Genomic DNA, 72089 nt, shown 5'->3' with positions numbered 1-72089 from the left:
AGTCTCACATGGATGAACTCAAAAGTTAAAAACTCTAGAGGGAGCAGAGTCTTGGGGGCACCCCTGAACTTTTGTGAATTTTACTTCCACAAGCCCTACCAGATTCTCACAGTAAAGATTAGAAAAAAACTCCCCTATAATTGCAGCAGGGAGAGGGGGAAAGTAGACATTCAAAAAGACACCAGAACATTCTGCTCTTCTTAAGAAGGCCTGCCCTCAAGGGAAACTCTTTCACCTGAGCCTAACTTGCTGGGAAGTTATCAGAGCCTAAGAAACCTGGGTAAAAAGATACACCTAACTTCTGTCCCCTCTAGCCTTATTATTCTCACCAGAGGAGGAGGGAAAATACTTGTAAAGGTCACTGCCCAGAGGCACAGTCTCACAAAAAAGAGTGATCATAGACCTATAGAATGCGTCCCCTCCCCACTACACCTCACCATCACATCAACAGGGCTCCTATATAATAACAGTGGGTTACAACAGAAAGAATTGCACAATCTTAAACTTTATCTAAGAAGAAGTCTGTAAGGAAACCCAGAGACAACAATGGAGACAAAAGCGAACACCAGAGGAAATTTTAGCATATGACACTTACAGCTGCAGCAAACAACAAACATGGCCCAGCTCCTCACCAGATAACAAACGAGCGCAAACTAAAGGCCAGTTTACTGTAGCTCTTTTTCACCTAGTACATCATGTTCAGTATTCAACAAAAAATTAAAAAGCATACTAAAGACAAAAATCGATGCTTTTGAACTGTGGTGTTGGAGAAGACTCTTGAGAGTCCCTTGGACTGCAAGGAGATCCAACCAGTCCATCCTGAAGGAGGTCAGTCCTTGGTGTTCATTGGAAGGACTGATGCTAAAGCTGAAACTCCAGTACTTTGGAGTTTCACCTCATGTGAAGAGTTGACTCATTGGAAAAGACTCTGATGCTGGGAGGGATTGGGGGCGGGAGGAGAAGGGGATGATGGAGGATGAGATGGCTGGATGGCATCACTGACTCAAAGGACATGGGTTTGGGTGAACTCTGGGAGTGGGTGATGGACAGGGAGGCCTGATGTGCTGCAGTTCATGGTGTTGCAAAGAGTCGGATATGACTGATTGACTGAACTGAACTGAACTGAAAGACAAAAAAAAAAAAAACCCACACAGTTTGTAAAGATAGAGAAGGCATCATAACCAAACTCAGACATAATAATATAAGAATGTGAGTTTAAAGCAACTGCAATTAATATCCTATAGGCTCTAATGGAAGAAAATGACAATATGCAGGAACAGAGGGGTAATATAAGCAGAGAGATGGAAACTCTTAAGAAAAAGTCAAAAGGAAACACTAGAAATCAAAAATCCTGTAACAGAAATGAAGAATGCCTATGATGGGCTTATCAGAAGACTGACCATGGCTGAGGAAAGACTCGGTAAGCTTGAAGAAATGTCATGAGAAACTTCCAAAACTGAAAAGCAAATGGAACAAGTAATTAAGAAATACAATATCCAAGAAATGTGAGATAGTTATAAAAAGCATACCAAATGTACAGTGAGAATACCAGGTAGGAGAGAAGGGGACAAAGGAATGTCTGAAGTAATAATGGCTGAAGATTTTCAAAAATTAATTACAGGCACAAACCACAGATATAGGAAACTCAGAGAACATGACTTGAGATAAATGCCCCAGAAATCTTCACTTAAGTATATCATGTGCAAAAGGCAGAAATTCAGAACCAAACAAAATTTTTTTGAAAGAAGCCAGAAGGGAAAAAATCTAACCTGTAGAGGAGCAAGGATAAGACATATGAGACCTCTCTTCAGCAACCATACAATCAAGAAAGCTGAGAGTGAAAAACCACCAACCTGGAATTCTGTGTGTATGAAAATCATCCTTCAAAAGTGAAGGAGAAGTAGGCAGATGGAATCTGTTGCCAGTAGACCAGCTTTGCAAGAAATGTTAAAAGTTCATCAGAGAAAAGGAAAATTATATAGACCAGAAACTCTGATCTGCATAAGAAAAAAAGAGCATTAGACAATGTTGTTTTAGTCACTAAGTTGCGTCTCTTTGTGACCCTATGGACTGTAGCCCACCAGGCTCTTCTGTCCATGGGATTCCCCAGGCAAGAATACTGGAGTGGATTGCCCTTCCCTTATCCAGGGGATCTTCCCAACCTAGAGATTGAACCCATGTCTCCTGCACTGGCAGGCTGATTCTTTACCACTGACCACCTGGGAAGCCCCAAGAAAAAGAATACATGAAGATAAAGTCATTTATTTTTCTTATTCTTAATTAACAGACAATGGTTTCTTCAGAGTAACAATAGCTACATGTATTTCGTGATTATTTAATGGATAAATGAAATAAATGACAATAATATTTTAAGGGAAGGAATGAAGAATTGGGGAATCTCTGTTACAAGGTATTTTCCCTACCCATGATGTGGTATAGTATTCTTTGAAAGTGAACTTGGATCAGTAGTCAATGTATATTGCAAACTTTAGGGCACTCTCCCCCTTGCAAAAAAAAGTTTTAGAAGTATAATTGATGGTGCTAAGAGAAGAGAGAGCTTCCCTTGTGGCTCAGTTGGTAAAGAATTCGCCTGCAATACAGGACACTTTGGTTCGATCCCTGGGTTGGGAAGATCCCCTGGAGAAGGGAAAGGCTACCCACTCCAGTATTTTGGCCTGAAGAATACCATGAACTGTCCATGGGGTTTTTCAGTTCAGTTCAGTTCAGTCGCGTCCAACTCTTTGTGACCCCATGAATTGCAGCACGCCAGGCCTCCCTGTCCGTCACCAACTCCCAGAGTTCACTCAAACTCATGTCCATCGAGTCAGTGATGCCATCCAGCCATCTCATCCTCTGTCGTCCCCTTCTCCTCCTGCCCCCAATCATGAAGTCTAAAGAGTGAAGTCAAGTGGGCCTTAGGAAGCATCACTACCAACAAAACTAGTGGAGGTGATGGAATTCCAGTTGAGCTGTTTCAGATCCTAAAAGATAATGCTGTGAAAGTGCTGCACTCAATATGCCAACAAATCTGGAAAACTCAGCAGTGGCCACAGGACTGGAAAAGGTCAGTTTCATTCCAATCGCAAAGAAAGGCAATGCCAAAGAATATTCAAACTACTACACAATTGCACTCATCTCACATGCTAGCAGCTGCTGCTGCTAAGTCACTTCAGTCATGTCCGACTCTGTGTGACCCCATAGACGGCAGCCTACCAGGCTCCCCCTGTCCCTGGGATTCTCCAGGCAAGAATACTGGAGTGGGTTACCATTTCTTTCTCCAATGCATGAAAGTGAAGTCGCTCAGTTGTATCCGACTCTTAGCGACCCCATGGACTGCAGCCTACCAGGCTCCTCCGTCCATGGGATTTTCCAGGCAAGAGTACTGGAGTAGGGTGCCACATGCTAGCAGAGTAATGCTTAAAATTCTGAAGCCAGGCTTCAACAGTACATGAACCGTGAACTTCCTGATGTTCAAGCTGGATTTAGAAAAGGCAGAGGAACCAGAGACCAAATTGCCAACATCCATTGGATCATTGAAAAAGCAAGAGAGTTCCAGAAAAACATCTACTTCTGCTTTATTGACTACGCCAAAGCCTTTGACTGTGTGGATCACAATAAACTGGAAAATTCTGAAAGAGATGGGAATACCAGACCACCTGAACTGCCTTTTGAGAAATCTGTATGCAGGTCAGGAAGGAACAGTTAGAATTGGACATGGAACAACAGACTGTTTCCAAATAGGGAAAGGAGTACATCAAGGCTGTATATTGTCATCCTGCTTATTTAATTTATATGCAGAGTACATCATGTGAAATGCTGGACTAGATGAAGCCCAAGCTGGAATCAAGATTGCTGGGAGAAATATCAATAACCTCAGATATGCAGATGAGTGAAGAGGAACTAAAAAGCCTCTTGATGAAAGTGAAAGAGGAGAGGAAAAAGTTGGCTTAAAGCTCACATTCAGAAAACTAAGATCATGGCATCTGGTCCCATCACTTCATGGCATATAGATGGGGAAACAGTGGAAACTGTCAGACTTTATTTTGGGGGGCTCCAAAATCACTACAGATGGTGACTGCAACCATGAAATTAAAAGACGCTTACTCCTTGGAAGGAAAGTTATGACCAACCTAGATAGCATATTCAAAAGCAGAGATATTACTTTGCCAACAAAGGTCCGTCTGGTCAAGGCTATGGTTTTTCCAGTGGTCATGTATAGATGTGAGAGTTGGACTGTGAAGAAAGCTGAACGCAGAATTGATGCTTTTGAACTGTGGTGTTGGAGAAGACTTGCGAGTCCCTTGGACTGCAAGGAGATCCAACCAGTCCATTCTAAAGGAGATCAGTCCCGGGTGTTCTTTGGAAGGAATGGTGCTAAAGCTGAAACTCCAATACTTTGGCCACCTCATGCAAGGAGTTGACTCATTGGAAAAGACTCCGATGCTGGGAGGGATTGGGGGCAGGAGGAGAAGGGGACGACAGAGGATGAGATGGCTGGATGGCATCACCGACTTGATGCATATGAGTTTGGGTGAACTCCGGGAGTTGGTGATGGACAAGGAGGCCTGGCGTGCTGCAATTCATGGGGTCCCAAAGAGTCAGACATGACTGAGTGACTGAACTCAACTGAACTGATGCAGATGACACCACCCTTATGGCAGAAAGTGAAGAACTACTAAAGAGCCTCTTGATGAAAGTGAAAGAGGATAGTGAAAAAGTTGCCTCAAAACTCAACATTAAGAAAACTAAGATCATGGCATCTGGTCCCATCACTTCATGGGAAATAGATGGAGAAACAATGGAAATTGAAAGACTTTATTTTGGGGGCTCCAAAATGACTGCAGATGGTGAGTGACTGCAGCCATGAAATTAAGACGCTTGCTCCTTGGAAGAAAAGTTATGGCCAACCTAGCATATTAAAAAGCAGAGACGTTACTTTGCCAACAAAGGTCCATCTATTCAAGGCTATGGTTTTTCTAGTAGTCATGTATGGATGTGAGAGTTGGACTATAAAGAAAGCTGAGCACCGAAGAATTGATGCTTTTGAACTGTGATGTTGGAGAAGGCTCTTGAGAGTCCCTTGGATAGCAAGGAGATCCAACCAATCCATCCTAAAGGAAATCAGTCCTGAATATTCATTGGAAGGACTGATGCTGAATCTGAAACTCCAGTCCTTTGGCCACCTGATGAGAAGAGCTGACTCATTAGAAAAGATCCTGATGCTGGGAAAAATTGAAGGTGAGAGAAGAAGGGGACAACAGAGGATGAGATGGTTGGATGGCATCACTGACTCTATGGACATGAGTTTGAGTAAGCTCCGGGAGTTGGTGAAAGACAGGGAAGCTTGGTGTGCTGCAGTCCATGGGATTGCAAAGAGTCAGACACGACTGAGCAACTGACCTGAACTGAAGAGAAGAGAGAAAATGGAGTAACTTAAATGCTGCATTAAAACCAGAAAAGTCAGAATAGATTGAAAGATAACAGAAGAAACCAAGAACAAGGGCAATGAATAGGAAACAGTAAAAATGAGATAGATATTAATCCAATTACCAAGAATCAATTTAAACATCATTGGTCTAAATACACCAGTTAAAAAACAAACTTTGAGAATGAATAAAAAACAAGACTCACCTATATGCTGCATACAAGAAACCCACTTTGAATATACAGACACATATACATTAAGTGTAAAAAGATGGACTGAACATATAATCAAAAAAAGATGGCGTAGCTATATTAATTTCAGACAAAGACTCAAAGCAAGGAAAATTATGAGGGATAAAGGGCCATTATGAAATGATGAAGGAATCAATTCTCTAAGAAGACATACAATCTCTATTATATATGTACCTAAAGACAGCATCAAAATACATAAGGCAAAAGCTGATAAAACTGTAAGGGGAAAAACATGAATCCACTAGTGTAGTTGGAGACTTCAAAATCCTTCTATTGGTGATTAACAGACCTAACAGGCCAAAAAAATCATTAACATAGTTGACTTGAACAGCATCAGTCAACTAGATCTAACTTCATATTCTATATATGACAGAATACACATTCTTCTTAGGCTCACATCCAAGCCATAAAACAGCTTTAAAAATTTAAAACAACAGAAATCATACACAGTGTGTTCTCATGCCACAATGGAACTAAACTAGAAATCAGTAACAAAGATACCTAGAAACTCTCAAAACACTTGGAGATTAAATACACTCTGTAAATACATGCCTAACGAAGTCTCAAGAAAAGTTTAAATATAAACTAAATGGAATAAAATATAGCATCAAAATTTGGGGATGAAATGAAAGCACTGGAAATGTGTAGCACTGAATGCATAAGTGGAAAAGATGATCAATCTAACATCAATAACTAAAGCTTTTTTGAAAATAAAACTATAAAAAGAATGGCAAGTTAAACACAAAATAAGCAGAAGAAAATAATGGGAAAAAATGAGACCAAAAATCAGTGAAATTTAAACTAAGAAATCAATAGAGAAAATCGATGAAACCAAAGCTGGTTCTTTGAAACAATCAATAAAACTAATAAACCTCTAGTCATGTTAATTAAGAAGAGACACATATTACCAATATCAATACACTATGAACAAGTGGAACTTGAAATTAAAACACTCTTAACATCTACATTAATATACCAAAATGAAATGCTTAGTTATAAATCTAGTAAAATATGTATAAGATCTGATGAAAGACAAAGAACTAAATAAATGGAGAGATACTCCATGTTCTTGTACAGGAGACTCAATATTGTGAAGACTGTCCCAACCTGATCTACAGATTCAAAGTAATTCCAATTAAAATCCCAAATTATTTTGTGGCTATTAATAAAGCAAAAGATCCAGAATAGCCAACACAGTATTGAGTGAGAACAGTTGGACGATGACAGTAACTTCAAGACTTACTATAAAACTACAGTAAAAAGCAGGGTGGTACTGGTGAAAGAGTAGATAAATACATGAATGGAACAGAGTAGAGAGCCCAGAAGTAGACCCAGAGAGTCCACTAGTCTTTGACAAAGAAGCAAAAGCAATTCCATGGAGAAAAGACAGTATTTTCAACAAATGCTGAAATGCTGGCACAATATCCAAATGCGAGAAAAAGATTCTAGACACAGACCTTACACCTTTCACAAAAACTAACTGAAGCCACAGACCAGGAATACATCTTTACAAAACATATATCCGAAAAAGGACTGGTATGAAAATTCTTAAAATGCAACAATAAGGAAACAGCCCAATTTTTTAAAGGGAAGAGAGATAATACATACCTCACCAAAGATGTACAGTTGGCAAATACTGAAAGGATGCTAAACATCTTATGTCGTTGAAAGTGAAAGTGTTAGTAGCTCAGCTGTGTCCGACTCTTTGCAACCCCATAGACTGTAGCCCCCCAGGCGTCTCTGTCCATGGGATTTCCCAGGCACGAATACTGGAGTGGGTTGCTGTGCCCTTCCCCAGGGGATCTTCCAGACCCAGGGATTGAACCCGGTCTCCTGCATTGCAAGCAGATTCTTTACCACTGAGAAGCCCATATGTCATTAGGGGATTGGAAATTCCAGCAAGATACCATCACATACTTATTAGAATGGCTACTAATTCAAAACAATACCACCACCAAATTCACCTGGGGAGTATGTGGACCAACAGGAATTCATTGCTGGTGGAACTGCCGAATGGTACTTTGGAAAACAGTTCAGCAATTTGTTGCAAAACTAAGCACACAATCCTTGCTATTTACCCAGATGAAGTGAAAAGTTACATCCACACAAAACTTGCACCTGAATGTTCGTAATAGTTTTACTCATAACTGCCAAAACTTGGAAGAAACCAAGATGTCCTTCAAAAGGTAAATGGGTAGTCAAACTATGGATATCATATCCATATGACAGAATATTATTCAGTGGTATTAATAAAAAGAAATAAGCTAGTATCTAACCACAAAAAGACATGGAGGAACCTTAATTGCATATTGTCAAGTGAAAGAAACTATTCTGAAAAGACTACATACTGTATGCTTTGAGCTGTGTAACACTCTGGAAAAAGCAAAACTGTAAGTATAGTAAAGAAAAAAATCAGTGGTTACCAGGGGTTAGATGGAAGGAGGAATGAATAGTAAGAGCACAGATGATGTTTAGGGCAATAAAACTATTCTGGATAATACTGATGGTGGATACCTCTGTCAAAATCTATCAAATGTATAACATAAAGAGGGAATCTTAATGTAAACTATGTCATCATTGTTCATTTGCTAAGTCATGTCCAGCTCTTTGCCGGACGTAGAATCCCATGGACTGTAGCACACCAGGCTTCTCTGTCCTCCATTATCTCCCAGAATTTGCTCAAGTTCATGTCCATCAAGTTGGTGATGGTATTTAACCATCTTATCCTCTGCTGCCCCCTCCTCCTTCTGCCTTCAATCTTTCCCAGCATCAGGGTCTTTTCCAGTGAGTCAGCTCTTCACATCAAGTGGCCAAAGTATTGGAGCTTCAGCATCAGTCCTTCCAATGAATATTCAGGGTAACTATAGACTTTAGTTAATAATGTGCCAATATTGGCTCATTGGTTGTAACAAAAAGTCTGATACTAAGGCAGGATGTTAATAATAAAATTGTGCAAGGGGCTATGTGGGAACTCTATTCTTTCCACTCAATTTTTCTGTAATCCTAAAGTTACTCTAAAAAATAAGTATTTTCTTAAAAAATGAAAAAACCTTTGAACTATATATGATTAATATGAATACACATATATTGTGTACATCATACAATCAAGATTCTGGTAAAAACTGCCTAACAATTTCATCTGACCCATAATGAACAGACTCTGTTGGAATTGGTTTTAATGAGGTATCAGATTCATTATGCTATCATTAGTTCAATGGAAGAAAGCTGACATAACAGCCAGTTGCAGCATTAAGTGTAACAGGAATCAAGTATATGAACCAATATTCAAATGTTTCCATGAAAGAAGGAAAGGTACCAAAACTGCTTTGGTATGAAGGGCAAAAAGTAGAAATAATTTTATATCCTCTTTGGTATCTTTTGACTTCCAGAGTTTGTCATTTTAAAAATTATTGAAGGAACATTATGTTCTCATTGTGAAGATACTAGTCATCACTGAATACCATAGGTGTTCTTCTTTTCTAGCCAAATAATTACAAAGATATGAAGTATAATACAAAAAAAAATACTGGCTCAGGAACTCTCACTGTTTATGTAGCAATTTTGTCCTTTAAATATATGGATCCATAATCATGGGTAACATTTATTCCACATACATAAAGTATATATTGTAGTTAACTCAGCAAAAACCAAGGAAGCAATGTGTTGAATGTTCTTATGAATTAATTAAAACCAGCAAGGCTAGAGAGTTTATTAGCTTCTCTTGTAAAACATCAGTAGAGATGGAGAACATACCGTATTGCTTAAAGTAACCTCTAGATAGTTTGAAAAGCAACAGACATTTATTTGGGCAACAGAGACAATATTCTATTAGGAAAACTAGAGGTTGGGGTTCCTCTTTCTCAGAGGGGTCATTCATCTCTCAGTAGAGTGTTACATCTGAGGAAGGATAATATTTTTTTCAGTAAAGAGTTTTGTCCAGATAGCTGGACAAATCCAAGTTTGGGATAAGACTCGAGAGTATTCTGTACCATGAAGCATGAGACATGAAGGCATATGTAAACAGATGCCTACAGGCAGGTGACAGGGGTGCTATGGAAACTGGCCGTTACTCCTAGATCTGACTTTGAATAGCACTGCTTTCTGCTGGGCCTATCATCTGGCATGTTAACCCCCAGAAACATACTCTAAGATACTCTGCTTCTAAAATCTCTAGAGAACTCAATAAACCTACACTTGAAGCCCTGATATGTCCCCTTGGCTTGGGTCACAAACCTAAAGGTAGTGCTGAAACCTCCACACCATCACCTCAGGCTGAACTCACCATGTCTACACTGTGTAAACCAAATTCTGCCTCTATAATTCTGCTGGTCTCCCAGCTATTGCTAATGTGGCGATCATCCTCTCTTCTTCCTGCCAAAGACAACTTTCCTTTGGTTAGTTACCAAAGCAGGTAAATTTCCTTCATAACATATTTCCCATTCTTCTCTTCCCTTCAGCTCTCAAAGTCTGAGACTCTCGCGATCTCCTATGGAGCTTCTTTGCCTCCAGTTTCTGGTATATCCAATTCCTGAGCACCTATCTTTGTTAGCTTAATCATCCTAAGCATTGCTTGATAAAGTAGTAAGAATAAAAGTTAATACACATTTAATGCTTACTTACATGTGCTTGGCACACTGCATATTTTTAAATTTTTGTCATGAATTCCCTGTGAAATAACTATGACTGTTCTTGTTTTGTAGGTGGGTAAGTTGGCGCTCAGAGAGGTTAACTAATTTAGCCAAGGCTGCATAGTTAGTATGTGGCAGTTAAAAATCACACCGTCTTAACTCCAGAGCCTAAGCACTTAGCCACACCTTCCCCTATCTAGCTCTTGGACCTTCCTCCCCCACCTGCTCAAACATGGTCCTTTTAACACTTACAGAATAAAGTTCTTGACTTGGTATTTATCATCTGCCACACACTTTGATTTACCAACTTTTAAAAAAAATGTTTTGACCTCACCTACTCTTTCACCTCTTCAGCAAAATTGGTGCCCCCTAGTCACCTTATGTTCAGAGAAGGCGATGGCACCCCACTCCAGTACTCTCGCCTGGAAAACTCCATGGATGGAAAGCCTGGTGGGCTGCAGTCCATGGGGTTGCTAAGAGTCGGACACGACTGAGCAACTTCACTTTCATCCATTGGAGAAGGAAATGGCAACCCACTCCAGTGTTCTTGCCTGGAGAATGCCAGGGACGGGGGAGCCTGGTGGGCTGCCGTCTATGGGGTCGCACAGAGTCGGACACAACTGAAGCGACTTGGCAGCAGCAGTAGCAGCAGTCACCTTATGTAATTTGTCTTTTATGCATAGATCACATCTCCCAAATTAGACGTCTTTGCCCACCCTTGCCCAAAAGAAGCATTAAGTGATTATGATTGATAGATCAGATCAGATCAGTCGCTCAGTCGTGTCTGACTCTTTGCAACCCCATGAATCGCAGCATGCCAGGCCTCCCTATCTATCACCAACTCCCGGAGTTCACTCAGACTCACGTCCATCGAGTCAGTGATGCCATCCAGCCATCTCATCCTCTGTCGTCCCCTTCTCCTCCTACCCCCAATCCCTTCCAGCATCAGTCTTTTCCAATGAGTCAACTCTTCACATGAGGTGGCCAAAGTATTGGAGTTTCAGCTTTAGCATCAGTCCTTCCAAAGAAATCCCAGGGCTGATCTCCTTCAGAATGGACTGGTTGGATCTCCTTGCAGTCCAAGGGACTCTCAAGAGTCTTCTCCAACACCACAGTTCAAAAGCATCAATTTTTCGGCGCTCAGCCTTCTTCACAGTCCAGCACTCACATCCATACATGACCACAGGAAAAACCATAGCCTTGACTAGATGGACCTTTGTTGGCAAAGTAATGTCTCTGCTATGACTGATAACCAGTGTGTAAAAATGTACTGGAAATTCTCATTTGATCCTTCCTGAAACCGTCTAACCCAGGTATTGCTTTCATCAGCACTCTAGAGACGAAAAAAAATGAGCCCTCCAAAGCTAAGTGATTTGCTAAGGAGGCAATGCTCTCAACATTTTCTCTCTGTAAACATTTCGTGTGTGCCAGGTACAAGCAAGAGGAGAGAGAGGAAGAGATAGGACCATGAAGAAGATACAGTCCCTTGTCTTCAGATGCTGACATTTTGATGGGAAGAAGCAGAAAACATTTACTCCCAACTCTGAGGCAATTCCCAAAGTCTAAGGAGCACGCACTCCTCTAGAAACAGTGATTTCTACTGTGTTAAAGACTGTGACCTAGTCTTTCCTTCTCATTTTACAGACGATGATGATATTACTTCCCCAAGATAAGACAGAGGTAAAAGTGGACCAGACTTTTTAGTCCAATTATATCAACACAAGATTGTAAAATAATCAACTAAAAGAAATAATCAACCACATCTGTATACGGGCAACGCAGCCACCGGCAATCGGTGAGGGCAGGGGGAAAGTTTGCAATGGGTTCCGCGGTCTAAGCCTCAATGTCTAGGCTTGTCGGCATCAAGAGTTACCCTCCACATCGCAGGAAGAGAAAACGAGGCTCAGAATCGGATGACACAGTCAGTCCCAGAAAGTGTCAGGACACAAAAAGACACATCTACTTCCCGACGCCGGAAGACTTAACCGGAGAAGCCTAGGACTTCACCGACCGGAAGTTCCCCTGCCCCCCATCCCCCCCAAAAGGGCGCCGGTCACGTGAGCCAATCTGATTGCTAAACGCAACGGTCACCTTCTCCCCGCCCCCTTGAGGTCGTTTCCGCCCAGAGCTCTGAAGTAGCCAATCGTACAGGCGCGAGGAGGCGTGCGTCTGACGTCAGAAGCAGGGGCGGAGAGGAGTTGGAATTTTGGCGGGTCCGGCTGTGCAGAGTAGAGGGGTGAGTGAGGAGCCGGGTGAGAAGCGGGTCTGCGAGTATTGAGGGGTAGGTTGAGGGGCCGCCGAAGGCGTCTGTGTGAGTTAACGAGCTCCTAGGGCGAGAGGCGCGGAGCTCGGGGGCGCTTAGGTGGGTGAGACTGGAACTACGCGAACGCGGAGGTGGCTTGGGCCGAGCGCTGGGCTGACGCGGGGCCGGGCGGGCGGGAGGGCCTTGTGTGCGGAGCCGTGGACGGTTCCGGAGCTGGGAAAGGCGGGTAGTTCCGAGACGTGCCAGGCGTTCGGCCGTCCAAGCTGTGTAAGGGTCCATTTTTTTCTCTTTAAAGGTAACCGTTTAAAACGTTTTCTAAATACATGCCGTTTGGACTCTCTCTTTTATAAATTTATGCTTAAATTTATGATTTGCTAATAGGGCTACAAGGCTCTCATCACATTTACTTTCTTGTTATCCAGTTTAAAGTGGGTGAAAAGTGAAGGTGAAGTCGCTCAGTCGTGTCCGATTCTTTGCGACCCCATGGACTGTAGCCTACCAGGCTCCTCCGTGCATCGAATTTTCCAGGCAAGAATACTGGAGTGGGTTGCCATTTCCTTTTTCAAGAGATCATCCCGACCCAGGGATTGAACCCTGGTCTTCCTCATTGTAGGCGGGCGCTTTACCGTCTGAGCCACCAGGCAACAGATAACAAACAGGTACACCATAGTGGAATGTGCGATAAAGTCGTAAAGCAGTGAGGTGAGAGGATTCCAGGGGCCTGGTCAGATAGAGTGGTCTGGAAAGGATTAGAAAAACTGGTAGTTAAGCAGACTGAGAAATGAGAAGGAGATAGGGGAGAGCTTTCCAAAGAGGCCTGAAAGCACTTGCGTGTTCAAGAAGTTCAAAGCAGGCTAGTCTGGATGAAGCATTATTGCGAGGTTGGGGTCGGGTGGAGTGGTTGTAGAAAAAATGAGGAAGTGAAAGTAGATAGGAGAGCGAATAGGCTTTGTAAATTTTGTTCTAAGGGCAATGGAAAACTAATTAGAATTTTATTAAGGGAATACTGCGATCTGACTTATGTTCTTAAAAGATTGCAGATATTGCTGAGGAAAGAAAAGATCATTGTCGTGTTTACACAGAGAATAAATTTCAGAGGGACAGGGAATCTAATACAGTATTCCAGGCAAAAGATTGATGGTGACTTGGACTAGGTTAAACTAAATGGAATAAAATATAGCATCAAAATTTGGGGATGAAATGAAAGCACTGGAAATGTAGCACTGAATGCATAAGTGGAAAAAGATGATCAATCTAACATCAATAACTAAAGCTTTTTGAAAATAAAACTATAAAAAGAATGGCAAGTTAAACACAAAATAAGCAGAAGAAAATAATGGGAAAAAATGAGACCAAAAATCAGTGAAATTTAAACTAAGAAATCAATAGAAATCGATGAAACCAAAGCTGGTTCTTTGAAACAATCAATAAAACTAATAAACCTCTAGTCATGTTAATTAAGAAGAGACACATATTACCAATATCAATACACTATGAACAAGTGGAACTTGAAATTAAAACACTCTTAACATCTACATTAATATACCAAAATGAAATGCTTAGTTATAAATCTAGTAAAATATGTATAAGATCTGATGAAAGACAAAGAACTAAATAAATGGAGAGATACTCCATGTTCTTGTACAGGAGACTCAATATTGTGAAGACTGTCCCAACCTGATCTACAGATTCAAAGTAATTCCAATTAAAATCCCAAATTATTTTGTGGCTATTAATAAAGCAAAAGATCCAGAATAGCCAATACAGTATTGAGGAGAACAGTTGACGATGACAGTAACTTCAAGACTTACTATAAAACTACAGTAAAAAGCAGGGTGGTACTGGTGAAGAGTAGATAAATACATGAATGGAACAGAGTAGAGAGCCCAGAAGTAGACCCAGAGAGTCCACTAGTCTTTGACAAAGAAGCAAAAGCAATTCCATGGAGAAAAGACAGTATTTTCAACAAATGCTGAAATGCTGGCACAATATCCAAATATGAGAAAAGATTCTAGACACAGACCTTACCTTTCACCAAAAACTAACTGAAGCCACCAAGCAGCAGCAGTAGCAGCAGTCACCTTATGTAATTTGTCTTTATGCATAGATCACATCTCCCAAATTAGGCGTCTTTGCCCACCTTGCCCAAAAGAAGCATTAAGTGATTATGATTGATAGATCAGATCAGATCAGTCGCTCAGTCGTGTCTGTTGCAACCCCATGAATCGCAGCATGCCAGGCCTCCTATCTATCACCAACTCCCGGAGTTCACTCAGACTCACGTCCATCGAGTCAGTGATGCCATCCAGCCATCTCATCCTCTGTCGTCCCTTCTCCTCCTACCCCCAATCCCTTCCAGCATCAGTCTTTTCAATGAGTCAACTCTTCACATGAGGTGGCCAAAGTATTGAGCTTCAGCATCAGTCTTTTCAATGAGTCAACTCTTCACATGAGGTGGCCAAAGTATTGAGCTTCAGCATCAGTCTTTTCAATGAGTCAACTCTTCACATGAGGTGGCCAAAGTATTGAGCTTCAGCATCAGTCTTTTCAATGAGTCAACTCTTCACATGAGGTGGCCAAAGTATTGAGCTTCAGCATCAGTCTTTTCAATGAGTCAACTCTTCACATGAGGTGGCCAAAGTATTGAGCTTCAGCATATTCCTGACATCTTCTCTGATACGTATTTTTTTTATTTACATATATATTTTTAATTGAAATATAGTTCATTTACAGTGTTATTAGTTTGAGGTGTATAGCACAATTATTTGACATTTTTATAGATTATACTCCGTTTAAAGTTATTAACTGAATATTGGCTTATTCTCTGTGCTGTACATTATATCCTTGTATCTTATTTGTTTTGTGTTTTAAATATGGAAAGATTCACAAATTTGTATGTCATCCTTGCTTAGGGGCCATAATCATTTCTTGACTCTTAAAAACTTGTCAACCATGGACATGTATCTAACTGTCAGTAGTACAAATTCATAATCAGCTTTGGTATTAGAGATTTGTTTACTGGAAATACCATGTTTACTTCTCTAAGGGGAACTATTTAAGGTGCAAAAGTTAATTGTGAGTTCTCAGTATGTGATTCTGTTGTGAGTCTCAAGTTTTGGAGGTGATGGGTAGACATCAAAAATAATTTCAGCACTTTCATTATGTATGATATTTCGTCTGGTCTGGTTTTTAAATCAGTATATTTTTTCCCCCTAGATGAAGTAAGGAAGTTGCAAGAGCAAATGAAGTCCTTACAAGAACAGCTGAAACTAGCGACAATTAAACAGCCTGCAAGTCCAGCCCTTTCACGTAAAACCCCAGGTAATCAAACTAATTCTAGGGATAGTATGCATTTCTATTACAAAGAAATCATAACATTACTTCTGCATCCAACTCCTGGTAAAACAGTTTTTGAACCCCTTTCTAAATTTTCTTTACTAATTTCTTTTAATCAAGTAGATAAGTCTCCACGTCCCCCTCTTAAGGAGAAGAAAATTCAGGAGTCATTGTGCTTTTCTGCGGAACTTGACGTCCCTACTCTACCAAAACCCAAGCGAGTGGCTCGGACACCAAAGGTCTCACCTGCAGGTGTGGTACTCATGGCCCCTAGTTTCTCACTGCCTGGGCTCTGTTTACAATATATTTTGGTACTATTATGTATGGGTGTGTGTGTTGGTCTGTCTTACCTGCCCATTGAGAAAAGTAAGTTTCTTGGAAATGGGAACTACGTTCTATATTTCATAATCTTTGTGTACATCTCAAAGTGCTTAGAAAATACTTGGGTAGAGAATAAGTATTTAAATGCTTAGTGGATTCAATTTTTTTTGGTTCTATAGTCCTGTAGTTGAATTATAGTGAAGTATAACCACTGGGTTGAGTTCTTATGCTAGAAAGCTAGAGATTTAATCTTCAGGCTGTGAGACTGAGGCACAGTGAACTCTTTAATAAAATGGTCAAGTTTTATTTGAAGCCAGAGGGTTCATTCTTAGAAAAGTCATCTTTGCCAGGAGGATAGAGTGGTACTCAAATAAAATCCTATTTCAGCACATAACGTATATATGCACAAAATAAAATGTAAAGGATTTGTAAACTCTGTATTGGTTTTGTTGTACTGTCTTTTTGCCCAAAGCAATTACTCTTTGGAAGATCTAAGAGAAAATGACCTGAAGATAACTTGGCTTAGAGTAAGCAGCATTTTATTGATCACACATGTTCAAAAAGGCCCTTTTGACTACCATTGGCTTATGACACAGCAATACAGAATGGCTGTAGTCTCTGTGTTCATATTTATTTGACAACAGATGATATATTCCATGCATCCACTTATTATAGTGTTCATTCCCTTAGGACCTCTGATATTACTAAGGTATTTTATTAGACAGTGTTCAAAGTTGGGTTTTGGGGCATTGAGATAAGGGCATGGTTTCTGGCGATTTAAAAAGTTCCAAGGTTACCCTGGCCTCTGCCTTGGGAGTAGTGATCCAAAGTCACTTTGAAAGTAAATACCAATCTTATTTGAGAGAGAGTTATACTTATTAAGGAGAATACCCAAACTTTCCGACCCTCAGGAACATTATCAAATGCTTGTAAAGTATGAAAAGAACCATATCAGAATATCCTGGGTCCCCTAACACTCCTGCTTCGCGCCCCCCGCCCCCCATCCCCACTCCTGCTACTGCTGCTAAGTCACTTCAGTCGTGTCTGACTCTGTGCGACCCCATAGACAGCAGCCCACTAGGCTTCTCTGTCCCTTGGATTCTCCAGGCAAGAATACTGGAGTGGGTTGCCATTTCCTTCTCCAATGGATGAAAGTGAAATGTGAAAGTGAAGTCGCTCAGTCATGCCCGACTCTTAGCGACCCCATGGACTGCAGCCTACCAGACTCTTCCGTCAATGGGATTTTCCAGGCAAGAGTACTGGAGTGGGGTGCCATTGCCTTCTCACACAAGTGAAATGAATTGAAACGAAACAAGAAAACAAAGGGAAGCTAACTTTGAATGTCTTTCAGGTAGAATTTGACCTGTGCACAAATTTCCACTAATTACTGATTTCAGAAGGAGGGCTGTTACTCCCTTATGAAATCTACCACAGTGCTCTGTATATGGTGAATATTCAAGAAATGGCATTGCACAGAGAAACCGTGTTTTAGAGTAGAACTGATGCAGCCACTAGCCACTTGTGACTAATTAGATTACAAATTAAGGCATTAATTTCCTTAGACACACTGGTCAGTTTCAGGTGGTCAGTGTCCACCTGTGGCTGGTGGCCGCCACATGGACAGCAGTGGTATAAAACATTTCCATACACAGGAAGTTCTGGACTATACTGTAGAGGTTTGGGGGTAGTACAGAAATGATCCTGTGGGTTTCTGTTATTCTCTCAAGATTTGACATGTGTTGATTAAAAAAGAAACAATTCTAATAATGTTTAATTATCAGTGTGGTTTTTATATTTTCTAGAGCCCCAATGCTCACCTTTGAAGATGACAAGTGTACCCTCCCAACCACTCCGAACAACTCCTGGGAACAAGCCTGGTGGGGTGACTAGGGATCAGAGTGCAGGGACACCCAGGAGCTCTGGGGAGATGGCTCAGGAAGTCTCCGTGGAAGCCTTCTCCGGTCTGAGGCTCAGGTCAGTAATTGTGACAGCACTCTCTTTCACTCTGCTTGTAGGCCCCACAAGATGCCTCTTCTTCCTAGGGACTGAGCCTTCCAGAATTAGTGTGTTTGTACCGCTGAGTCACATGAGACGTATAGCTCTTGTACTTGACCATACTAGGCCTTTGGCACTGAGTTTGACTCAGTGTATTTACATATGAATAAGGAAAGTTTTCTCCTGTTTGTGTAGAGGATAAAAAATATATGTTCTTTAAAATGAAATCAATAAATAATAAGTACTGTATTTAATCAGAAACTAGTAGGAACAATGGTAGAGACTATTCTTAAATAGTATTCTTGTAAAGGAATATACAGTTTAACTAGGATAGTAGTATCTTTCTATAATTAATGTTAATAGAAATAACTGCTCTTTTGTATTATTATGTGGAGAAATTAAGATATTCAGGCAAAATACAAATGGGAAGTGGGAGAGAGGCTCAAGAGAGGATGTATATACACTTACAGCTGATTCACATTGTACAGCAGAAACTAACACAACATTATAAAACAATTATCCTCCAATTTGAAAAAAATAAAAATAGAAATACATCCCAGGATCAGTTCAGGGAAAAACCTGGACTTCTAAGTCTTCTGTGTCTACTGCTTTGCACCTTTGTTATTACTGCTCTTGAAGCCCTGGGCTTCATGTCTCTACAACATCCTTACTCTGAAACCAGATTGCCTTTAGTACTGTCTGAGTAGCCAAGTGCAACCCCTCTAGAACACCTGAACCTTGTCAGCCTAAACTAAAACTGCTAAGCTTTTAAATTATATGTTATTGACTAAGGGGAGAACAAGTGACTGCTGACATGCAGTAGAACTTTATTATAATAACTCCATACTCTTCAAAATTGGGGCGGATCAATATTTTAATTACATTTAAGACAGAATCCGAGGAATGGAATATAGTAAAAACTCACTGACGAAACTTCAGGCTTCTTTTTCAAGGTAAATGTGGCCCTTCTGAGATAATACTGCCTTTCCCAGTGGAAACACCCTAGAGATAATAAAGATGTTGCTGATGCGAGTATTGCTATACATTTGAACTGAATGGAAGTAGACGAAGTTGAAACTAGTCAGCCAAAGCTTCTGTGGGGCCTACAAATTTAGGGGGTTGCAGAGTTGTTTGAGTCTTTCTTATGATTGTTCTACCTGAACCTCAGAATCTGAAGATGCTCTGTAGGATTGTAGCTTTATAGTAACCTGTTAACTCAGAAATCAAACAAGGAAAGGATTTCTCCACTTATGTCAGTGTTTCCCTCCTGAATATTCTTTATTGTTGAGTTAGCCCTTGGAGTTTCTATTCTAGAAAACTTCTGAAAGAGTCAAAAAGCTTGTTTTCTCCTGACTGCTTTCTCTTGTCCTAGAATATGTTATATGATCCAACATGAAACAGATTTTAATATTCAACTAGAGAAAAACAATTTGCAAATTTTATGAGTTTTAACCAGTCATTAGAAACGAGAGTATATTAATTGAAGCTCGAGTCAGTTCTTTTTATTATGTGAAAATGTTGGCTTTTGAAAAATCTAATTAGAAATAGTAGAACTTATGAAATTCTCACAGAATTGATGGAATTGAAATATCTTAATTTACCTAAGCAATTCATGATTTTGTATAGTATATTAGAATTCATAAGAACTTAAATAATTTGTGGTCTTTACTTTCTACATAAGTCCCAGTTCTATATCCGTGGAAAAGCAAACCTGATCTTTAAAATTATCTCCTTCTGGGGAGAAGGCCATGCTGTATAGCATGGGGATCTTAGTTCCCCAATAAGGGTGGAACTCGTGCCTCCTGCAGTGAAAGCACAAAGTTTTAACCACGGAACAACCAGGTAAGTTTTACCTACTGAAAAAATATGGGCTTTATACTAAGCCTCCCTGAGAACAGGTGCTTTAGAGATTTCTCTCCATAATATCTCTTCTAATGAATTTGCTATAGTGCCCGGTTATCTCTTAGAGTAATAATCTACAAATCACTGGTGTCTTGACCCAGAAAGCCTCGAGTATCCTCCACAGAAATGAACAAGAAAATGATCGGCCGAAAACTTATCAGACTGTCTCAGCTCAAGGAAAAGATGGCACGTGAGAAGCTGGAAGAAATAGACTGGGTGACGTTTGGGGTTATATTGAAGAAAATCACTCCACAGAGTTCTAACAGTGTAAGCTATTTTATTAATCAGCTGTTTCATCACAGATTGGCAGTGGAGACTCACGTTCTTGATTTGTTACCTAGAGCCCATCAGTGTTTCATTTTGTAGTCATTGCTATTAAGTTCTTAAATTGCCACACCATCACCTGGTTGGTACCAGAGGGGGAAATATGTAAGGAAGGCCCTACTTAAAGAAGGTCTGGTTGGATAGGTTTCTTGAGCTTTTTATTGTCCACATCATTCTTACTCATTTTACTTGTTGTTTGGTAATGCCTGTGGATGCCCTACGGCTCTGAGTAATCCCCCTTGTGGAAGGGGAGTACGTCCTCAAAGATCATTTGAAGAGCCTTATTAGATGTAAGATGTCAGTCACTGAAGTCCTGATATTGCTGACCTGTGCCAGTACAGGATGGTACATTTCATTTGACAAATATTACAAGAGGTCTGATAAATTTTAAAATCACAGTTGACTGAGGAATAACAAAAATTATTCTGTGGCTAAGTCAGAAAAGCTGAATTCTAAGCCTCATTCTCCATTTATCAGGAGCCTTCTGGTATTAGGTGGCCCTTACTCTTTCTTTAAGGACATCCATTTTCTTATCTGTAAATTGAAGGAATTGTCTTTTGATTACCTGAAAGGCTGTCTCTAAAATACTGCAGATTATCTTGTTCAAAACTAATTTCATTCTCCAGTTTTGATCTTGTTCAACCTTAAATTTTTTTATGAGCTCTGACACCAGGAGTTGAGTTTCAGATTCTGAGTCCTGCTCTACATCTGGTCTGTTTCAGTAAATGTGAACAAGTCTGGTTTTCATTTGATTAAGTTCATAATTGCATCACCACTGGCTATAATGACATTGAAATAATAGGTGTGAAATTTATCTGAACTTCTCTAAGAATGGCGTTGTATAAATCCTGGGAAGAATAATTATAATACTGGAGTTTAGGCAATAATTCACTACAACCTGTAGCCATACCCACTCTGGGCTGCCTCTGTGAAATAGCTTGATTCAGTATTGTGTGAACTGCTTTTTTTAAAAAAAATCTATAAACATGGAAGTTGTTCATATTATATGTGGCTAGCATTTTGAGTTTCTTGGTATGTGATAGTATTTCCAAAATTTTAGAGTTAAATACAACCAGTTTTCTTTAAATGATGCTGTTTTTCTTCTAAGCTAAAGAAAGATTTAGAAGCATTGAACTGAAACTTCCTTATTAATAGTAACATAATGATAAATAATATTTATTAAATATATATCAGTAAATTTTTTCTTGAAGTATAGTTGATTTACAATGTTGTGTTTTAGGTGTACAGCAAAGTGATTGTTATACATATGTAGATATGTTTCATGTTCTTTTCCATTATGGTTTATTACAGGATATTGAATATAGTTCCCTATGCTTTACAGTACTAGTCTTTATCGTCTAAATATTTTATATAGTAGTTAGTGTATGCTAATAACAGAAAGAAACAAAGTTAACAAGTTAACAAGAAAGCTGTTTCTTTCTGAGGCTTGCCTTTCTTCACCTTCATTTCTAAAATGAGAAGAAGCATACCAAAGCCTTGAGAAAGGATTAATTTATAATTAACAGACATTCTGATGATAATCTATTCAGACTGGGTCATGCTTAGATATTTTCCACAGTAGAACACTTGAACTGTAAATGAAGACTTTGTAACCCATTGTTCAAGATTTATTAAAGATAAGCATAAATGATTTGCTCCAGGGGAAAACATTTAGCATCTGGCGACTGAATGATCTTCGTGACCTGACGCGATGTGTGTCACTGTTCTTGTTTGGAGAGGTTCACAAAGAACTCTGGAAGACAGAGCAGGGTTCTGTCATAGGGCTGCTCAATGCAAACCCCATGAAGCCCAAGGATGGTTCAGAGGAGGTAAGACTCTGTTTCCATGGGTTTGTTTGGGTTTTTTTTTTGTGGTCTTTATAACTTGGCTGAGTTCTATCAAAAACCTTTATGCTGGTCTACCTCCAGGTAATAAGTCAAGCTTTTGTATTATTTTGACTCCATTTTACTGGCTTTTTGTTTGTCATTCATTTCTTACCTGCCAGTATTCTGAATTTCAGACTACGCTAGAATATTTTATGAGAACTTATTTCATTATATTTTTTCAAATTCATTCCAAGCTTCCTGGAATTTATTTTTCAGTTCTTGGGCTCAGGTTCCCTTCCATCTCCTATGAATATCCTTGATAGCATCAGGAAGGAAGGGTTTATAGTTGAGGAGGGTTTGTTCCGTTTGTTAGTACAATCGTAGCTGCAACTTAGGAATTTTGGTTTTTAAAGTGACTTTTCATTGTCTTAAGCAGCATTAGAATTTGGGTTACTACCTACTGATTCTCTAGTAAACTGCAAACCTAGGTACATTGTGAACACTAACAGTTTCTCCACAGGAGTCAACAAGAGGCTACTGCTTCTGTTATAGACACATTATATCAGGAGGAGTAAGAGACAAAGTTGTTGCATTCATTGCTTTCACAAGAGAATAGCAACAAATCTTCATTTATTGGTTTGGAAGGTGTTTGGCCACAAGTAACAGAAAAGCTGCGCTATAGTTCTTTGTAATGGTAGACACTGAAGTTTTTGTTTTTCTTGGATAGTAAAAAATCCAGACATAGGCAGTGTCAGTTCAGTTCAGTGTAGTTGCTCAGTCGTGTCTGACTCTGCAACCCCATGAATTGCAGCACGCCAGGCCTCCCTGTCCATCACCAACTCCTGAAGTTCACCCAAACCCACGTCCATCAAGTCGTAATGCCCTAATGCCAGAGCTGGTGTCCATGAATCTCTCAGATTTCCCTCTTGGTCACAAGATGGCTTTGAAACCCTAGCCATCACATCTCCACTGAAGCCAGGAAGTCAGCCAGCCTCTTCACTCTGCTTTTATAGAAAAGCAGAAGCTTTCCTGGCTACCTTCCCTGCAGACTCCTACTTCAGTCTCATTGGCCACAGTGGAGTTACATGACAATCACTAGCTGCAAAGAATGCTGGGAAAACAGGGAACCTGCTCTATCACTCAAGGCTGAGCGTTAGGATTCTGATAGTAAAGATGCAGGAGGGAACAGAGAACTAAATGTCTTCTCTCTCTCCCATTTCTACAACTGTTTTACAGGGCACTGGCTTCAAATCCCAGGGCACTGATGAAAGGGATAAAAAGCCTAACTCATGCCAACCGTTATTATATCCATTCTTGCTGGTGAGGGGCCATACCTTTGTTTGCTTTTAATTCCCACTACCTCTTTTTCTACAGATGTGCTTATCTATTGATCATCCTCAAAAGATCTTAATTATGGGGGAAGCTCTTGACCTGGGAACCTGTAAAGCAAAGAAAAAGAATGGAGAACCATGTACACAGATTGTGAATTTGGTAGGTTTAAGCTTTGTTGGGGTGGTTTTTGCTAAAGAAAGAAACTAATAGGAATAAATTTTAGGCACTTTACCTGTAATGACCTATTTGGAACTGAGTTTCCTACATAATAGGAAGCTTCAAAGTGAGAAAGTAAAATGTGTGGTTAATAATGGCCAGTTTAAAAAGCTGAGGGCGGGGGAAGGATTTAACCTCTTAGGAAACTGATCTTTTATTACCAGCTGATTGGGAACTTTAAGAAAGACAGAATTTTAATTTGCCCTCAATTCTTTCTAGTGCTGAAGATCAAACACTAGTGATGAAATACACTGCAACCTTGTTTTAGCCAGTACATAGCTGTATTCTACCTTTTATTAGGACTCTCTTTTTTGAAAAGTAAATAAACATTGTACTGAGATAGAATGCACATACCAGACCATTCAGTTTTGAAGTGCACAATCTAGTGATTTTTAATGTATTCACAGGGTTGTGAAATCATCTCCACCAGGTAATTTCAGAACATTTTCAGTCCCCTTCTAAAAACCCATACCCACTAACAGTAATTCTCCATTCCCCTTCTCCTCCAGTCCTGGCAACTACTCATCTACTTTCTGTCTATAGATTTGCCTATTCTAGACGTTTCATACAGTGGAATTGTATAATGTACAGCCTTTTGTATCTAGCTTCTTTGGACTTAGAATAATGTTTTTAAGATTCATCTGTGCTATGCTCATGCTACAAAGCCTTTTATCAGCACTTCATTCCTTTTGGTATTTGAATAACACTCCATTGTATGGATAGACCACACTCAGTTTATCCATTGGTCGATAGACACTTAGGTGGTTTCCATATCTGACTGTTACGGATAATGGTGCTGTCAGCATGCATATACAGGTTTTTATGTGGAAGTCCATTTCAGTTGCCTCAACTATAAACCTGGAGCGGAATTGCTGGATCTGTATTTAGGTTTTTGAGGAACCACCAAACTGGTTTCCCAGGTGGCTTTTACAATCTCCCTAGCAGTATGTGAGGGTTCTGGTTTCTCTAACACTTTGTTACTGTCTGACTTTGATTACAACCATCCAAGTGCATGTGAAGTAGTACTTCTTAGAGCTCTTTGAAAGGACTGGATAATAGGTTCTGGTTTCATCTCTTTTTATTTCTCTCATTGCTGTCTAACAGATGAACTAGTGAGCAGGAAACAGGGAGGAAGGAGACAGTTGGAAAGAGGTCTCAGAGGAAGTGCACCTGTCAGATCACAAGAGCTGGACCATTAAACCTCCATTGTCAGCATCTGTTAAGTTTTCACCCAGTTCGACAATACTTCATAGTTTCTCTTTGCTCCTTTCACTGTAAGGGTAGCATTTGTCTGAGAGTCAACCAGAGAAACAGAAAGGAAATTGATTTTGTTTTATTTTGTAACTTCTGTTGAGGTAAAATTCACATTATGTACAGTTAACCATTTACGTCAGTAATATTTAGTGTTTTCACTTTATTGTGTAACCACCAGCTTCAGGTTTCAAAATCTTTTCATCACGCCATTAAAAAACACCCCCTAGCAATTAAGTAACCATTTCCCTGATGACCTGTAATCTGTTTTCTGTCTCTGTGGATATATGCCATAAAAGGAATCATACAACATGGGACCTTTGTGTCTGACTTCTTTTATTTGGCATAACATTTTCAAGATTCACCCTAGAAACTGACTTTATTTCCACTGTAGAAGGAGGACGAAGGCAGTGAAAAGTACCACTTTTTCTTGTACCTGAATAGTGTGTTCAGAGTTCAGTCCCCTTAACTTTTTTTTTCTTAATTTCTAATGAGTATAGTTGATTTATAATGTTGTGTTCGTTTCAGGTATACAACAAAGTGAATTAGTTATATATATACTTATACCTGCTCTTTCTTAGATTCCTTTCCCATATAGGCCATTACAGAGTCCTGAATAGAGTTCCCTGTACTATAGAGTAGGTCCTTATTAGTTATGTATTTTATATATAATAGTTTGTGTGTATGAATCCCCATCTTCCAATTTATCACCCCTACTCCACCCCATTACCTAGAGGATGAACTTCTAAGTTGCTTCTTAGCTGTGGATAGAGAATGATCTCAGAAGTTAGCCGAGAGGGTTTTGCCCACAGACTAGCTCTCTGTGAGGCTGGGAGAAAGGAGTTGTGTCCATTAACATTGTCCCCGGCCTGTTGCCCTAATGTTGATACAGCTGCTCTTTCTCTTCACAGAACGACTGTGAATACTGTCAGTATCACATCCAGGCCCAGTACAAGAGGCTTAGCGCCAGGCGAGCTGACTTGCAGTCCACCTTCTCTGGAGGCCGCATTCCAAAGAAGTTTGCTCGCAAAGGCATCAGCCTGAGAGAACGGCTGTGTCAGGATGGTTTTTCACTACGGAGGCATTTCTTCAGCCTCATATGCAGCCTCAATGTAAGACATTCTCAGAGCTTCTTTGAGGGCTGGGGTCTTCATTTAAGAGTAAACCCAGGACTTCTCTGGTGGTTCAGTGGTTAGGACTCCATGCTTCCACTGCAGAGGGCGTGAGTTGCATCCCTGATTGGGGAAGTTCTGCATGCTGTGCTGTGTGGCCAAAAAGGAAAAAACAAAAAGTAAACCCAGTGGTTGTACATTTTTGTCCCAGTCCTAGAAGGTTTGTACAGGTTTTATCTTTTATAACAAGCTGCCTAAAACAATGTAGCAGAGGAGAAGAGACCCAAAACAAGGTTACTTCATTCCTGAAAAGAGAGGAAAACACTTAGAAGGAGGAGAAACTGAGTCGGGCTATCCTGGTCTTTAACAGGGAGCCCACACTTCCTCTTTGGCTTCAAATGTGAATAGTCCAACTTTGTCAGGACTGATTGGCCACTGAAAGTGTTCATCATAATGTTGACATCCTTGAAATCATTTCCATCGTGACTGTGAGTGTGAGTCTGTAGATCTCAGGGAACCCACAGTGAATTTAGTGAATGAATATGCAGAGAAACCTCACAGGGGAGGGTGGTACTGCTGAAGCTGGCATTCCTGGGGAATCTCAGCCTCTCCCTAGAGTCCCTGAGTAGGTGATTGATCGCCTGTCACCTGACTCTATAAAATACATTTGAGGCAGGGATTTGGCTCAAGGGAGCTACAGTTGGTCCAAGAATAAAACAGATTTTGTCCTCAATCCAAGAGACATTGGGCTAGAGGACTCTCACCTCCTGTCTATTTTGTAATATCAAGAACATTTTTAAGATTTAAAATAATGTCTGTATTTTAGCAAAATGCAATGCACATAACATTATTTTTTTTAAAACATATGTACAATTTAGCCAAAAGGAAACAATAAAAACCATCTATAATCCCACCATCTACATAACTGTTAGTTTTGGTAAATATGGTTTGGAGGGGACATTTCCGTAAGTATAAATTTTTAAGAGTATAAAATGAGATCATAGTATGCCTATAATTTGCAATGTTCTTCTTTCCCATAAAAATAATGAATTTTTCTTTGTGGAATATTCACTTAACAGCATTATTTTTAGTGGCTACATAGTATTTTTACATGGCTCTGATAATTTAAATAATTCCCTATGGATAAACATTTATAGTATTTCTAACTTTTATCAATACAAACCTTCCATTAATATCCTAAATTTTTGCATAGATCTTAACATAAATCCTAGACTTCTTGATAAGTCCTAGTCTTGATCAAAGTATTGGCATATTTTTATTTCTTTTGCCAATTTACTTTTCCAGAATGGCCTTCAAGCAAGTTTGTAGGTTGCCTGTCTTAGGTCTGTGACATAATGCACACACCAGTTACGGGTAGGACCATGGTATTAACTACAGTCTACTTAAAAGGAGCTTTGAGAAACATTGACATTTTGTAACTACTACTTTTCTGCCTTCTTTACCTCATAGAGCATTGACTTTAAGTGGCTTTCATTTTCCTTTTCAGTGCAGCTGCTGTTGCTCCTAAAAAGAAGATTCAAACCACTCTGAGTAACCTGGTGGTTAAGGGCACAGACTTGATTCTTCAGGAAACTCAACAAAAACTAGGTAACTTTGTTTCTTTGTTTCTTTCTCCATCTTAAATTTGTAGTCTTCAGGATTGAAAACAGTTAGTTCCTAACTAAATTATCCTGAGTGAAGTCACCTGAACTATGAGACCCAAGCTTCGTTGGCAGCATCTTAAGCAACAGCATATTGATATTAGCTGTGTCTTAGGTTTTTAAAACGTCTTGATTTATCTGGGTCTAACTCTTAGTGTCTGGCACTAGAATCAGTATTGTCAGCTTCCTGTCTTTAACTAAAACAGGTCCGAGAATGCCACCTCCACTCTGTCCTTGGGGCTCTGTTTATAACAGCAGTCAAAGTCTAGCATGGACCCTCTCCCATAGTGCATAATCCAGAAATAGTGTGTGAAATGACCCCTCAGATAATAGTGTTTTAATCATTTTTCAAAGTGAGATATTTGTCTTACCTTTGCAGTCCTACTGGTCTGATATTAGAGGTTAAGGATTCTCTTTTCTCTTGATATTCCATCTACTTCATTTTACAAATGAAAAAATTATGAAAGCAGAGTTTAAAAAGGAATAAGACACATGACAGAAAATAGACTGAATTTTGAATCCTCTAAATCTGATGTATATTTCAGGAATACCCCAGAAGAGCTTGTCTTGTTCTGAGGAATTCAGGGAATTGATGGACTTGCCTACATCTGGAGCCAGAAACCTGAAACATCATTTAGCCAAAGCCAAGTCATCAGGTAGAGTCAGCCTGCACCTGCTCTAGTGTCCACACCTGAGACCCTGCCCCCTCTCAGAACTTCCTCAGCCTGTGGTTTGTGTTTTAGGGATCGTGGGGAGCCTGAAACCTGCTTTCCAGTCTATCTCAGCATCAGCCCTCTTGAAGCAACAGAAGCAGCATATGTTAGAGATGCGGAAAAAGAAGTCAGAAGAAATACAGAAACGGTAGGAGTCACAGGTTTAATATTCCCTGTTTAGATTGCTCATCTCGTGAATTCTGGGGCTGTCCTAGTAGATTTCAGAAATGTGACTGGATTTGAGGTGGTTGGCCACCTTTTCAACTTTGAAAGTTTTTTAAGAATAATTTTAACATAACTTTTAAAGTTATAAAGCATTTAAAGGTAAGTATTTCTGACTGATGCTAGTGAATCCTGAGACCAGATACTACAGGCTGTAGTAATTAATGTCGCTATAGAAAAGAGAAAGTAATGACATACAAAGACAGTTTTGTGAAAAAGAAAAGTAGACTGTGGCCAGTTTGCCACCTGTTTCTCAGTTTTGCCAGTTAGGTTTTTTAATTATAGTCTTGAGCCAGTGCATGGCTTCTGCATTTGTTCAGGTCAGTGATAAAATTGAGACACCGAAATGGAGAGTCATTTGAGAGGCAAAATCAAGTGAAAATGGGTGTGGAAAATGAATCAAAGACTCTTGAACGGAAGTTATTTGAATGGTAGTAAAAGCTACTGTCTACAGGCACCCAGTGTACACTGACCACCATGCTTTACACTGTACACACGTCACATTGGTCCTTACCATAATCTGTGAAGTGTTATTATCCTTGTTTTGTGACTAATGTAACTGAAGACCAGAGAGCTAGTAGATGGTGGAGCCAAGTTTAAACTCACACCTACCTGTTCTACTCCAGTGTTGAACCATTGCTGTCCCAGACCTGGGCTCTTAATGTGGTTCCATGGAGGGGAAAAGTCTATTACAAGTCAGGAAGAGATGCTTTGGAAAAATAGGGGAACAGATTTGGCCTCAGGTGGGTTAGTTTGAGGTCCTGGTAGACTATCTATAGCAGTATTCATCAGGGGCCTACAGATGACATGAATGTATGTGTATATACATGGACATATGTGGACCTTGTGGGGAGTGGAAAGTACCTGTCAGTTTAAAGGCATTACGGTTTAAAGTTTTTCAAAGTTTTCCTGGCCAAACATAACTTATCTTTGGGCAGCATCTGGTAGGCTGTTTGCAGACTCAGCCTGAAACTTACAGAAGTGGGGATAATATGGTAGTGAAAAGAAGACTGGCTCAGGATTACCTGGTACTAGTCCTCAGCCTGTCACTTAATGGGCAGTGGGGTCTTGGGCCTCAGTTTCTTCATCTCAACAATGAGAGGTTTGGACAAGTGATTTCTGACCTTTGTTGTTTTTACATAGCCCTTGAAGCCACATATGAAGGAATAGGAGATTCAAGAAGGAGGAGGTATATTATACAGCAAAAATTAACACAATATTGTAAAACAACTATAGTAGAAAAATAAAATATCATCTTAAAACTAAAAAAAAGCCCATATATAAAATAATCAGTGTGAATTATATTAACAGCACCCTTCTTCAACGACTTCCAAATGTATCGTGTGTGTTACCTCATCCTAGTAGAATAGACAAAATACACAGATTCAGTGAGTTCCTGAAGCATCTCAGCTAACCAGAGGGCACAGCAAACCTTCAGGGCTGAAGATGCTCCATATACCGACCCCACTAGAAAGCCAATTGATAAAATTAGTAATCAGTTCTAAATTGGTGAAACAATTAGCATTTATTCAGTGAAAAATCAGTTAACTGAAGAATTAGTGAGGTTAGTTTTGTTTTTACTGTGCGCTAATCTGAATAACCAAGGATGGAAAATTATTTTACTAACGACTACTTATCAGCTGGTGGCCTGCCTGCAATCTCCCAGTCTGTGTGTTTTGTGCTTGTGTGCGTAGTTTGTGACTGCCTTTTTCTTTATAAAGCTTTCTGCAAAGCTCCAGTGAAATCAAGAGCCCAGCTGTGCCATCCTCTTCTCAGCAGCCGCCTTGTCGATCTCCACCAACGGGGGCTGAATTCCCCAAGATGAAAGGAACCCCAACCACGCAGATGCCCAAGCTTGGAAGAGGCATCTCAGAAGGAGATGATGTCCTCTTTTTTGATGAGTCACCACCACCAAGACCAAAACTGAATGCCTTAGCAGAAGCCAAAAAGGTAACTGGCATCTGTTTTCTTCACCACTTGGATTTGTATTCTGTGAGACATAGCTGGTGCTTCAAACTTAATATACCCGTAACCAGAAAAGACAGTTACCTCATACCTATTTATTGATCATGATAATTAGAGTCAAAGGAGTTTTAAATGATAATTGGTATCAACAATGCCATTAATTTAATTCAAGAAAACTAGCCACTGTTTCCACATTGTTTCTTGTCAGGCTGCAGGAGATAACATGAAAGAAACAAACTTCTAAAATGTTTATGTGGTTCTTTTGTGGATCTAAAAGCTTACAGACTATTTGAAGTTAAAAAATAAACTGAGATTTGGTTTGCTAACTTAGAGACCTGTTTTCCCTTCTTTGAAGTTTTAATGATTGTGTTAATAACGCTAAGTAAAATGAAGATATATTTTACTAATGTGTGATTGAGAACTGCCAGAATTCACTGGTTAATTCATTGGAAAGGGATACAGAGCTACAGATGCCTATCTTATCGTTTAGATTTTTATCTCCCTCTCTTTTCTGTTTTCCTAGTTAGCTGCTATAACCAAATTAAGGTCAAAAGGCCGGATTCTTACAAAAACAGACCCAAATAGCATTAAGAAGCTAAAGGAACCCCAGGATGTCCTGGAAGTGAAGGAACGTGTAGAAAAGAACAGCACATTTTCTCCTCAAGGTACTCCAAATGGGAAGCTGTCCAGTGGGAAAGAGACACTACTTATAGAGGAAATGTTCCAAAACATAATCAGCCTGAAGGCTGAAAGACTGAAAATGAAAGTTGCTCAGTTGTGTCCGACTCTTTGCGCCCCCATGGACTATACAGTCCATGAAATTCTCCAGGCCAGAATACTGGAGTGGGTAGCCTTTCCCTTCTTTAGGAGATCTTCCCAACCCAGGGATCAAACCCACGTCTCCCGCATTGCAGGCAGATTCTTTACCAGCTGAGCCACAAGGGAAGCCCAGTACTGGAGTGGGTAGCCTATTCCTTCAGCGGATCTTTCCAACCCAGGAATCGGATCGGGGTCTCCCGCCTTGCAGGCAGATTCTTTACCAACTGAGCTATCAGGGAAGCCCTCGACATCAAAAGTCATTATTTTGTTTCCACTTTTCCTCTATGGAGAGTACCTAAGTAGAATTTCTGCAGCTGGAACTGATTGTTTTTTATAATCATGTTGAATTAAAATGAAATTATGTACAATTTAAAATCTTGAGATTACTCATTGGATCTTTGCACCTATATGTTAGTATAAAGATTTACTTTGTTTTAAAGGAGCAGACCTTGTTTTAAATTGCCCTATTTTAATTTTTAAAACTGAAGCTGAACAATTGTCACTTTAACCTCAATTTGTAGATAGGAGTTTTGTTGTTGTTACCTCTTTTCATAATTGGCCCTTATTTTAAGGTGAAAAAGAGATTCTAATTTAGTGATCAAACCTCCATCCCCTCCCTCCATTCTAGTTTGTACTTCTCAGTTCACTTCTTCTAAGAGCCTCCCTTTGTTGGTACCAGGGGAGGTAAATTCAGTTGAAGGGTCTTATGGCGGGGAACAGAGCTGGGGGAAGCTGAGTTGGTGAGGCACACTGACTCTGCAGTTCCTCTGTGACAGCTCACACTTTTTCATTCTGCTCTAGCTGAGGATGAATTGGAGCCTGCCAAGAAAAAAAGGAGAGAGCAACTTGCCTACCTGGAATCTGAGGAATTTCAGACAATTCTAAAAGCAAAATCGAGGCACACGGGGATCTTAAAAGAGGTAAGAAAGAGCCCAGAACGTCACAGGTAACAGAGCTATCCTCTGACTCGGGTGCTTTGTTATGGGACTCAGAATTTGTTCCTGTTACCTCAGCTGAAACATTAATTGTATGTTGGTTTGCTTGAATTTATTTTGAAGAACAGGAATATTGCTAATAGATTTTAGCTTTGCCTTTGTTGCTTTGAAGAGTATCATTCAACATTATTTAAATTGACTTTGATATTAAAGTATTTCAGTCCATGTTTTATAATAACTTTATATTGTATAAAAATATCAAGTTACTGTGTTGTACAAGACATCAAGGCACAGCTGTCTCTCCATAACCATAGGACTTGTCCGGTTGCACCTTAGGAACAGTCAGTGTATATTAAAACCATGCACAAATGTCATAGGGTTGTATATAAATAAAGCTATTAGGTTCAAAAGTTATAATAGGTTTTCCATCAACATGGATGCCCTATAGAACATTCAGAACAATCCTTTGATGTATGAGGTACTGTTCTGTGCACTGCAAAAGGTGTAGCGCTTGTGGTCCCTGTCAGCAGCAGGGGTAGTGGTCACTGAGATAACAAAAAAAGTATTACAGCAGATTTTTTAAATGTCCCTTATTTAGTGCCAGCATGCCAAATGATCTACCTTTCTTTTGGTTAATAAAGGCCTAAGGAGACAATTAAATACTTTTCTACTGGACTCGAGACAAGAGAGGAGGTCAAGCAAACCCTGAGAGACTATAGAGCCAAGTTCCCTGGCACTTTATGCCTTGTTCAGCTGTGCTGACTTGAACCGTGACCACATTCTGTCATGAATAGCTCTCTGCCCTCATACCTTCTACACATTGTTCCAGACAAGCAGGGGTTGCTCCTTCCAAGTGCTTGGTCTGGAGAATAGAATCAAACAGATGGGATGCCATCACTGAGGAGTCATCCAGCACCTCCCATAAACTAGTCCGTGTTGAAACAATGGAAACATTTCCCTTCTGGGGCACACTTGAGCTCATGACACTGCTAATCACGTCAATAGTTTAAATTTGTATTTAGTGTCTTACACATCACCAAATGCTTTCATGCCTTCTATTTGTCCATTAAGGGCGTATTTCTACTTAGCATCTTTTGGATTGCAGTTCACTGAGCCATCCATTCATATAGTTAGCTTGTTTCTTCAGGTCTGATTTGATTATTATTAAACAACTGCCTGAGTCTGTATCAGATTTGGTTTAAGGACTCCTGGGTGTCATGTCACTCCAGGCCGAGGCTGAGCTGCAGGAACACTATTTTGAGCCTCTGGTGAAAAAAGAACAAATGGAAGAAAAGATGAGAAACACCCGGGAAGTAAAATGTCGAGTCGTGACATGCAAGACGGTGAGTGCAGGAGATGGCTCTCCCTATGGCCTATCTGTGGGCTCTGTGACCTTGCAGGGTGTGGAGACTCAGTGGGGTGTGGGGCCATGTTTTGTGACCGGAGTCCTGCCTGGGTTTAGGGTCATTTAATTAGGCAGGACCCCAGTGTTATCTCTCCTCCTCAAGTTTTTTTGGTTTGTTTTTGGCTGTGCTGGGTCTTCGTTGCTGTGTGGGCTTTTCTGTAGTTGCAGCCATTGGGAGCACTGCTCTCTAGTTACAGTTTTGGCTTCACATTACAATGGCTTCTCTTGTTGCAGAACACAGGCCCTAGGGAGCACGGGATTCAGTCATTGCGGCTTGTGGGCTCTAGAGCACAGCCTCAATAGTTGTGGCGCATGGACTTAGTGGCTCTGTGGCATGTGGGATCTTTCTGGCCCAGGGATTGTACACGTCTCTTGCAGGTAGATTCTTTACCACTGAGCTACCAGGGAAGCCACCCTTCTCAAGTTTTAACATGTCCTCAACCCTTAGTTTCCAGTCCCTTGGGCCCTTAATTGAAAAACTTGCCTTGGCATCAGATGTGATCAATCACTTTTGTTCCCTTCTCCTCAGGGCCTAATGTAAATGTCCCCTGGAAAAGTTCTTTCTGTACATGTTTCCTGGTATTACCATTCCTTTTGAGTATACCTACATGACTAATCAGCATTGTGAGCATGTGTAAGAGGAAGAAGAGGCTTAGCTTACAACTTACTCTGACTTTATTTTTAAAACCTTAGATTCTCCTTTATATTTGGTGGGGGCGGCACTGAACCAACTACTCCTTTGAGGAAGAACAGACCCTAGGGAGTCAGTAAAGCCTTTACCTTAGAGGACAGCTTTTCCTCTGACAAGATGGCCATATTAGGACAGAGATGGTGTATTCCTTTCCTGTCGCTGCTTAACAAATGACCACCAACTAGGGGCACAGAACAGCACAGATATATTATCTCACAGTTCTATAGGTCAGAATTTTATGTGGGTTTTGCTGGGGTGAAATCCATGTGTCAGTAGGGTGCATTCCTTTCTAGAGCTCTAGGGGAGAATCCGTGTCCTTGCCTTTTCCACCTTCTAGAGCTTGCCTACATACCTTGACTCGTAGCCCCTTCCTCCGTCATCAGAACCAGCAGTGGGAGGTGGGGTCCTCTCAGCGCATGGCTCCAACCTCCTTTCCTCTCTCCCACTCTTGAGGACTCTTGTGAATCCTTTGGGCCCACCTGGACAATCCAGAATAATTTCCCAATCTTAAAATCAACAGATTAGCAACCTTCATTCCATCTGCAACCTGAATTCCCCTTTGCCCGTAACATAACATACTTGTGAGTTCCAGGGAATAGGGTGTGCATATCATGAGAGGATTATTTTGCCTAACACAATTGGCATACCACCATATTCTGCCCTGTTTGAGGCTGCCAAGACCAAAAGTTGTTCATCTAGACTCAGTGTGATTACCAGAAATTACATAGCACTGTCCTGACTGTGTTTCAACCCTCACCTACCATTTCTTGTTCTGTTCAGTCCTTTTAAGGATCAAAATTAAATTACTTAAGATCTTTCTTGGTTTTACTGCTTATGAAATAGGAGTAGTAATAAGCTTATAATCCTTTTCAGAGGCCTTATAAGAGAAAGTGAAAAAGCAGCTCATCATCCTTCCTAAATAGGCCCCATGCCTATAACCTGTAGTCTTATAATCAGGGCCTAGAGTGAATACGGGGTAGACCAACTAAAGCTACTAGAAATTTCCAGTCCTTTTTTTCTCCCTAGCTATTGTCTTGATGTCACAAAAGATTACTGTGAATTTTACACCTGAAGTTGGGGGCAAACATGAGAAAAAAATGGTATTAATAGGGGGAAAGTCAAGAAATCACAGGGATCACTGCACCTGAAAGATGGTAACTCCACTAATCACTGCCTGCTAATGATAAGAGAACAGAAGTTCTGAGGAACAGGCCGCCTTCATGGCAGCCAGCTCCTCTCTCCTTCAGAGCTCTTGACCAGATCTTTGCGCTGGTTCTGTGCAGTGTGCCTACACCCACTTCAAGCCTCTGGAGACCTGCGTCAGCGAGCAGCATGACTACCACTGGCATGACGGTGTGAAGAGGTTTTTCAAGTGTGCCTGTGGAAACAGAACTATCTCCCTTGACAGACTCCCCCAGAAGCACTGCAGGTATGAGAATTCCTGGGGTTCTTGGTCCCACAGGCTTCCTGAACGTTCCTTTTTGCAATTCCCGGGTGATGCTGTTCCCTAGAAACTTCGGACGGTCCTTGACCCCGAGAGGGTCAGCCTTGTTCTGTGCCTCCTTACAGCTCCTGGGTATCCCCAACTGCTCCTGGAGGGAGGGGATCCTCCCCCTTCCACGACAGTACCCCAGTACTAAATATATTGCCTGACACTAGGTTATCAGAAACGTTTGTTGACTAAATGGAGCCTGGGTGGTGTGGGTTGTATGATGTTGATTCTTTGGAATTTGAGGCAATTTTGCTGTCACTTTTAGTCTTCCCAAGAATGTTTCACCAGCATATCCTCACTACTTTTTGTTGTTGTTCACTTATTTCGTTTGGGTTGTTGTTTATTTCCTGGAGCCCAAACTTCACTCTCATGTCAAGTTTCTCCATGGCTGATTTGGAATGAGGGTGGGGGTGGAGGAACCCAAACCCCGTGCTGGTTCATCCCCTTGTCAGAGCTGGTTTGTGCTTTTTTTTTAAACAATTGAGATTAGAATTGTTTAAAGTACCTATTCATATATTGATACTTGACTTCTCTCCAGAATATTGTAACAGCAAGACCTTGTGTAAAACAGAGTATCAGAGAAGTGTGATCATTAAGGCTAAGCAGTAAGTGCAACTCAAATGAAGGAATATGATGCTTTTCAGCCCCCAGGTGGCACTGTTACTTTGTTAAGAACTTGTGCTTTCTCTGGTCCCTCTCTTGTCAATTCTTGATCTAGAGCAGAAATGGGCAAACTTTTTCTGTAAAAGGCCAAATGGTAAATATATTAGGCTTTGCCAGCCCTGTGGTCTGTTTCACCACTACTCAAACATGTTGTTGTGCTAGTCATAGGTAATACTCAAACAGACATGGCTGTGTTAAAAAAGAATTCATGAAAACTGTGGCAGGCTGGAGTTGGCCCATGTGTTACAATTGTCTGACAGTGAGTTGTGTGTAATATCATCATTGATCTGGTAATAGGCTGTGAAAGTTCTCTCAGTAGATGTTAAACAGGTCTGTAGCTGGGGAAGGTGATGGAAAGGCTCCCGGCTAAGTCCTTTGCAGCTGATGTTCAGAGTGGGGTCTAAGGAAGATGGGGAAAAAGGATGAGCCTGATGGGGTGGCCCTATGCCCAGGACCCTCTCAGATCCAAGGCTCCTGGGAGCCACAGTCCCATTACTTCACTGTATTTCATTTGTTTCTCTCTCCCCAGTGTAAAATTGCTAGAAAATAAGCTTTCCTTGTAGTATCTCCCTGCTTTCTCAGGGTTGGACTCAACTACCATGTTAAACAATGAGAATGAGTCTCTAGGCCCTTTGACTAACAGAGAGTGAAAAATTTCTGAACCAGGAAAAGATTTTCTTCCTGTTGTGTTGCTTTGGCCCCAAATTTAACAGCGACCTTTCAGTGGAAAAGTCAAGATATCACTGTCTTCCCTGTTCTCAATACTGAAAATGGGAAAGCATTGTTCAAACCCAAAGGAAGAGTAATCCTCTCTTACTACAACCGTGGAGTTCCAGAAAAGGAGAAAGGAACAAGCCATGGGCTTCTTGTCGCTATAGGCTGGCTTTCTCAATCTGAGGGTCATCCCAGTGATCTTCACTGGAAACCAAGCTCACTCTCCTCGCCTGTAGAGTGCATAGCCCTATGCAGCACTACCATTTGAAATTCCTTTTCTGAAGTATCTATCTGGCTTTTGACAGACTTCAAAACCCATTGCTCAGATCACTGATGTGTGTATTTTCAGTAGCAGTAGAATGTAAACTGGAATATGAATCTCACCTTAGTGAGCTTCTGCTTAAATGAGGCGGATCTCCCCACAAGTGCAAGGAGCACTATTATCTTCATGTATGTGGACCTGTAACTTCATCACTGAGTCAATCTGATCTTTTCTGTTTCAGTAATTGTGGCCTCTTCAAATGGGAACGGGACGGAATGTTAAAGGTATGTCATCTGTAAGGTGATAGATTTTAGTGACCTATGCAAATACTGTTGACCCATTTCTTATTAAACTGTTTCTGTTTTTCTAGGAAAAGACAGGTCCAAAGATAGGAGGAGAAACCTTGTTACCAAGAGGAGAAGAACATGCCAAATTTCTGAATAGCCTTAAATAGCCCTGACTTCAAACAGGTACCCGTAGCTTACATTGCCCCTTGTGGTTCTGGAAAAACAGTTTTGGCTCTGAATTGCCCATGTTCCTGATTGACACAGTCGAATACTGTTAAGCCTACAACTTTGCGTTGGTTTAACATCAAATTTAACATGACCTTTAAGTGGAAAATCGAGATACTAAAAGGTAGATGAAGAGTTGTGTTTCTCTGTCTGTTGGGTTATAGAATATACAACGTCACTTCTTAATCACAGTAAGGTTCTGGTATTTATGTGGACAACCAGAGGCAAAAGAATGAATTTAGCTTAGGTGACTTGCCTAACTTCTGTGCTTCAGTTTCCTCATCAGTAAAATGAGGAAGGTTGGACTAAATGATCTTGAAATGTGCATTCACAACTCTAAAGTTAATACAACATTTTGCCATTTAGAAAATTATGACCATCACCCTTGATATAGTTTCACTATATTAATATTAAATAAAACCCAGGTTCCTTCTGTTGATTCTGCTGTTACCTCCATTTTGTTCTTGGAAGTCAAGTCACTGACCCACGTGGCATTTCAGTTCATATCTATATGGTTCTTTGTGCCCTTACATTATTGCAGAGCTCTGTAATGGAAATACCTAAAATTTCATCATCTTAAAATATGGTTTTGTTTAAATATGGCTTAAAGAAACTGAAACCTCTAACCAAAACAACTGTAAAACTAGAGAAACCATGAAACCCAATTGGAAAACAGAAACATCTCACAAGGAGAATCCTGTGGAGTTTCCGATTTGCAGATATTGTTTATTAGACACACTAAGAATTTTAGATCGGGGATCACTGGGACCTGTGGTTACTCTCAAGTTGGGCCCTTCTGCTCACTGGTTCTGGGACTGTGGCTGAGGTGCCCGTCCTCAGTTTCCCCATCAGCAAAATGAAGGTGATATCTTGGTGGCATGGACTCTTGTGAGATGGTGCATGTGTGCAGGAGCGCAGTAGGTGTGACTTTCGTCATCAGTGAGAGAAATGGAGCTTCCCATGTAAGAGCACAGAGACCTGAGATGTTGCGGGCGCCTGGACAGAAGGGTGATGATGGAGGTGGACAGTGGTGGATGGCCTCAAAGGAACAGACAGATTGTGCTGGAGAGGGAGTCCAGGGTCACGCTCTGGGTTAGGTAACTAACTGCATGGCTATTGAGAGGAAACTCTGAAGGAATGGGAGGTAGATAGCCCAGGCATCCAGATGCACCAGGCTCCCCACCAGTGGAAGATCAAGGTGGTGACAGGACCCAACTCTGGGGCAGTGTCAGTAATGCCTAACTCGGGAGCCGCGTTAGGCGTTACTCACAGGGCAGCTTAGCCGCCAGGGCAAGACCCGTACAGTCTGAGGTTGGAGTGGACTCATGGGAATGTGGACTGTGAAGTGAAATGAAAGTCGCTCAGTCATATCTGACTCTTTGTGACCCCATGGACTATAGTTTTCCAGGCCAGAATACTGGAGTGGGTAGCCTTTCCCTTCTCCAGAGGATCTTCCCAACCTAGGGATCAAACCCAGGTCTCCCACATTGTGGGCAGATTCTTTACCAGCTGAGCCACAAGGGAAGCCCAAGAATACTGGAGTGGGTAGCCTATCCCTTCTCCAGCAGATCTTCCCGACCCAGGAATCAAACCGGATTCTTTACCAACTGAGCTATGAGGGAAGTCCAGTGTGGACTGTAACCACGTTGTATACAAACATCCTCAGGCTTCTAAAGAAAGAGCAGTTGTAAGAGCACTAAGGGCTAGAAGAATGCGGTCAGCATTCCGGATAAGGCAGTATGGGGTCTCATTGGATCAGCTCCATCTTGTCCTGCACCCAACTCAGAGGTGCCCATAACGTCTTAGGTCTTTGTGCTGAACCAGCTCGGGTTTTGGTGTCACCAGCAAGAATTAGGGTATATGACTCTGACAGGGTCGCAAGCAGAAAAATAGATGGGGAGGTGAGTTACTCATCGAAGATCCTTTCCAGGTCAGTCTTCAAACACAGATAAAAATGTTGAGGATTGGCTTTCAGAGCAAAACAAAGGGTTGGGTGGCAGCACGTGGGGGTTTCAGTGAACCAAAAGGGGCCGAGTTCCTAATTATTTAAGCCAGGTCATGGGTACATGGAGACTGGTCCTTGTGTCTGTATTGTCATATATGTTGTAAGATATCATGACGAAAGGTAAAAACAAGCAACTCCAGTTTTTCTTCTCTGTGATACCCACCCATTATCCCTGGGGCCAGTTATTGCTCCTTCCTCCTGTCTATTGCTGTATTTTGAGCGTTGCTATGGCAGAAAACTTATTGTAGTGGGTTTGTTTATCCACAATATATTATATGATATGATATAAATATCATATATTTATCCACAAATATACAAACTGCTAGCATGTATATTTTAATGTGGTTCAATTTCAAGGTGCCAAGCCCAGTGCTACCCTACTGGTGTTCAGTAAATGTTGGGTGGATGGAGAGAGTTTAAAAAATGTGAATACAAGGAACTTAATAAATGTTTTCTGAATTGTTCAATGCTGTAAAAGTGCTGCACTCAATATGCCAACAAATCTGGAAAACTCAGCAGTGACCACAGGACTGGAATCCCAAAGAAAGGCAATTCCAAAGAATGCTCAAACTACCGCACAATTGCACTCATCTCACATGCTAGCAAAGTAATGATCACAATTCTGAAGCCAGGCTTCAACAGTACATGAACCATGAACTTCCAGATGTTCAAGCTGGATTTAGAAAAGGCAGAGGAACCAGAAATCAAATTGCCAACATCTGCTGGATCATTGAAAAAGAAAGAGAGTTCCAGAAAAACATCTACTTTTGCTTTATTGACTATGCCAAACCCTTTGACTGTATGGATCACAGAAAACTGTGGGAAATTAAAGAGATGGGAATACCAGACCACCTGACCTGCCTCCTGAGAAATCTGTATGCAGGTCAAGAAGCAACATTGAGAACTGGATGTGGAACAACAGACTGGTTCCAAATAGGGAAAGGAGTACATCAAGGCTGTATATTGTCACCCTGCTTATTTAACTTATATGCAGAGTACATCATGTAAAATGCCGGGCTGGATGAAGCACAAGCTGAAATCAAGATTGCCAAGAGAAATATCAATAGCCTCAGATACACTGATGATACCGCCCTTATGGCAGAAAGTGAAGAAGAACTAAAGAGCCTCTTGATGAAAGTGAAAGTGGAGAGTGAAAAAGTTGGCTTAAAGCTCAACATTCAGAAAACTAAAATCATGGCATCCAGTCCCATCACTTCATGGCAAATAGATGAGGAAACAATGGAAATAGTGACAGACTTTATTTTTGGTGGCTCCAAAATCACTGCAGATGGTGACTGCAGCCATAAAATTAAAAAGACACTTGCTTCTTGGAAGAAAAGCTATGACCAACCTAGACAGTGTATTAAAAAGTAGAGATGTTACAAAGGTCCATCTAGTCAAAGCTGTGTTTTTTCCAGTAGTCATGTACAGATGTGAGAGTTGGACTATAAAGAAAGCTGAGTGCCGAAGAATTGATGTTTTTGAACTATGGTGTTGGAGAAGACTCTTGAGAGTCCCATGGACAGCAAGGAGATCCAACCAGTCAATCCTAAAGGAAATCAGTCCTGAATATTCATTGGAAAGACTGATGCTGAAGCTGAAACTGTAATACTTTGGCCACCTGATGCAAAGAACCAACTTATTGGAAAAGACCCTGATGCTGGAAAAGATTGAAGGCAGGAGGAGAAGGGGATGACAGAGGATGAGATGGTTGGGTGGCTTCACCGACGCAATGGACATGAGTTTGAGTAGGCTCTGGAAGTTGGTGATGGACAGGGAATCCTGGTGTGCTGCAGTCCATGGGATCACAAAGAGTCAGACTCTACTGAGCCACTGAACTGAACTGATAGGTCAAACATGCGGGCTACTCCACTTAGGAGAGTCCTCTGCTTGGGCAGCCTGAGTTTGCAAACACCATTTGACCCAAGTGAATGCCACCTAACGATTGAGTCAGTTGATCGGATTATTATTTTGAAATTTAAACTCTAGCTAGAAACAATACATCTTTCTCCCAGGATAGTATTATAGTAGGAACATAACTCTTAAAAGGACGTGGTTGTGGGAGATAGTTGATTCAGGTTTTCAAGAGCCTGGAATAAATTTCACATGCCTTAGATTCCATCAAAGTCTGCTCTGTGTGTAGAAGTTTCTGTGTCTGAGGCTTGTGTTCCCCTTAAGGTCACACACTTTTAGGAGTATTTCACTTTCCAGGAGGAATGTATTGTTTTGTTTTCTAAACAGAGAAAATGTTTAAATCTCAAAAACAATCAAAAGCACTTGAAATTCTTATATTTTTGATGGCTCATTTCAAGTAGATGTGTTTGTCCCATAAACTTAAAACAGCTGTGGGTCTGAAGTAGGTCACACCTGAGCAGCCACCTGGACACTGAGCTGCAGGTTGCTCTTTGAAGACCCCTCCCTGTATAAGAAACATGTTCTTGTTTGAACCAAGGGTGTTGTGAGAGTTCAGATTCACTTCTGTATATGTTGTGCAGTAACATTCTTATAAAGGTGGATGGGTGAGCTGAATGTAGATGCCCCTGTTTTTAAATTTGACTTTTAAATTTTGAATAATTAAAAATATAATTGAGTTACTTCTCATTTACTCTAGGTTTTGGGGGGCTTCCACTGGGGGATGCTGTTTGTGTGTGTTTTGTTAGAATATTTAGGGATGAGAGGGGTAGGTAGGCCGGAGGGGGCACATACTCATTTACATTAAAAGTATGGTTCATCACAAGGCCAATCTTTAAATCCTCCTACCCTCTTTACCAATGTGTATTAATAGCAGTGTAGGGCTTATTGTATAATCAGAACAGGGTAAGCACATGGTGGTCTAAGCACACAAAAATGGTTATGTCCTCCATGGTTGATCACAGTATTCTGATCTTCACAATAGACTTTTTTTGGGGGGAGGGGGGTTTATTTTGTTTGTTTGTTTTGAGCATGCTGCACAGTTTGTAATATCTTAGTGCTTTGACCAGGGATTGAATCCAAGCCACAACAATGAAAGCCCAGAATCCTAACAGTAGGCCACAGAGAACTCCCTGTGCCTTTTTTTGTTTAGAGGAAATAAGTGGCTTTTAAAGAAAATTATCTTTCTCTTGAGTTTTCTTAAACTACTTTCCCTTTCCGAACAACAGAAGGAAAACTGAACTAATTTATGTTGCAATGATCCAGAATAGCAAACAAGAAGCTTCTGAATGAGGAGTGTGGAATTGTCTCCAAAGAGAACTGAAAACATTGAATTTCAGCTTTTAAAATTTGCCAGTTTTCAACTTTTAAAAACATTACAAATTGATGTATAGGAAAGTTGACAGAGAGCGATTGCATGAGTTGAGTTTTGGTGTAAAAGTTGATGATAGAAGTAAAGCTAGATGTTTATAAGAGACTAAATGTGTCTGACGACATTACTTTTTTAAATTCAGGAGTGTAAATCTGTTTGCCCGAGTTGTCACTGATAGCAGCCCATCTCGGCCTCTGCTCTTACAGGTAAAGCAGACACTTTGGATGCCGTGGGGAGAGATTTGGAAACAGCGCCGCTCACAAGAAGGATGATGGGCTCCAAAAATGAAATTCTGTATTTGTCAGTATTGAGGAAAGAAAGAACCATTTTCTAAAGAAAATAACAGGTACAAAAGGTGGAAGAAATCAGTGGGCACAGCTTGACAGTAGTTTGTGAAAAAGCTGTGGAAGTTTTGAAGATTAAAGAGAGCCAAGAATATCGCCACACAGCTGAACTCTCCAGATCAAATGGAGAAGAGACCTGCCATGTCCTACAGTCAGACCACATAGCCAATGAAATTGACTTGTGTTTTGGAGAAAAGCCAGACAGCAGTAATTGAGGCGGTGAAAACTCAAAGCATTTTCACTGAGAAAGAAAGACTAGAAATATATATACAGTGGGTTTTTGTTATTCATAGTAATTGTTTCATGAAGTTACCAACAGAGCTAGTAGATACACAGTCACTGCTCCTAGAGGAAATACAGGTTAGGTTTCTGTGAGCCTCTAGTCATGTTTTCTTCACTGGCTCAGTAAATAACTTTATATTATACATGTTTGTTTAAAGACACCTTATTTAATATATATTGTCGATTCATTAACATGGAACTCACAGTCGACAGCCCTGTGACTCCTGACCAAATGAAGCTGATCTCAGCACATGCATTTTCTCTGGATGATCCGTGCATCCCATCCTTCTTACCCTCAGGGACAGTAGATCGCACTTCAGCGCTCCGCCTGGGAGCCATTTTCAACATCAAAAGCACCTCAAAAAAGCACAACACTGTGACAAATGTGGCACGAAAAGGAATCTTTTTACACATCAGAGCTGAAATTAGCAATAATGTTGCTTTGACCTTAGCTAGGAGCAACTCAAGTTTCTTGTTAGTCTGCACATGTGGGTGTCTGTAGTGACCACAAAAAAACACCACAGGTACTGTTTTTGGAATTAGAAGTAAAATTTAGTTATTAGGTGATTTTGGAAAAACACGGAATCCACAAATAATGAGGAACACAACTGTGTAATATTTCCCCAAACAGGGCCAGACCAGAATTGTTCTCATTTTGCAGATTAGAAAATTAAGTGATTTGAAACATAGATTGCAAAAAAAAAAAAAAAGAAACATAGATTGCAACTAAGTCTGTGATAATGTTGCTTGAACAGAGACTTCACTATTGGTATTTTTTTAAGTCAACTTTATTAAGGGCTAAATTTCACACAGCAAAGAGCACACATATTAAATATATCGTTTGGTAAATGTTGGCGGATTTATATACCCACATAACCACCACCAAAGGCAAGATAGAGGGCATTGCCATTACCCCAAAATGTTGCCTTTGCCACTTCCCAGTCAGGCCACATGCCCTGGTCACATCCATCACTGAGCTGTTTAGATCTGTGTTTCCTAGAGTTTCATATAAATGGAGTCAAAACATACTCTTATACTTCACATATTTTGAAATAAAGCCATGTTGTTGCCTGTGTCCATAGTTCATTTTTTATTGCTTAATATTTCATAATATGGATATGTCACTTATGTCATTTATTATGTTACTATGTCATTATTCACCTATTGATAGATAATTTGGGTTGAATTGTTTCTAATTTGGGGCTGTTATGAATAAATAACAATATTCAGATACAAGTCTTTCTGTGGATATATTTTTGTTTCTCTTAGGTATCAGTAAATAGGAATGGGATTTCTGGAAAGTGTAAGTTTACTCTGTAAGAAACCACTAAACTATTTTCCAAGTGGTACGATTTTACATGCCTGTTAATGATGCATGAGAGTTCCATTTGCTCCACATCCTCACCAGTACTTGGTATTGTCAGCCTTTTCAATTTTAGCCATTCTGATGGGTGTATCTTATTGTGGTTTTAATTTGCATTTCCTTCATGACATTTTTTCCTGTGCAGTTGGCCATTTGTATGTATCTTTTTGGTGATGTATCTATTTACTTTCTTACTAGGTCAAGTTGAAAAAATTCTGTGTTCTAGATGCAAGTGCTTTTTGCAGATATATGTGTTACCTAGTTTTAGCTTTACTATAAGGTCTTCCCTCATAGCTCAGTTGGTAAAGAATCCGCCTGCAATGCAGGAGACCCCGGTTCAATTCCTGGGTTGGGAAGATCTGCTGGAGAAGGGATAGGCTACCCACTCCAGTATTCTTGGGCTTCCCTTGTGGCTCAGCTGGTAAAGAATCTGCCCGCAATGCGGGATACCTGAGTTCGATCCCTGGGTTGGGATGATCCCCTGGAGAAGCAAAAGGCTACCCATTCCAGTATTCTGGCCTGGAAAATTCCATGGACTATATAGTCCATAGGGTTGCAGAGTCGGACACAACTGAGAGACTTTCACTTTTCATTAGGTCTGTGATCCATTTCAAATTAATTTCTGTTTAAGCTGTGAGTTAAAGATTATGGGTCATTGTTTTCCAAATGAACATTCAATTGTTACAGTACCATTCAGTTAAGATGCTATAATTTTCTCATATTATTTTCACTTCTTTGTCAGAAAATCAGTTGACCATTAGGGTCTACTTCTGGACTTAGTTCTGTTAAGTTAATCTGCACGTTATTCCTTACGCTAGTACTATTGCCTTAGTTAGTGTAGCTATATAAGTGTAGGAATCAGGTAGTACCAGCTTGTTCTTTTTAAAATTTGTTTTGGCAATTCTAGGTCCTTTGCATTTTGATGTGAATTTGAATAAGCTTATCAATTTCTACCCCAAAAACCCTGCTGAAAATTTAAGATTGTGTATAATCTATAATTTTAAGATTTTTCATCTGTGAATATAGTATGTCTCTTCATTTATCTGAATCTTCTTTAATTTTCTCAGCAGTGTTTACTGGTTTCAGTATACGTATCTATTTTTAAATAGTTTTATGGTGTCATATGGTGTTTTTTTCCATTTTAAATTCCAGTTATTTTGCATACATGCTAGTATACAGAAATAAAATGTATATTTGTCTATTGGCTTTGTATCCTGGGACCATGCAAAACTTGCATACTAATATACCAACTTTGTAAATAGACTCCTATTTGAAAAATCAAAATAATATGGAAAGTGGACAGAACTTTTTTTAAAGTGCCATACATTGTAAGATCATAGAGTATACCAAAGTTCCAGTTCAGTTTAGTTCAGTCGCTCAGTCGTGTCCAACTCTTTGCAACCCCATGAATCGCAGCACGCCAGGCCTCCCTGTCCATCACCAACTCCTTGAGTTAACTCAGACTCACGTCCATCGAGTCAGTGATGCCATCCAGCCATCTCATCCTGTGTCATCCCCTTCTCCTCCTGCCCCCAATCCCTCCCAGCATCCGAGTCTTTTCCAGTGAGTCAACTCTTAGCATGAGGTGGCCAAAGTACTGGAACTTCAGTTTCAGCATCATTCCTTCCAAAGAAATCCCAGGGCTGATCTCCTTCAGAATGGACTGGTTGCATCTCCTTGCAGTCCAAGGGACTCTCAAGAGTCTTCTCCAACACCACAGTTCAAAAGCATCAATTCTTTGGCGCTCAGCTTTCTTCACAGTCCAACTCTCGCATCCGTACATGACCACTGGAAAAACCATAGCCTTGACTAGACGGACTCTTGTTGGCAAAGTAATGTCTCTGCTTTTGAATATGCTATCTAGGTTGGTCATAACTTTCCTTCCAAGGAGTAAGCGTCTTTTAATTTCATGGCTGCAGTCACCATCTGCAGTGATTTTGGAGCCCCAAAAAATAAAGTCTGACACTGTTTCCACTGTTTCCCCATCTATTTCCCATGAAGTGATGGGACCAGATTATTAGTACGTAACCAGTTTGCTTTTGGACAGATCCCTTAACTCTTAAATTATGAAAATCTTGCCAAAGGATTAGAACATAATTGGTTGAAAAGAAATTAGAAATGAACTTTCCCAATGAAATCAAACTGATAAAAAGCACATGTCAAGTTTTTTGTTTTGTAAATTTTTAAAATCATTCTGGGTCTCAAGAAAATTACCACCTCCTTCCAAAAATCTAAATAAACAAAGGCACAAGATAATAAGTTGCAAAATCTCCTTGGAGCACATGCACTCTAAAAAGAAGAAGATAATGAAGAAAATCACAACATACAAAATTGTGTGAAAAGACAATGGGTTTTTACCAGTTCATCTTTTGACAAGGTTTTTCAGTCTCTTTCCTGGAAACCCTGAAGGACTAGGAAATAGTAAGGAAAGGACAGAGAAGAGTTAGTTAAGAGAGTGTCCCAAGGGCCACCCTTTTGATAAGGCCAGTTGCTGAAAATATGGATTCTCCATTAGTGTATTTCCTATGAAATTCTGCTGCCCAGATTCCAGTCCTGTTTCCTTTGGCATCCTTCTCCTTGCCCGAGAAATGGCTGCAATTGGATTTGAGTGAAGAAATTCTAAAACTCTGAGATACAGTGGAGCCCTTGTTAAGGATGGGGGTAGAACTCAGAATTTTTTCTGCCAGAGGTCTTTATCTCGAGTTAACGTGCCAAACGTAGTCACTGAAGAGGCCAGGATGGGCCATTTTGTTATTTTGATCTGGCCACTCACCTAGACTGTTGTTGGTATTTGACATCTATGACTCCAGCATTCCCTCCTCTGCATGCAGCAGGGTTTTTGACCCAGGTGGCTGCAGGGTATGGCCTTGAGTCAGACCTCATCATCGGCTGCCATGCATCTAATTGCTGGCTCTCCTGCCAGAAGGCAACGGCTGAGTGATTGTCACCATATGAGCCAATCTGTGGCTCCTCTTGTTCCCTGGCTGAGCTGAGAGAGCAATGCTTTGCCTTTTCTCTGTAGTACATCTGGGCATGTGAAAACACACACCCTCGTAACTTGGGGTTACCAACTTAAAGGTCAGGGACTGAATTTACTGGTATGATGTCTGAGTTTGGGCCAACCAAGAGGGCATTTTGTGTGGATAGAGGATAGACCCACCCAGCAGCCAGCAACCCTGGCTCAGGACCTGAGCTGGCTGTCAGCAGAGCTTGCACCTGCCCCATAACAACCTCGTCTCTCAGGTAACCCACCTTTCCTGGGTAACCAAGCTGAGGAGAGGCATTGTGGCTCCTGCATGCCTGTTAGTAAAAATTTCTGATCTGTGTGTGGGGCTGGGTACATGAGGGAGCCTCGCTATGGAGAGCACAGGGGGTCTACCTTGCCCATTTGCCAAGCCTCCCTGTTGTGCTACTTTGCAGAGTGGAATAGGAAGTGGGTGGGATGCACATCTGAGTCTCCCCTGTAGCTCAGAGAGGACCATCTCTGATCTTTCCCCCCCTCAAGCTGACTGATTTCTCCAATGTAAACCAGAGCCTGCAGAGGTGGAGGACAAACAGCAGAATTCCATTTTGGTCTGTTTAGCTTTTTCCAAAACTTAGAAATACTCATTCTTTCCAAATAATTTCAGTCTCATCAGATAATAAAAAACTAATGAAGTACTGAAGCATCTGCAGTTTTTGTTTCTTGCCAGTTTTTTCTTCTGCTTTCACCTCCTAATTTGAAGTGCCTGGTACTTGGAGTGAGCACTGTGGGGAGCAGGGGGTTTCCTACAAAGCCTGTGTGTTGAAAACACGCCCAGAGGCAGGTGGGTGGCTGTTGGGAATATGTGGATTGAGTAGGTTGGGTTTCACTGATTTCCTTTTGGTTTGGTTTAGGTTGAGTTTACATACACAGAGACATCTAAGACTTGCATAACATTAGAGCAGACATCTCAGTGATCCCCAAAAGAGCATAATCAAAATACTGTAAGCCTCAGCTGCCGATAGGCAAACACAATTGTGTCATGTCTAAACCAATTTGGCACAGCTTTGACTTTTGTTGTGTTGGGTCTTCACTTGTGCCCCAAGCCTCTCTCTCCAAATGATGAATCGCAGGACTCCTAAGAAGAGAGTGGCTCCCCTCTTCCCCCTGCCCAGGTAATACCATTTAGTGGTAGAGTTTGCCCAGTCCCCTTCCTACCTTCTCAAGGCTAGTTCAGCTCCTGCTTGGAGTTTGTGTGAGGAAATACAATGATGACTATACATGAGGCAATTTGGAATGTGCATAATTGCTTGATCACTAGAGTATTTTCAAGACTTTTATCCTAGTCTTTAAAAAAGTTACTTTGTATTCATTGCCAAGTGTCCAGATCTAACTAATTGCTCCACCTCAGCTGGCTTTTTCTCAAAAAAAAAAAATGTTGCCGTATACTGGCCTGGAAACCGGCTTCCAAAGTAGGCTGGACTAACCAGCTAGGGACCCAAGGCAAGGGGGAAGCAGAAGACCCAGGGGAGGGGACTGGGAGATGGCCAGGAGTGGGTGCTTTTTCTTCATCTTTGAGAAGAAAGATGATCCTCTGATCCCACAGAGGTGCCCACTTAACGTTGTTCTTGAGTTTTCTGCATTCTTAGTGTGGAATCCCTGAAGACAGTTGGGAGCAAGGCTGGAAATAACCTAGTGCTTAGTCTGTGGCAGGAAGGCAGAGCCACTGGAACAAGAGAGGGCACTGTTACGGGCTGAGTTGTTTTCTAGGAAAAGATACACAGAAACCAAACCCCTGAGACCTGTGAATATTGACCTTATTTAGAAATAGGGTCTTTACAGATGTAATCCCGTTATTGAGGTAGCAGAAAGTGAAAGTGAAGTCACTCAGTCGTGTCCGACTCTGCGACCCCATGGACTGTAGCCTACCAGGCTGCTCAGTCCATGGAATTTTCCAGGCAGAAGTACTGGAATGGGTTGGCCCTTAACGACTGGTGTCCTTACAACAAGAGACACAGACAGAGGGAGGAGTGTGTGGAGACATGGGGAGTAAAGGCCATGTGATGGTGCAAGGAGTGACTGGAGCAATGCTGCCGCAAGCCAGGGGACAGCTGAGCCCTCAGAAGTTAGAAGAGGCGAGAGAGGACCTCCCCTGGAGCCTTGGGAGGGAGTGTGGCCCTGCCAACACCTTGATTTCAGACTCCAGCCTCCACAACTGTGAGAGGATAAGTGTTCATTGTTTTTAAGTCTCCCAGTTTCTGGCACGTTGTTACGGAAGCTCTAGCAAACTAACACTATGAAGAAAAAGGAGATGGTACTAAAACTGAACCTTATCTGCTGGCTACTTTTGGTTACAGCTGGCCTCACTGTAACCCTGGCTTTTGATTGATGCCATTAAGAAACCACCATTGAACCTTAAGACTTTTTAGAGACGTGAGAAGCACCTGGGCTCAGAGAACGGTTTTTACCCAAACAGTTGCATTTACAGGTCCCTTTCAGTCACATAACTACTGAGACAGGCTGATGAAATAGTGAGACATGCTCCCAAGTCCAAGCTTCCTGATACCCAAGTCTGTGTGAGCCCCACTGTCATTTGGGAGGGACAAGTTGGCGCCACTCAGCATGAGATTCAAGAAGACGATACAGTGTTGACTCAGCGTTTTTATTCATAAGCTGTAAGCAGATACACGATCTTTTCTCTCTACTGTGATTTCTCATCTTTCTGTGGACCAGGAGTCTCAGTGTGGGAGCGATGGTGAAGCAACAGGGAACCTCTAGGAGGGATAGCAAGAGGCCCCACAGGCCTTTGCTCACCTCAGAAAATCATCTGCCAAGAAGCGCAAGCCTGGGCGTTTCCATCCATGAGAACAGAAGGCCCTAGGTGACTGAGGCCCTGTGAAGGGACCTGTTTGTGTGCGGGAGAGGTGCCCGAATACCAGGGGTAAGCGGGTGTCTCAGGCTCAATCTTCTGTGTCCCTCAAACTGAGCTCAGATGTGGTGGCGGTTGTAGAGGTAGGATGGGTACAGGCCGTCGTAATGCCACTGGCGCCACTGCTCGACAGCCTCCCGGCTTCTCTCTTCCTGTTCTGGGGACAAGAGATGAAGTCCTCATGTGAGGATGGAGGGCTCGGATCTGGGCACAGCCATCAAGTCCCCCAAAGTATCCACTCTGCCCCCATGACATGAACCATTGTGCCTGTGTACATGGGTGACAGAATGTCCCAGCTGGAAGGGCCTAAAAGGATGCCAAATCTAAAGCCTCCCTTTTACAGATCTGGCCTAGAGCGAGTTGCCAGGAGAGCAAAACCAGGATCCTACATTCCCTTCAGTGCATGTTCCTGCTCAGCCAGCGAAGACGGGGTAGCCACGTGCAAAAACTGGCCCGGAGACTCACCAACTAAGAATACAAAATCACAGCAGCAGAAAAATAGATCGCAAAAGCATACTGTTGAAAAACTCACGGAAGGAAGTCACTGTCAATTTCAAGTGATGGGATTGTGAGTGAGGTTTTCCCTCTGTTTCTTAGCTTTAAAAATAAAGTTACGTTGTTAGAACTAATTGGGAAAGGGGCTGGACCAAGCAAGTGCAGGAAGATCTTAATAATTGCTGATTCTGGGTGATGGTTATATGAGGGTTTGTTATAATACATATTTTTCCATATTTTTGAAATGTTTCATAGTAAAAAGCTAGAAAGAACAGAAGGGAATTTTTAATGAGTAAGAAGTCTCAATTTTTCTGTCTTTGATGAGATGTGTTTCTGAATAGGGCTTCCGTTGTGGCTCAACTGATAAAGAATCCAAATAATGCATTTTTGAAGCTATAGAATTAGGCTCCTGGTGCCAGTTCAGGACTGCCTGTTAGCCACTGTTGTTGTTCAATTGGTGAGTTTTGTCTGACTCTTTGCGACTGCATGAACTTCCCTGTCTTTGTTAGCCACTGTTAGGTACCACTGAACCACAAGCAGACATCCCAAGGCCATCAGTGTTTAAAACGCATCCTCAAAAAGTTAAACAGAATTACCATGTGGGAAGAGATGAAAAGATGAAATGTGAGAAGATAGACTATAATGTCTAGATATGTCTGTGTGTATTCAGCCATGAAAAGGAATGAGGTTTTAATATCTGCTATAACATGAATGAACCTTGAAACATGCTAGGTGAAACACACCAGACACAAAAAGACAGATATTGTGTGATTTGTCTTCTGTGAAGTATGTGGTATAGACAAATGTGTATGGACAGAGAATATATTAGAGATTTCCAGAGACTGTGGGGATAGGGGAATTAATGCATAATGGGTGCAAAGTTTGAGGTGATAAAAGTGTTTTGGAAATAAATAATGATGGTTGTTGTGAATGTACTAAACGCCACTGAATTGTACACTTAAAATAAGTGAAGGTGGCAAATTTTAATGTTCTGTATATTTTACCACACTTTTTTTTGAGTATGTGGGGAAAATGTTGGGAAGATAGAAAGTTAATAGAAGATAATTGCAAGCTCTATGATGCATTTGGTCATCCTTCGTTTACAAAAACATGGGCTTTGCTGGCAAACACCTGCGTTTAAATTCCTTACTACCTGTCTCACCTTGGACATTCACATATTCTTTCAAAGACTGGGTTTTTGAAACTGTAAACTGGAAATTGTAAGACCTGAGAACTGGCCATAAGGATTATGTGGTTCAGCACAGAGTCTGGCAGGACAGGTGCTCAACCGATGACAACAGCTGCTGTCACAGCGTTCCCCGAAGGCCTGTGTCCTGCAGCCTTTCCGTCTGTGGGCAGCACCTGAGGCCTAAGCCTCAGTCTCCTCTGGCTTTGCTGGAGGACCTGGCATCCCTCAGGTGCCTCACCCCTCATCCTGATTCATTGTGGAAGGAAAACAGTGAACATTTTCCATCCAGATGCTAGGGATTTCGACCTGAAACATTTAAAAATGCACAAAATAAAATGCTGTTATTAATACTATGAGTTAAAAAAAAAAAAAAGTGAAAGAATTTTAGAGGCCACATCCTCATTTTTTAAATGCGTTGCCCCAAGCTGTCCACCAAGTTAAACAAATCTGTAACAGAAATATTTGCTTCCGAGTTACAACAGTCCTAGCTTTTTCTGGGACAATTGATTTGCCAGGATCCTGCAGCCCTCTGGGCCCTGGTGATTGTGTCCTTTCCAGTAAGAGATGCCCTAAGGGCACCTCACCTCTCAACTGCACCAGAGCGAGCAAGTAAGGAGGTTGGTGACTTCAGAAATGAAATCACACTTTCTCTAACAAAGGTCACCATAACTGGGGTCTTAATGCCTACTCTCACCTTCATCCAGAAACTTACTCAGAAGCATTTCAATCTTGAAGTTTCAAGAAAGACCAAAAAAGTAATAAACACACGTGTTGGCCTGCCTGGTCTGAACCCTGTACATGTTCTGTGGATTTTTGGCCATGAGTGACACATGAAAGTAGTCAATAAATACAAAGTCGAATCCCCTCAGTGTGGGAGGCTGTGGTTCGAAGGTAGAGTGTCTGTCCACCCATGCCCACACCCAGAGGCCCTGTTGAAACCAGCATTCCCAAGGGGAGGCTGGAGCCATCTCCCAGGAGCAGAGGGTGGGGATAAGGTGTGCAGACTGCCTGGTGCGAGACACACAGGCAAAGGCCAAGACTTCCCAAACAAACACTTGCAGCAACTGGATGGGTTTGCAAACCACATAGGAACTTGCAGGGGCCCAATGCTATGAGTGAGGGGAGCTGTCCTGAGGGCTGTGGATGTTCAGGTTGGAGCAGGGAGGGTACAGAACTGAGTTCATTTGTCGGGTTTGCTTCCACCAGTCACCAAACGCTGATAATAGTGACTAGGGAAATGGAAGTCCTAGGTTTTCCAGGATGGGCAGTTCTAGAGCCATGACGTTGATGTAAATCCAAACCACTTGACAGTGAGTTTGAAATCCTCCCAACCCAACTCTGGGAATGAAGGCACAAGTGTAGGTACTGAGACAGAACACACCCAAGTAGGAGGAGAAAATACTATCAACCAAAAACTCCCCAGCCCCACAGTCCCCAGCCAGTGGTACCCTACGTGTTCTGACCTTTTCCATGCCTTCTCAGGTTCTGTAGCTACTTTTGTGACTTTCTCCCTTTTTTTTTTTTTTGAGACTCCCATAGATACGAATTGAAAGTAGAGCTGCTCTTATCTCCCTCCTCTAATTAAAACTTGGGACATAAATAAATAAAACTTAAAGGAAAAGTAGGGAGAAGGCAATGGCACCCCACTCCAGTACTCTTGCCTGGAAAATCCCATGGATGGAGGAGCCTGGTAGGCTGCAGTCCATGGGGTCGCTAAGAGTCAGGCACGACTGAGCGACTTCACTTTCCCTTTCCACTTTCATGCATTGGAGAAGGAAATGGCAACCTACTCCAGTGTTCTTGCCTGGAGAATCCCAGGGACGGAGAAGCCTGGTAGGCTGCCGTTTATGGGGTCGCACAGAGTTGGACATGACTGAAGCAACGCAGCAGCAAAAGGAAAAGTATAGACAGATCACATGGTTTTCCCACAAACTTCCAGTTCCCAAAAGTCACCGGCTGATGAGCTCTTACCGTCGTTTTGCTCCTCCACGAAGTTCTCAAACTCGTTCCTTTGTTCTTCATGATACTCTCTCCGCAGCTCGTCTGCCCACAGCTTCTGCCTGTTCTCCACTGAGGGAAAGGTGAGAGTTGCCCCCAAGAATAGGGGCAGCCACATGCATTGAGGGGGACACCAGTCATTCTGCATAAGAAACTCAGGTGCAGATGAGGCTGTTTGTGAGGGGCTAAATGCGGGGCCTTACTGCAGTGGTTCACCCCTGACATAGACTTTAAAACCTGAGGGACCTGGGAGAGCATCCCAGCCAACCACCTCGTGTTGTGTATTAAGAGGACTGAGACCCCAAAAGGTGAAGCCGTTTGTGTGCTTAGTCACTCAGTAGTTTGCGACCCCATAGACTAGCCTTCCAGGCTCCTTTGTCCATGGGATTCTCCAGGCAAGAATACTGGAGTGGGTTGCCGTTTCCTTCTCCAGAAGCCATTTAGCTCCAGTCATAAAATGAGCAGTGTAGCCAAGCTTGCTGGTTCTCTTAGAAGCTAGGAATTCTTTCTCAGATGATAGAAATGAATTCCCTGAGGGAATAATCCAACTTGACACTAACACTTGCATATCCATTCTGCAACTTTGAGCACCTGTCATGGCCAGAATATATGCTAAGCACTGGGATTAAAAAAGCAAGTAAGAAAGATCCTATCTATCCCTCTGCCTAAGAAGTCTGTAGTCTGCTTAAGGAAAAAGATAGGAAAATAAATTGCATTCAAAATTGTGGCTGCTGTGATAGAAATCACCACAGGGCCTGAAGATGGTGTAATCATCTTTACATTGACCTCTTCAGTGTGAGAACTGTGATTGTCTGGAGGAAATTCTTTCAAGAGCACCTCAGTCTCCCCACTGTGACGTGAGGGAATCAACCATACTTGTGTGAGGCATTCTGAGGGCCAGCTCTCCCTCCCCACACATGGCCTTCCTGCCTATGGATCTTTCCAATGAAAGCCTCATCAAAATAAGTATCTTGAAACTAAGAGAGCCACAGATTGGACCTCTGACTCGGCAGTGAATAAGACAAGATGCTAGATGCTGTTTTTATACCATGCACCGCGTACCTAGAATACATCCCTCCTCAGGAACGTGCCTTTCCTCCAGTTAGTTCCTTTCACTGTAAAGTAACCTGCATCTTTACCCAGAAGCTTAGAGATAGGAGATGCCTGTTTTCTGCTTCCAAGTTCATTTATCAAAGTGTCGCCTTCCTTTACTGAACCTGAGATATAAGTGGGCATTGTTCTGCTGCCCAGCGCCAGAGCTGACTGGGCAACAGCAGGTGAACTCAGGTGTGTCCTCGGTGTTCACCAGGTTGTCCTGGGCAATGCCTGAAACCCTGAGCTTCCAACCCGGGTGACAGACCTCTGGCTTAATCATGTGCCTCGTTCTGAATCCCCTTAAAGGATGGAAACTATTCGCCTCCTAAATTCACGCCCATTCCCCACTGGGAGTCTGCCAGACGTTGCTTCTCTCATTTCCATCAAGAACAGTCCAAGCTCCATCATGGTCTTTTCAGTGTTTCTTGACATTTGCTAACCTCTAAATCTCAAATTGTGTGAGGCCTGGAGATATTTCCAGTGTGGATTGTACTTCTCCAATTAAAAAATAAATAGATACTAATTTTATCTCAAAGCATTTTCATCTCACTTCTTGCCCATCATTTGAAAACAGTCCTGTTATTTTCACTGAGCGAGTTACCTTGCTGAGTGTGCTGAGAGGCACAAAGAGTTTATTCAGACACACACAGAAGTGACGAATCAAGCCTTGGACTCAGTGACTGTCAGAGCTGAGTCCTTGGAAGAATCTAGTTCAAGGACAGAAAACTCAAATGCCTTCAAGGGTTGGCAGGTCGTTACAGGCAGGCAAGTAGACACCAAAGCCTACTTTAGGCTGAGCAGACATTCTTCCAAGCTCAAAAGTCTCCCAACTGCATTGGAAGTGAAAACTTAAAAACACTGCTGACTGAACACCATTCTTTAAATAAGGGGCTTATAAAGAAGGAAACTTGGGCACAGTGAGAGGAAGTGGTCAAGGCCACTTAGCAGCAAAGCTGTCACCAAGCCCACATTTCCAGTTCCCTGTCCCACGTGCCTCTTCCTGCCTGCAGTGCTGCTCTCTTGGCTATAAAGGTACACCACAAATTATCCAGAAAGCACACACTGAGCTGCGGTGTCTGCACTCCACCAGAACATAGATTTCCCCCATAACTTTTTCTTTTTTTTTGGCTGCTCCACGTGCATGTGGAATCTTAGTTCCCCAACTGCGGATTGACCTGTGCCCTCTGCAGTGAAAGTGCAAAGTCCTAACCACTGAACCACCAGGGAAGTTCTCCCTCTTAACATTTTAACTTTCAGAAATTGAGGGCCAGTTCATCGACTTCAGTGCAGTCACGTGGCCCTTCCCTCTTTGTTCCTTACCCTGACGGCATAGCCAGTCAAGACTGACCTACAGTCAAAGAAACGTGGTGTAACTTCTGACTCAGAGCCACAGTTACTTTGACACTCAAGGACCTGGGTTGAGCCCTCCGACCCTGGCCATCCCCACAGCCCAGCTGACTGTGGGAGAGAGAAGGAACAGGAAGGAGCAAGAGCAGAAGGCAGGCCACAGTGTCTTACCATTGACCTCGTCAATGGTATGGAATCTGGGGGACCGCTTTCTGCGCTTCTTGAGGAAATTCAAGGCGTCTGATTCCTGCATGAAAATCTCTTCCACATCTGAAACCCGAGGAGAGAGGCCGGTCACACCCAGCACAGGCTCACCAAGGCTATGTCAGGAGCCAACCCATCCACCCCACAGCCTCGGGTGGCCCCGGTACTCACCTTCCTGTGCCTCTTGGCCTGCCACCTGCCTTGAGCCCACCGACACAGCGCCCCCCTCCCAGAGCACTGTGGGACGAGAGCACAGCATGAGGGCTGCAGCACCCCAAGGGAAGTCCTCACCCCAAGACAGGCCGGGACAGTCCTTCCCAGGCCCTATGACTTGCCCTGGAGCCCTAGACACAAGTACCAGTCACAGTCAGTCTCCCCAGGAAACTGTCAGACAAGCTGTTTTCTCTGTGCTGCATTGTGTCACACATGCACACACAAGTACAGCCTTCTTAACAACAGGCACCCTCTTTACCTGGGCCACCTAAGCCGCCTCACCTAACACCAGGTCCATCCTGGAACCTCCCCATACTCACTGGACAGGAGTGCAACGGCAGAGAGACAGATCAGAAACAGCTGTCTCCAGGCCATCTTTGGAAAGCCTGAGGCTCTGTCTGGGGACCAAAGAGAGGATTCTACAGACCCTGAGGCTGCTGGGTCCTCACTTCTGTGTCAGGCAGGCCAGGAGGGAGGGAGAGAGAGAGGCAGGAGGCAGGGATGCCACTGAGGGGGTGTGGGAGGGGTCCTGGCCGTGGCTTCCATTGGCTGCTCCTGCCGGAGCACTGGAGATGTTTTTGGCACCTTGCAAACCTCACAGAAGCAGAGCTTGTCATTGAGGCCCTAGCTGGGACAGTTCTGAAGTGGCCTTTCCAAGATCTGCACCCTAGGGGTTGCTGCTGGAACACCCAGCCTCCGAGTCAGGATTCCAAAGACCAAGGGCAAGTTTCAAAGGCCCCTGGCATCTGCTTCAGAGGAGGTGGGGACTCTAGTCCTGGAGGCTGAAGTATGCAGGAGGGAGGGAGAGAGGCTCAGTGCGGGGATTTGATTCAGCTGTCAGGCTAGGAGGGACCGTAAAGGCTGGAAGACCCCCCTCATGGTGACGCTCACATGGACATGTGGGCTGTCCTGATGGCCCCCAGCTTAACATGTCCCCAGCTGATGCCGACTTTTAAGAGAAGCACAGACCCCTCTCAAGACTTAAAAGAAGAGAGGCAGTCAGCCTTCTGCGGAGGAGTCGGGGAGCGCAATGTGGGTGGACTTCCCAAAGGCACACCCTGTGTAGGGGAGGAAGTACATTCCCAGAACTGGGAATGCTGATGGCATCCAAGCCCTCTGAGGCCATCAGCCTCCAGTCCCTTGGGAGCGTTGTTCTTAACACTGTCATTTATTCTGAACTATCCAGAGTCGCCTTTGGATACTGGTTAGGATTGTCCTAACGGTGACTATCACTAGACCCCCCCACACGAGGCTCCCATTTCATTAGACATGTGTAGTAACATCCCACTTGGACCGTTGGCAGGAAAAGAATGTTAATAGCAGAAAAACAGCCAAGGCAGAGCAAACAAAATAAATGAATTGTTTTCTTCGTGGCTGGGAGCACACAGAGGGCTCGCCTTCAACACTGGCTGGCCTGCTTAACCAGGCACAGGTGGGCTCTGCATGATCACTCCAAGAGGGGCAATGCCCATGAAAACATATCAGCAAATATTTATCTGTCAGGTAAAATGGTTGTCAACTTCAAGGAGGGAAGGGCCACAAGACAGCGATGTTGATGGGACTCGTAGGTGAGAAAATGGGTGTGTGAAATACGTGTGACATCCTTGATACCCTAGTTCTTCTTGCTGCTTTTTTAGTTCCATTCATGTCAACCATGAACATTTACCAAACACCTGCTCTAAGCCAGGCACCTGTGCTTGTCACACACTCACCAGCTTTTAGTAAATCTGCCCTACGTGTCCTAAGTACTTTCCACCCAAGATCAGATGCTGTGCATTCATTGGCCACGCAGAAGGGCTTAGGGAGAAATCTCAAGCCCTAGGAAGTCCTCTCAGACCAGCCTGGGAGAAAAGGGCAGGAGGTCTAGAATTCACAGAATGGAGAATGGAGGCTTGGAGTGAGATGTAAGCTCAGTTCTGGAAGAGCAAGATTACATTTCCTACATACCTAGGCTGGTGGCCTGAGATTTCTGTCAGCTACAGTACTGTGCTCTACCAAATGGTCTAGTCACAGCTGGCCTCCAAGTGTTATCTCTCAGTTCCTCCAGACCTTTCCCTCTAGAGCCATTGGCATCTATGCTTGCCATCTCTTTCATTTTCTACCTTCAGCTCCCCTGCCTCTGGGGCTGCTCACTGCGCCTGGCTGTGCTGCTGAGGTGACCTCCTCGTGACATCATACCCCAGGAGTATAACAGGCCACCCACCTCAAGGCAAAAGCATGGTTCTTAGGGCAATTATAATTTTATGAATATGCTAAAACCCATTGAGTTGTACACTTTACGTGGATGAATTGCATGGTATGTGGTTAATATCTCAAAAAAACTGTTAGAAAAAAATTATGTATCAGAACTTCCCTGGTGGTCCAGTGGTTGAGAATCTGCCTTTCAGTGCGGGGGACGCCAATTCAATACCTGATGGGGGAACCAAGATCTCACATGCCGTGGGGCAACCAAGCCTGCACGCTGCAACTACTGAACCCGTACACTGCAACTGAAGAAGCCCCCGCACGCCTCCGGGAAGACCTGGCCCAGACAGAAAAAGACATGTATATGTGTTACCCAATATGAAAGCAGCTTCAGGACTTCATATTTAGGGATCATGGGGTGGGGATGGGTGGAGAGAGTCAGGAAGACTAGAAAAGCAGTGATGACTAAGATGAGGCTTGAAAGACTTCCAGAGCCCACTTAGATGGGAAGGTACTGACAAAGGGCCCAGAGAAGTAAAGCCCTTTTGAGAAACTTCAGTCAGCGAGTAATAGGAGAGCAGGAGAGCACATGGAACAGCTAGGGGCAGCCAAGGCCTAGGTCAAGGTGGAAGAGGTCTGGCCTCCATCCTTGAGAGACTAGCTTGACACCTATAAGCACATGTCTCAGGGCCAGTCCCCTAGTTCATTCCCAGCATGGCCTTGGGCAAGTCATTTTACCTCTCTGTGCCTGATTCCCTCCTCTGGCACATAGATTGATGTGAGAGTTGGCAATAACGCATCCACAGTTCTTAGGACAGTGCCTGGCACACACAGATTATATATGTGTTTGTTCTCATGACTCAATAATGGACCATTGAATGATTTTGAACAGGGAAGGGACACGAGGATTTTGTTTTAGGAAAATCACACCCATGATATGGAGGGTGAGAGGGATTAAAGTGGAGAGACTTAGAGAAGGCTGTTGCAGTAGTCCAGGTGAGAGATGATGTCAGCGAGTGCAGAAGGTTCAGGATTAGAGAGGACAGATATTTTAAGAGATCAAAGGAATAGAATCTAGTAAGACTGGATGACTGATTAGCTCAGGAAGTGACAGATTGGGAGGTGTGCTTTTCAGGTGGCTTGTGAGTTTTTAGTTTGACTAACTGGGTAGAAGAATGGTAAGATCATTCAGTAAGATGGAGAAAACAGAAAAGGAAAGTTTGAAGAATGTGTCATTGGACAAATCAAGTCCAGTGATTTGTGGATCCAAACCAGGTCTTCTGATGCTGAATCCAGTGTTCTTCCCATTTCCCCCAAAATCATAATTTTATGAATAAAGGTTTAGTATATTCTAAGTCAATTTTAGAACACTTTCATCACCCTCTAAAAGAAATTCCATACCCATTAGCAGTCAATCCCCATTTATTTTCTCCATCCCCTCTAGGTCAACCACTAATCTGCTTTCTGACTCTATGGATTTACCTATTCTGGATATTTCCTCTAAAAGGAATCATACCCTACATGGCCTTTTCTGACTGACTTCTTTCACTTCAAATACTGTGTTCAAGGCTCACTGAGGTTGTAACATGCATTAGTACTTCATTCCTTCTTATTGCTGAATCCTTAATCCTGTTGTACAGATATACCACATTTTATTTATCCACTTATCAGTTAATGGACATTTGAGTTATTTCTCCCTTTTGGCTGTTATAAGTAATGCTGCTGTGAACATTCTTGTGCACGTTTTTGTGTGGGGATGTTTTCATTTCTGTTGGGTGGATACCTCGATGTAGAATTCATAAAGTAGCTCCATGTTTAACTTCTGAGAAACTCACTTTTAGCTAAAATGTTCATTTACTTGTCTATCTCCTTCAGTGCTATGAGGTCTTCTGGAGAAGTTTCTACCTTGTTCATACCTGAGATAGTCTCTGGCTCCAAACTGATGCTTCATAAATGTCTCAATAAACATTAATCAGTAAAATACTCTGGGGTGGAGGCCTTAAAAGGAAATATTTCTGAGCTCATTTCAATGGGCTATTCATAAGAAGGTACCAGTTTTAACTTTGACAAGGGCACTGACTCCACATGTCACTGATCCACCAGGGAATGAGGGCATCATTCATATAAGTGGAAATGATCCTCAGGGAGTGGGTCCATGAGGATAAGGTCACTAGATGCCATGGTCCAACTGTAAGTGTTACCCTGAACTGAATAGATAAAAGTCTATAGCGAATGCTAAGAATATATTATGTTCTTTCATTGCACATCATTTTCAGTGGACTGATTATGCCCCTGAGCAACCCCCTCCATGTGGCAAAAGTGGGTTAGGGATTGTACCATAAAGGGGACTCATGACCCTTGGGACCAAGAGATCTCAGAGCTCAGCCCCTTTAGGAGCCCCACAGAGTATTTAAATGGACACCTTTCCTGCTACCCCCTCAGTGAGAAGGAAACACCATAGATGTGAAAGTGAAGGCTTTTTGTTGGGTATGAGAGTGACCATTTGGGGAAAAAAAAGATGTTTCAGCTCATTTCAAGTCCCTCTGGATCTGACTATGTTGACACATGTGGGTTTGGAAAATGAGGACTTTGTGAGTCAGGACATTTCTATAACATTTCAGGCTTCTTATTTTCCTGTGAAAGACATTCAGTTCTCTAAGCCCCTAGCCAGAGTGTCATAGACTTTCCTTATAGTGCTTTCCCTCATGTGCCATAGAAATATTATCAGTCACTCTGAAAACAGTGTCTAGACTTAATTTCTCTTGGTGAAATTAAGTCTTCAGAATGTGTCTCTATTCGGAGCAGTCAGCGTCACTAGGCTTATGGTGTATTCCCAGTGTGAGGAACAACTTCCCTGAGGCTATAGAGGAAGTTATAAATCCATGTCTGTGTCTTACTTTCCCCACACACCATACAAGGAAGCTGGGAATCATTTATCTTCCGCCGTCACCACCGGCATACATGAGCTGAAAAAAGCTTTGAAAGGGCATGAGGTATTCTACAGCTCCATGGAGTACTGCCATGAATATCTGAATTGATATTCAGTGGCAAACACAGTTATGGCTAAACCAAGTTACTAAAATATCCAAATACGTCCTTATCAACTCTTCAGTAGCCACTTTCCTCAGCCATCTACCACTCTCTGTTGCCTCAGGTACCCCAGGCTTTCTCCCCAGACCCCTGCTTTCTATAATCCATTATCCAAAAGGCTGATGCTTGGCCCCAGAGGGAACCCTGCTCTGGGTTCCCACTGAGGGCCTTGATTCTGATTGGTCAGTGTCTCTCCTGTGCCAGCTAAACATATTTAGTATCCCTCCAAATTCAGAAATTTCTCGTTACTCAGGAATCCTCCGAAATTACCTTATACTTTTTTCCACCTCTCCTCCTGCCACCTCTCTTGTGTTTTGCATAAGAGAGTACTATCTATCCTTGTTGTTCAGTTGCTAAGTCATGTCCAACTCTTTGTGACCCCGTGGACTGTAGCACACCAGGCTTCCCTGTCCTTTACTATCTCCTGGAGTTTGCTCAGACACATGTCCATTGAATCGGTGATGCTTTCTAACCATCTCATCCTCTGCTGCCCTCTTCTCCTTTTGTCTTCAGTCTTTCCCAGCATCAGGGTCTTTTCCAGTGAGTCAACTCTTCACATCAGGTGGCCAAAGTATGGGAGCTTCAACTTAAGCATCAGTCCTTCCAATGAATTTTCAGGACTGATTTCCTTTAGGATTGACTGGTTTGATCTCCTTGCAGTCTAAGGGACTCTCAAGAGTCTTCTCAGAACCACAATTCAAAGACGTCATTTCTTCGGCGCTCAGCCTTCTTTATGATCCAACTCTTATATCCATACATGACTCCTGGAAAAACCATAGCTTTGACAATATGGACCTTAGTCAATAAAGTGATGTCTTTGTTTTTCAATATGCTGTCTAGGTTTGTCATAGCTTTCTTTCCAAAGAGCAAGCATCTTTAATTTCATGGCTGTAGTCACCATCTGCAGTGATTTTGGAGCCCAAGAAAATCTGTCACTGCTTCCCACCAAAAATCTCATACTCACTACAAAGACTCATGTGCATGGAGATTTAAAGTATCTCTGTTTACAGAGGTGCAAATCTGGAAACAGTCTAAGTAAAACAACAGGGTATACATCGTGGTGTACATATGAGAGAAGAGTATATACTTATTGAAAATGTTATGAAATGGGAGAACATAGTGATAGCATAGTTGTTGACAAGAAGCCACACATTGTAGGAAGCCAGATGTGCTGCCAGTAATTTGTTTCACCACAACAGATTCTCCTAGTTTGCTGCTCTCCATCACTAACTTAAAATAAGTTAGTAATATAAGGGAAGGGTGAGTCGGCCCCATTTTTCTAGAAGAAGATCAATCACCTTGAATGAGTAGATCTTCACCGTTATGAAAATGAGTCACTTTGGCAGGTCTTGTGGGAGGGGCAGGGGAGAGGGGGGAGAGGAGGTGGTGGAGGGGTATTTCAGGTCAGTGACGAGGGGTCTCGGGCAGATCCTGACCCAGCATCCCTTGGGCTTCTTCTCCATGGAACCAGAAAGATCTGATCGCTAAGATTGCTGAGACTTGTCATAGCTTAGACAGACCCCAGACAGAGTCACCCAGGTCTCATCTCTCCCCCGAGAAACAGAGTGAAGGACCTTTGCTCTACCACCCATGGCAGCAACTAGAGCGGAGCATGGAGCTTCACCTCCAGAGGGTGCTGTGTCACTGATCGTCTCTGCTGCTGCTACTACTACTAAGTCACTTCAGTCTTGTCCGACTCTGTGCGACCCCATAGACCGCAGCCCACCAGGCTCCCCCGTCCCTGGGATTCTCCAGGCAAGAACACCGGAGTGGGTTGCCATTTCCTTCTCCAATGCATGAAAGTGAAAAGTCAAAGTGAAGTCGCTCAGTCGTGTCTGCCCTAATATAAACCTGAACCTTCGGACCCAGACTCACTGGCTCCCACCTTCCTCTGCAGCCGCTTGCCTTTTGACCCATGAGACTGAACTATTGCCCATGTTCAGGCTTTGGGAGTGGCCTCTTCCTGCCTGGGTTAGTGGTGCACCACACCCCTAACCTTCACTGCTCAGAAGTTGACCCGTCAGGGATTTTAAAATCTTCCCAGTCAGGTGACTTGAAGCCCCTGTCCTGAAGATGACCCCTGAAGGTGAGAAGCTCACCTGCAAGGGTTTTTGGCTGTACATGATGACAACAGCTTAGTGATTACTACCACTTTAGGGACTGAAGACTTACCTCCACCTCCTGACTTGCAGCCAACTCCCCAAGGCCAGGTTCCAGCACAGACCCTGATCTCACCAGGTCACAGTCCCAAGACTAACCTCCAACATGGAACCAGGGCAGGTTGTACTACTGACCACATGACCTGTGATGTACAGAGGGAGAGAGACTGAACTTCTGGACACCCCTCTGAACCTCTGGACTCCTTTGCAGGCAAAAAAATAAAAAACTGTAGCAGTGCTTCTACATCCAGCTCCGCTCTGTCTATGAGCTGCTCTTCAGCCACCCCAAACCCTGGCTGGCTGTCGTCCGAAATCTTCCCAGCCTGTGATTATTCCAGTGTGTCAAGCACTGAAGAATTGATGCTTTTGAACTGTAGTGTTGGAGAAGACTCTTGAGAGTCCCTTGGACTGCAAGGAGATCCAGCCAGTCTATCCTAAAGGAAATCAGTCCTGAATATTCATTGGAAGGACTGATGCTGAAGCCGAAGCTCCAATACTTTGGCCACCTGAAGAAATGACTCACTGGAAAAGACCCTGATGCTGGGAAAGATTGAAGGCAGGAGAAGAAGGGGACAACAGAGGGATGAGATGGTTGGAAGGCATCACCAACTCGATAGACATGAGTTTGAGCAAGCTCCGGGAGATGGTGATGGACGGGAAATCCTGGCATGCTGCAGTCCATGGGGTCACACAGAGTCAGACACGACTGAGCAACTGACCTGACTGAGCACTTTGTGGAGATTAGCAGATTCTTGCTCTTTGTGCCATGCTGTATCAGGCCTCTTTGGTAGCCAAGGCAGGGTCTAGCACACCTTTGCCGGGACAGAAGTATGATTGATAACCTGGGCCTGTGCTGGTGCCTGGAAACTTGTCCAATTCTCTGAACAAAGGTGCTCTCTCTGGAGATGAAATACAGAGCTGCTTTCTGGTTTCAGGATTGGCTCTCTGGGGTAACGGAAAGGAAAGGATGCATTGGCAAGGCCCACGGAAGAGTATATAAATGAGGTCTGTGGGATAAGAAGTGTGGGCCAAGCTGGCTGGGGTCCCTGGCCATCCAGGAATCCTGTGAATATATGACACATATTCTGAGTTCTCCACAGTATGGACAGCACAGCAAGGCAGAGAAACTAAGTCACCTCAGGAAACCTGGTCCAGGGCTGAGCCGTGTTAAAGGAAAACAGGCTTACAGGCCCCCATCTTGCCCAGCTTGTAGGGACGGCTTTGCGGACAAGCCTGTGGGGGTGGGAGTGGGGACTCTGCTAGGCGAAGTCCTACACAGCAGGACTGGGGGAGCAAAAGGACTGGAAAATGGCAGGCACGATCCCTGACCCTCTTCCTCTTACAAGATGCCAAAATGCGTCTCATTGGAGGGAGAGAGCATCATCCTGTTCACTTCCAGTGACAGCCCAGCACTGAGGATAAAGTAGGGTGTAGGTTTCCCAAAGTCAGAGCTTTAGTCCCTCAGTCGTGTCCGACGCTTTGCAACCCCATGGACTGTAGCTCGCCAGGTTCCTCTGTTCATAGAATTCTCCAGGCAAGAATACTGGAGAGGGTAACCATTCTAACCATTCCCTTCTCCAGAAGATCTCTCCCACCCAGGGATCAAAACTGGGTCTCCCACATTGCAGGCAGATTCTTTATGGTCTGAGCCACCAGAGAAGCCCCAAAGTTTGGACACCCTGTACTACAGGATGCTCTAAGATGAAAGTCATCCAGGGTCAAATAAATTTGGGAAGTACTATGTAGACTCTGGTGGCACTAGTGGTACAGAACCTGCCTGCCAGTGCAGGAGACATAAGAGACACAGGTTCAATCCCTGGGCCGAGAAGATCCCCTCAAAAAGGGTATGGCTACCTGTGCCTGTATTCTTGCCTAGAGAATCCCATGGACAGAGGAGCCTGATGGGCTATAGTTCATAGGGTCACAAAGAGTCAAGACACAACTGAAGCGACTTAGCATGCACACATGCACGTAGACTCTATCCTCATCTTTCACACCATATTCACGAAACAGGAGTATACTAAAGATTCTGACGAGTCCTGCAGCTGGAAAGTCTGTTTTAGTTTAGCATTCCCCAGATTTAATTGACCATGCCATCTTTATTCATGGAGCACCCTTTAACGTTCCATGGCCTATTTGGGGAAGATCTGACACGGTTATTTAATAACAAGAGAATCTATAGGTAGACTGTCATTTGTCAAGAATCTAATTCCAAAGTAATGTAGTAAGTATTACATAATAATTATAAGGTACTGCACTCAAATAATATACAGTCCAAAAAAAGGTGACACAAATGAATACAAATAATTTATTTACAAAATGGACTTACAGACTCCTAAAACAAACTTATGGTTACCAAAGGGGAAAGGTCAGGGGGATGGGTAATTTAGGATTAAGAATAAATTAGGAATAATTTGGGATTAACATATATACACTACTGTATATAAAATAACAAGGACCTAGTGTATAACATAGGTAACTCTACTCAATATTCTATGATAACCTAAATGGGAAAAGAATCTGAAAAAGAGTGGATATGTGTATAACTGAACCATTTTGCTGCACACCTGAAACTGACACAATATTGTAAATCAGCTTTCGGGATCTAGTTTCCCAACCAGGGATCAAACCCATGCCTCCTGCAGTTGAAGCACAGAGTCCTAACTCCTACACCACCAGGGAATTCCCCAGAAGCAGGTTTTGATTTTGTTTTGTTTTGTTTTTTTAATGAGTCAAATGTGAGCACCAAAGGCATTGGTACAGATCAAGTTGTCTAGAAAAGAGAGCAGTCAGTGTAGGCAGAGAAGCTTCTAAGAAAGCCCTGGTGTAAAGGAAGATGTGGTATTTTGAAGGATGAACACAGAGATGCCTTCAACAGAGAGCAGGGGAGGAACTCCAAACTGGGGTTATTGGTCTTAACAAAACAAGGAGAAAAGCAGAGAGAAAAGCAGCCCCCTGAGAGCTAGGCCAGAAGGATGCTGATCTTCGAAGCTCTCATACTTCTGGAAATCGCTGGGGACTGAGACATGCAGAGATGGGCTGTTGTGTGGCATAAAAGAAGTGGGGATAGAACTTTCTAAGCATAGACAGCGGGCAAGTGAGAAGGGAGCTTGTGTATGATTGATTGTCTATTATGTCCCAGGACCTGCATTGCCACACTTAATTCTCAATATTACCCAAGGCAGGGGTGTGAGAATTATCACCAGTTGAGGGATGAGAGAGTTGTTGGGGGCCCCTTCTTCTTACTGGGGTCCTGGAAAAATTAAAGACTAGAACAGAGTGGGAGGTGAAGTTTAAATGTCACCTTTATGACTCAAAACCTAGAGTATGAGGAACCAGCAGTGTATAGAGTTCCAGTTGTTCTACACCTATTCAACATCTGATGGTGGTAGTGTTTTTAATTTGGCCAGTCAAATGGGCTTTAATGAAATCCTACTACGTTGTAGTTTTAGTTTGCATTTCCCTGATGACTAGTGATATTGAGCACTTATTCATGTTCTTATTGGCTATCCTTTGTAAAGTTTCTGTTTAAGTCTTTCGCCCAGTTTTTATTGGTTTCTCTTCTTCTTACAGATTTTCTATATTCTCAACATACTATTATGTCAGATATAAATTTTAATTAAATTTTTAAGATACTTTGTCATTAAATATTTTCTCCAGATCTGTGGCTTCCCTGCTCATTTTCCTAATTGTGTGGTTCAATGAGCAGTAGTTTTTAATTTTAATAAAGTAAGACTAGTGGTTTTCTCCATGGTTTCTGCTTTCTGTGTTCCAAGAGCTCTTTACCTACTTCATGGTTTCAAAGATCTCTATTTTCTTATATAAGGATTATGTTTATATCTGTGATCCATCTTGAATTTTTAAGTTTTAGTTGCTTTATTTTTATTTATTTTATTGAAGTATAGTTGATTTACAGTCTTTCAGATGTATAACATACTGATTCAGTTATATGTATATGTATTTTTTTCAGATTCTTTTCCATTATAAGCTGTTACAAGATATTGAAATAGTTGCCTGTGCTATACAGTAGGTCCTTGTTGTTTATCTATTTTATATATAGTAGTGTGTATCTGATAATCCCAAATTCCCAATTTATCCCCTCCTCCTTTCTGGCGGGCTACAGCCATGGGGTCACAAAAGAGTCAGAACGCGACTGAGTGACTAAACAACAGCCTTTCCTCTTTGGTAACCATAAGTTTGTTTTTGAAGTTTGTGAGTCTATTTCTATTTTGTAAATAAGTTTATTTGTGTAATTTTTTTTTAGATTTCACATGCAAGTGATACCATATGATTTTTATCTTTGTCTGACTTATTTTAATGTGTAGTATGAGATAGAAGACAACATTCTTTTCCTTACGAACATCCAATTGTTCCAGCACCATTTGATGAAAATATTTTCTTTCCCCATAGGATTGCTTTGATGCTTTAGTCAAAATTCAGTTAACCATATACCTGTGGGGTTATTCTGTCCCATTGATCTGTTTGTTTCCCCTTGTGTCAGTTATGGCACCACAGTGCCTTGATTTCTGTAGCTTTTACAGAGTCTTAAATTTACATAGTGTAAGTTCTCCAACTTTGGTCTTCCATCTGCTATTCTACGCTCTTCTGAATTTCTGTATACATTATAGAAACACTTGAGGGAGATTAATTTGGGATTAATTTGGAGATTAATTTGCAATTTTAACAATATTAGCTCTTCCAGTCAATGCGCATGACCTCTCTCTCCATTTATTTTTATCTTCTTTAATTTGTCTCAGCAATGTTTTTTACGTTTTCAGTGTAGAGGCCATACACATCTGTTGTAGATTTATCCCCAAACATTTTATGTTTTTTTTTTAACTTTTTAAAAAAATTATGTTTGCCCCATTGGGTCTTTGTTATTGCATGTGGGGTTTCTCTAATTGCAGTGCCTGGGCTTCTCTTTTGAGAAGCTTGTTTGAAGCTTGTTGAGAAGCTTGTTTTCTTTTGTGAAAGAAGCTTGTTAAATTTTGTGAAGTACTTTTACTACATCTGTTGAGATAATCATATGATTTTTCTTTTATTCTGTTATTGTGATGAATTATATTGACTTTCAACTGTTAAACCAATCTTGTATTCATGGGGGTAAATCCTAGTTATACTGAATTATCCTTATTATTTATTGCTGGATACAAAATACAAAATCATATTTTGTTTAGGATTTTTGCGTCTAGGTTCAAGGTATTTGTCTGTACTTTGCTTGTAATATCTTTTACTGGTTTTAGTATCAAGGTAATGCTGGTCTCCTAAAATGAGTTAGGAAATATTCTCTCTGCTCCTCTATTTTCTCAAAGAGCGTGCATAAGATTCATATCGTTTCTTCCTTAAATGGGTGTTAAATTCACCAGTGGAATCATTTGAGCTTGGTATTTTCTCTGAGCCTGGAGTTTTGTGGGAAGATTAAAATGGCAGTTTCCACGTTGTTAACAGATACAGGGCTATTCAGATTTCCTATTCATGCTTGTGTCAGCTTTGGAAACTTGTATTTTTCAAAGAATTTTTCTGTTACATCTAAGCTGTCAAATTTATTGACAAAAAACTGTACATAATTTCTTATTATTAACCTTTCTGTTTTTCTGTGACAAGTTTTGATGTCTCTTATTTCATTCCTAATATTGGAAATTTGACTTTTCTTTTATCTTTATCGGTCTTGTTAAGTGTTTCTTGACTTTGGTAATTCTTTCGAAGAACCAACTTTTGTTTTCATTGATTTTTTCCTCTATAGTTTGTCTATTTTGTATTTAACTGACTTCCACTACTATTTTTTTTTAATGTTTTTGTTTAATTTTTCTTCTTTTTCCTAGATTCTTTTAAGAAGGAAGCTTAAATCACTGATCTAAGCTTATTTCTTATTTTTTTCTTCTTTCTTCTTTTCTGATATAAGCACATAAAATCATAGATTTCCCTCTCAGCACTGCTTCAATTGCATACTGCAGATTTTGATATGTTGTGTTTTTTGTCATTCATTTCTAAATGTTTTCTAATTTCCCCTTTGATTTCTTTAACCTGTGCATTGCTTGACAGTGTGTTATTTAATTTTCAAGTCATTGGGGATTTTCCAGGTTATCTCCTGAAACATTTTATGGTCAGAGAATATACTTCACGTGATTTCACTCCTTTGAAATTGATTGACACTTGTTTTATGACCAGCATATGGTGTATCTTGATAAAAGTTGGGTTCACATGCAAAGAAAAAGTGATTTCAGCAGTTGTTGAGTGTAATGTTCTATAAATGTCAGTTAGCCTCGGAAAGAACTTGAAAAAGCTGTGATTTTCCTCACACATTTTAAGAAGTTTTCTACAGTTTTGTTATAAATTTAAATAATTACAAATAATTTTAGAGATGTATAGTTATAAACATTTTTTTAGTCATTAACATTTTTAAGTAAAGTTGCTACATTGCTCTCTTTTAAACATATTCAAGAGACTCTAAATACAATAGTGATTTTATAGCCACTGTCATTCATTTAAAAAAATACATGAATACTCTTCTCTTCTTGTTGTTCAGTCACTCAGTTGTGTCCAACTCTTTGTGACCCCATGGACTACAGCACACCAAGCTTCTCTGTCCTTTACCATCTCCTGGAGTTTGCTCAAACTCATATCTATTGAGTTGATGATGCCATCCAGCCATCTTATCCTCAATCTTCCCCTTCTCCTGCCTTCAGTCTTTCCCAGCATCAGGGTCTTTTC

General features: G+C 41.8%; 2 protein-coding genes across 2 annotated transcripts; one reads left to right on the top strand and one right to left on the bottom strand.

Annotated features, from left to right (window-relative positions):
• The first annotated feature begins 15519 nt into the window (after window positions 1-15519).
• MCM10 (minichromosome maintenance 10 replication initiation factor) lies at window positions 15520-44864 on the top strand. The gene is given in 20 exon segments (XM_070382037.1): window positions 15520-15544; window positions 15784-15888; window positions 16027-16155; window positions 18027-18198; window positions 20223-20388; window positions 22107-22274; window positions 23646-23762; window positions 25982-26137; window positions 26139-26182; window positions 27690-27790; window positions 28389-28499; window positions 28587-28704; window positions 30500-30728; window positions 31267-31408; window positions 32364-32482; window positions 33727-33840; window positions 35877-36022; window positions 37966-38008; window positions 38095-38194; window positions 43731-44864. Coding segments are annotated over 19 exon segments (2289 nt in total). The 3' UTR covers window positions 38179-38194; window positions 43731-44864.
• A 6289-nt stretch (window positions 44865-51153) lies between these two features.
• On the bottom strand, window positions 51154-58399 carry UCMA (upper zone of growth plate and cartilage matrix associated). The gene is made up of 5 exons (XM_070382138.1): window positions 58266-58399; window positions 57904-57969; window positions 57700-57798; window positions 55060-55158; window positions 51154-51561 (listed from the first exon to the last, which is right to left on the bottom strand). Exons 1-5 carry the CDS (start codon window positions 58318-58320, stop codon window positions 51464-51466), a joined length of 417 nt encoding a protein of 138 aa, XP_070238239.1. The 5' UTR covers window positions 58321-58399; the 3' UTR covers window positions 51154-51463.
• Between the last annotated feature and the right edge of the window lie 13690 nt (window positions 58400-72089).

The sequence above is a fragment of the Bos mutus genome, chromosome 13 (genome assembly GCF_027580195.1).
Source record: "Bos mutus isolate GX-2022 chromosome 13, NWIPB_WYAK_1.1, whole genome shotgun sequence".
NCBI lineage: Eukaryota > Metazoa > Chordata > Mammalia > Artiodactyla > Bovidae > Bos > Bos mutus.
The sequence above is the reverse complement of the archived record's forward strand: the minus strand, read 5'-3'. Positions and strand labels throughout refer to the sequence as shown.

What these genes read in the sequence shown, in the direction of transcription:
- UCMA (XM_070382138.1), bottom strand. Translation starts at nt 58,320, where the DNA reads ATGGCCTGGAGACAGCTGTTTCTGATCTGTCTCTCTGCCGTTGCACTC. An exon ending in TGCCGTTGCACTCCTGTCCA is followed by an intron (nt 57,970 to 58,265) that starts GTGAGTATGGGG and finishes CTCGTCCCACAG; the next exon opens with TGCTCTGGGAGGGGGGCGCT. An exon ending in TACCATTGACGAGGTCAATG is followed by an intron (nt 55,159 to 57,699) that starts GTAAGACACTGT and finishes CCTTTCCCTCAG; the next exon opens with TGGAGAACAGGCAGAAGCTG.